The 72,089-nt window shown below is 34.1% G+C and overlaps 5 protein-coding genes and 1 long non-coding RNA gene across 6 annotated transcripts; 2 read left to right on the top strand and 4 right to left on the bottom strand.

The window, feature by feature from the left end:
* Window positions 1-4,186: 4,186 nt before the first annotated feature.
* LOC140750723 (uncharacterized) lies at window positions 4,187-5,286 on the bottom strand. Its single transcript, XR_012103244.1, has 2 exons — window positions 4,893-5,286; window positions 4,187-4,706 (listed from the first exon to the last, which is right to left on the bottom strand). It is a non-coding gene; the product is annotated as an uncharacterized LOC140750723 (long non-coding RNA).
* A 175-nt stretch (window positions 5,287-5,461) lies between these two features.
* Spindly (spindle apparatus coiled-coil protein 1 spindly) lies at window positions 5,462-8,505 on the top strand. Its single transcript, XM_073084422.1, has 5 exons — window positions 5,462-6,300; window positions 6,609-6,700; window positions 7,135-7,249; window positions 7,645-7,777; window positions 8,108-8,505. Exons 1-5 carry the CDS (start codon window positions 5,616-5,618, stop codon window positions 8,340-8,342), a joined length of 1,260 nt encoding a protein of 419 aa, XP_072940523.1. The 5' UTR covers window positions 5,462-5,615; the 3' UTR covers window positions 8,343-8,505.
* Window positions 8,506-8,784: 279 nt separating this feature from the next.
* LOC140750667 (uncharacterized) lies at window positions 8,785-23,624 on the bottom strand. Its single transcript, XM_073084345.1, has 5 exons — window positions 23,469-23,624; window positions 13,154-13,273; window positions 12,300-12,439; window positions 9,618-9,781; window positions 8,785-9,059 (listed from the first exon to the last, which is right to left on the bottom strand). The coding sequence occupies exons 2-5, from the start codon at window positions 13,262-13,264 to the stop codon at window positions 8,896-8,898; spliced, it is 579 nt and encodes a 192-aa protein (XP_072940446.1). The 5' UTR covers window positions 13,265-13,273; window positions 23,469-23,624; the 3' UTR covers window positions 8,785-8,895.
* Window positions 21,380-41,647, top strand: Cpr67B (Cuticular protein 67B). The gene is made up of 7 exons (XM_073084344.1): window positions 21,380-21,535; window positions 35,344-35,484; window positions 36,610-36,717; window positions 38,283-38,441; window positions 38,810-38,973; window positions 39,620-39,809; window positions 40,234-41,647. Exons 1-7 carry the CDS (start codon window positions 21,506-21,508, stop codon window positions 40,360-40,362), a joined length of 921 nt encoding a protein of 306 aa, XP_072940445.1. The 5' UTR covers window positions 21,380-21,505; the 3' UTR covers window positions 40,363-41,647.
* A 6,203-nt stretch (window positions 41,648-47,850) lies between these two features.
* LOC140751010 (uncharacterized) lies at window positions 47,851-48,534 on the bottom strand. Its single transcript, XM_073084805.1, has one exon. The coding sequence runs from the start codon at window positions 48,517-48,519 to the stop codon at window positions 47,998-48,000; it is 522 nt and encodes a 173-aa protein (XP_072940906.1). The 5' UTR covers window positions 48,520-48,534; the 3' UTR covers window positions 47,851-47,997.
* A 3,548-nt stretch (window positions 48,535-52,082) lies between these two features.
* Window positions 52,083-65,721, bottom strand: LOC140750949 (uncharacterized). Its single transcript, XM_073084711.1, has 9 exons — window positions 65,613-65,721; window positions 56,476-56,573; window positions 56,176-56,240; window positions 55,771-55,892; window positions 55,483-55,562; window positions 55,285-55,361; window positions 53,930-54,095; window positions 53,104-53,204; window positions 52,083-52,514 (listed from the first exon to the last, which is right to left on the bottom strand). Exons 1-9 carry the CDS (start codon window positions 65,625-65,627, stop codon window positions 52,393-52,395), a joined length of 846 nt encoding a protein of 281 aa, XP_072940812.1. The 5' UTR covers window positions 65,628-65,721; the 3' UTR covers window positions 52,083-52,392.
* Window positions 65,722-72,089: the final 6,368 nt, after the last annotated feature.

The following is a 72,089-nucleotide window of genomic DNA, read 5'->3' on the forward strand; positions in this document are numbered from 1 at the left end:
CCTATTCTAGTATGCTCTGCTGGCACTTTAGTGTGAGTTCTGGGATTGGTTATATTTTTAAATTGTAGCTATGTTACTAGTCTACATAAAACCGATGAGTTCCCGCCATCTGGTTACGTAGACATGATTGAAAAAAAAAATATTTGTCGAAAATCCATCCGATTTTTGCTATTCTAGTATGCTCTGCTGGCACTTTAGTGTGAGTTCTGGGATCGGTTATATTTTTAAATTGTAGCTATGTTACTAGTCTACATAAAACCGATGAGTTCCCGCCATCTGGTTACGTGGACATGATTGAAAAAAAATATTTGTCAAAAATCCATCCGATTTTTGTTATTCTAGTATGCTCTGCTGGCACTTTAGTGAGAGTTCTGGGATTGTTTATATTTTTAAATTGTAGCTATGTTACTATTCTATATAAAACCGATGAGTTCCCGCTATCTGGTTGTGTGGAAACAATTAAAAAAAAAATATTTGTCGAAACTCCATCCGATTTTTGTTATTCTAGTATGCTCTGCTGGCACTTTAGTGTGAGTTCTGGGATGGGTTATATTTTTAAATTGTAGCTATGTTACTAGTCTATATAAAACCGATGAGTTCCCGCCATCTGGTTACGTGGACATGATTGAAAAAAAAATATTTGTCGAAAATCTATCCGATTTTTGCTATTCTAGTATGCTCTGCTGGCACTTTAGTGAGAGTTCTGGGATTGGTTATATTTTTAAATTGTAGCTATGTTACTAGTCTACATAAAACCGATGAGTTCCCGTCATCTGATTACGTGTAAGTAATTTAAATAAAATATTTGTCGAAAATCCATTCGATTTTTGTTATTCTAGCATGCTCTGCTGGCACTTTAGTGTAAGTTCTGGGATTGGTTATATTTTTAAATTGTAGCCATATTACTAGCCTATGTAAAACCGCTGAGTTCCTTCCCCCTGGGTACGTGAAAATAATATTAAAAAAAGTTTTGTCGAAAATCTTTCCGATTTGTACTATTCTAGTATGCAGTGCTGGCACTTTAGTGTGTGTTCCTGGGTCAGTTATTGTACAAATGTATCATTTTATTACTAGGCTTAGCAAAATCGACGAGTTTCCACTTTTAAATAAGCTTTTTGCAGATTTTTTTTGGTTAAATTTTTGTCAATTTATTTTATCAATAAATTATTTTTTAAGTTTATTTCGCGAGAACTATCACTGAAAACTATTAGGAACTCCAGGTATTAGCTAGTTACACTAATCAATAGCTTTTTTTTCAATTTTGTAGAAAATGCTCTGCTGTGTGAAGTTAGCAGAGCATTATTTCATTCTGCTTTATCTCCGTGAAATCGCCAGAACTATTCCTGAAAACTATCAGGAACTATAGAACTCATGTGCATGCGCATAGAACTCTCATTTTTTAGTGCTCTGCTGGCAAATGCTGTGCTAGTTTCACGGACACCATTTGAACGCCGCCATTTTACGCGCTCTTTGAATGACGTCACGTAGCGTGATTTGTATTAATATTGATGATAACTGTATGCACATAAAGGTATTATTAAACATTTTCAGGTTTCATCGCTATTTACATCATGGGAAAGGCTAAATAACCACTTTATAAATATTTCCTGGACTTATTGTGCAAAACCAGTACTATAAACTATAAATACATTATATAGTGTTTTTTTCTTTTGCAAAAGATGCGAAAATACGAAAAATGTGGTGCAAGATTATAGGAAACAGATATAGCATCTCCAAAATCGCATTAACATTTGTATTTACTGTGACAAACAATAATTTTAGGTAAATGATTTTAAAATATTGCATTGATCATCTACTTCGTTAGGTACTTATCGACTTCTACAACAAATACTATCATTGAAACACACAAAATGCATTATAATCTATTATAACTATGCGACGCATACACTACGTCTGGAAAGAGTACAGAAGCGGTTTATGAGGCATCTGTCATACTTCAGTGGCAAGACGAAGCGTGAATTTTCATATTCCAACATGCTCAATTATTTTAAAATGGAAGATTTAGAAAGTCGAAGAAGAAATGCGGATTTAGTTTTTTTGTTCAAACTTATAAATAACCATTTATATGTTCCTCAACTTCTGCCAAAACTGTTTTTTAGAGTTCCTGTGAGAATGCCTCGTAAACCTCTTCAGCCGTTCGTCATTCCATTTCGAAGAACTGTGCTGGGTTCCAATTCACCTATATGTAGAATGGTCCGTATATACAATGGATGCAGTGGGTCTCCAGATATGGATATTAACCATGTGTCTCTGGATAAATTTAAAAAAATGCTTAAGACTGTAGATTAGTCATTCGTAGATTAAAAATATATATTGGTCAATTCTTAGATTAATTAATGAGTATAAATACAAACTGTACTTTTGTTTATTGTTATAATGACGTCTTTCTTTTTTGTATGCTTACAAGGAGTCTTTGATACTCACCTATAAGTGATTATGCATTTATTGTTAACTGTATTCCTAGTTCTTAAGATATGGTGGCGCAAGCAAATGTAATAATCGTTGGTGATGTTAATAAATAAATAAATAAATAAATAATATTATAAAGATAGATGAAGATAGGTGATTGGTTGAAGGTGGTAGAACCCTTTGTGGTTCGACTCCGGAGGCACTACCGCCACACCTATTTCTTCCTAATAACAGCAGTGTTAGGTGATGCTGTGTTCCGGTTTGAAGGGTGTGGTAGGAGACAGACTTTTCCGAGGCGTTCCAGCTTAGTTCTCAGGGGTAGCGGCGCATCTGTGGCCGACCTTAGGTGGGAATATCTAATCCTATCTGGGGTTGATTACATATGTCCATGGGCGGACTGTATGCTCGTCTGCTACTCCTATATTATAAAAAAAAAGAATATTAACATAATAAGTTATGATCAGTTAAATATTTCCAAATTGACCTATGCATAAAAACCAGTTTATTCATTTTGCTTATTTTAGGTAAATAGTCCGATTGTGCTTTGACAAAACTACTTTCAATCATTGTTCTTGATTATTCCTAATAATACTATGTAGAAAAATCGCACTAGGTAATAAATAAAACTCTAGGAATATATAGACAAAAACAATTTTTCTCTCAAACAGTTTGAATATCGACGCCGATAAACATCGTAACACGCTATGTGACGTCATTTTTCGATTCGACCAATGGGAATGCGTTTTGCAAATTTGAATTTCGCGCGCATAATTTACGATTTTTGATTAAAGTTTTAAACAATTTAACACGAAATAAAGAAAAAATAATGGTTTAGATGTCATTTCAGGACCGTAATGTACCGAGGAAAAAAATAACAAGCAAATCTAAATCACATGCATATTCCCTATTGGCTACTTGACACTTTTTGGGAAAGTGTTTTAATGAATTAGTATACGTATTATATATGCCTTTCATTGATCACTTTTTCGAAAAAAGGGCTATTCATTAATAAAAAACAAACTTTCTTTACGGTGAACGGAACGTCGCGTTAAATCAGGCGGTCAAGTGTCATTTTGTGGCGAAACGTCATTATACTGTAAACAAACAACGCTCGGAAGAAAATAGGGAGTTATTTAGCTTTTATAACTAAAATTGAAATAAATGACAAGTTATAGACGTGTGCAGTGACGATGTGTACAAGTACGATCGCTAAATATCCTAACAAATTTGCTTATACACGTTCCTAAACCGAAATCTCATAAACGTTAAAAGAACTTGCAGACAGAGGATTCAAACATATAATAGAAGTATTAATGAGAAAAAAGAATAAGGAGTGATTCCTCTACTCTAAATCATCAAACCCAGATGTAATCAGAACAAAACAGCAAGTTAAAGTATTCATATATTTCATATATTATAAAGATGTCTACGATAAGAATAGAGTTAGAATAGTATTAGTTAAGAATAGAATAAATGAATTAAAAGACGTCTACTTGAATTCTCTATTTTAAGGCCTCATTCTGTAATTAATAAGAAACAAACTATTTCGATGACTGAGTTATTATTATTGAGCACGGATTAACTTACAGGACTGTATAATTAAAAATACATGATTTGCTAATTTTAATCTTTTATTAACCGACTGCTTTGTTTAGGTTTATATGGGGCTATTATTGAGTACACACCGTAGAACTTTTGTATATATTTATCATTATATGTTACATCTACAATATTTACTACAGATAACCTCAAAGCATTTTGAAGCTGTTATTTTCTTGTATATTGAAGCTCTTGCTAAGCTGAATTTTTGTGCTGCTTGAGTGTGTACTTTCTTCATTTTTTAAATTATTTTCTGCAACAACTAGATAGATAATTTTTATCATTGTCATTTTGAGAAATCTGTAGTGCAATAACAGCAACTGTATGGTCATTTTCCTTCCTTCATCTTGTTGGGTAGGTTACTCAAGTAAAGAACTACTATTTCCCATTTCCTTTACTTTATGTACTTTAGAGTGATGACCACCTTTGAAACTTTTGGTTCCTCATTTTCTATGACTCCACATTAAAAATGCTACTGCATGTTTGCTGCATCCTTGGGAGGCAGGACAGTCATCACATTTAATAATACTTTGTTTTTTATATACAGCCATGGACACTGAGCATGACTTTTGATGTACCTTGTATTCAGGACAACTTTTTTCATGAAACACAAACTTGCCTGCCTCTTAAACTGCACATACCCTATAGCGTGGTCACTATACGACTGTCGCGAAGATCTGAAAATATAACCAATAAATAACCTTAAAGCAGTTCACATAAGAATATAAGTATAGTTTAAAAAGCTTGATAATCACTTAAAGACAACCTTTCTTCTATCGGAAATCGGTTAAGAAATGTTTTAACTGTCCATTTCAGACAGTTCTTAACCGATTAAATGTAAATATAAAGAATATTTTACTTACGTTGTTTATTTGTGATTTCCATAGGTTATTTCACGGAAGTTTTTGTATTCATTTTTATTTATTGCATTGTATATCTTCTTTAAGCAGATTCACGATATCAGCTTTAATATACTGTGGATTCATTTCGGTTTACAACATAAATTCAACCAACTCTAACAGCAAACGATATCATTTTTATTTGTCTTGTTTATTATGCGTGTGGTGACGTCACATGACATTTAAGGCAGCACTGTCGCCGTTTTGGGATTTAAAATCCACAGATAAAAAATCGAAAATTTCTTTTAAAAAATTAAAATACTTAGAACGTATTAAAAATTAAACTAAATACTGCATAATTTATGTTTACTTATAAGCTATCATATTGGATATATTTCATATTTTATTGTTATAACTGTCAAGTAACTTTTAAAATAAATAAGTAACACAAAATTAATGAATTGTACCTAACATACAATTAATTAACAGTTTTAATCAATAATACGATGCCTTTAAAGAAAGGAACAATGTAAAAAAAGAAATGAGCACATCTACTATTTTTAAATATAATGTCATTCTGCCGTCCCTAACAATCTTGACTTGACTTTGACATTTGATTTGAATCGTTTACCGTTTGTCTTTGTTTAAATTTTGAAAAGTATTGTACGAAAACTTTGTAAGCTAATAAAATTACAACTTAAACTTCTTTTGGTATGTGTAAGTTGTATTGAAACTAACGTTCTAAACATGGATTATTCTACGATAAGCAACAAAACAAATTATACGGAAGCGGACGAGTTAACGGGTGATGAGTTGAGCGAACGATATTATTTACTCCGTAAGCAATTTGATGGCTTATTCGAAAGTTATGAAGCCACGAAACAAGAATTACACGATACACGAAGAAGCTATCAAACTGCTCTTGATGTACAGAGCCATTTGACCGTGGAGTTAGAAACTTATCAAGCTGAAGAGCAGAAACGTCGAAGTGAGTTGAATTCTCGCCTAACATTGCTGCAAGAAGAAATATCATGTTTACGGATGGAACGTTCGGAAACCGCTGAACGGCATGCTAATGAAATTAAAAAGTTAGAGACGGAAATTAAAAATTTGAAAGAGGAACGCTCGTTCGTCCCAGTTGCGCCGGAACGGGATAATTCGGAATTGGAAGAAGTTCGGGCGGCGTTAGCCACGGCGACATCTGATGCCATTGAAGTGAAAACAGCGCTAGAGGAAGCGCGGTTGGAGATTGGATCGTGGAGGGTGAAAGTAGAGGAACTTGTAAGTGAGATTGGTGAGATGCGCGAAGCTGCTGAAATCCGCCGGGAAGAGCTGAAAGCGGCTGCGGAGCGCGAGGCCGTAGCGCTGGCGGACTTGACTGAAGCCAGAGCTATGTTGCACCAAGCCGACAACCAGGAATTACAACCACATGGTATGTAGCAAATGTTAATTAATTATTTCCCATTTTAAAACTCCAATGTCCACTGCTGAAATTGAGAGAAGGGGAGTCTTGCCATAGCCACAACACTTGGCTGTTTATGGAGGTGGATGGAATATATAAATAATTCTAAGCTATATTTTCTTTACTGAATTGCTTAGTCAAGTCAGCTCATAAGTCATCCACAGAGAGATAAATCTCAGACCTTAAGGAAGAAGTGGCATTATTTATGACCTCCTTGCAATATATTTGACATGACACAGACACATATATGACCACCGCAAATGTATTAATGTTTTCAGCTGCAAAGGGTAACTCGATATTTGCTGAAGTGGAGGACAAACGTCAAGAAATGGCTAAAAACCTCATACAAATGAAGCAGACTAACTCAAGGGTAAGAATATTAGCATTTCCTAAAAAAAATATATTTGTTTTTGGCTTGTTGTTAAATAAATTTTATTATTTTTTATAATAAACTTGTTTAGTAATCAAGTATTAGGTAGGTAGGTCTTTCATTTGCTTATTTTTAATAAATTGCTATTGCTATTTATTAAGTCCTATTGTTTACATAAGCATAGGGGAGAAGTAAGAATTATCACTGTCAAGGGGGGAATGATTTTTTATGACTATATTTATTTATTGAAACAAGATAACAGCATTGAGAGACAAGATAAAAGCATTAAGCAACCTTAAGAGCATTGCCAGCCAATCATCCCGTGGCTATATAGAACATTGTTTTTTTTCTGCCTCCCTTGCGTGATGCCCTTTCCTCAAGACACTTCCTTCTTCCATAAAATCATCTCATCTCAATTGTCCGTAAAATTTCAGTTAAGGAGAGACCTAGCAAATAAGCAAGCGGAGCTGGAAGCACTTTTGCATGAAAAGCAGACTGTTTGGGAACTTCAAGCCGGCAATGCTGCACACTATGACAGGCAACTCATGGGTATGTTGTTTGCATATTACACTACAACACAGTTTACAAAACTTGTATTGCTAAATTTAATTAAAGGTAAGCATTTAAAGGAAAAAAAGAGAGCCATTTGAAATAGTGCAAAAGCAAATGCTCCTTTTGATTGGTTTGATCTCTGCATCTGATTTCATCATTTTGCAACCACTGCAGGATTATCCTGCACTCTTATAGCCCAACCGACAACTTTATAAAATTTGAGCACCTTATTAATGCAAATAGGTCATAGGTTTCCTCATGTAGATTTCTTCATAATGGTCTCTTTGTAAAAAGTAAGAGAATTACATTGAGCTGAATATTCCAGGCCTACTTCAGTTTTATGTGGTCATATGAAGGTTTCAAACTAAATTTGTATAATTGATTGTTTCCAGATAGTTATGAAGAGCGCATTATCCAATTAGAGGCACTATGCGAGAGGCAGCGACGGGAACTAGCGAGATGGTTTGGCAAACTTTGCGAGCCAACTGCACAAGGCTGGCTACCTGGCGTTTTGGAGCACTTGAAGTAAGTTAGTTAGAAATAATCTAGCCATACCTATAATAGTTTAGTGATTAGCAACCCTGATTCAGGAGGTCTGAGGCTATATGCACACCACCTTTGATTCTTTTGTGAATCAAATTTCTTGAATGATGTGTGTATTTAAATCAGTTATCAATTGCTTAAATGGTGCAGGAAAACTTACACGTTTGAGAGTTTTAAAAATTATTCTCGAGTTATACAAAATTTCATCCCCTATGTAGTTATTGGGATGAATTTTCAACAATCCATTTTGATTTTCGGTTATATTATGTTGTTTCTAGTATGTACGACTATAGTAAATGTTTAAATCCACAGATCGGAATGCGAGCAACTCCGCGCGGAGGTGTTGTCCCGCGGCGCGGCGCAGCTGGCCAGCGCGGCGCAGGTGCGGGAGTTGCGCAGGAAGATCGCGCAACTCACCGCCACCGGCGCCAAGCACTCGCCACAACCACAACCACTGGACAAAGACGATAACGGTGTGCACAAAGTCATCCAGATCAAGAATAGACCTACCCCTGATGATGTGAAGAAGAAAGTTTCGTTTAATTAATGTCGCCACAACCACAACTACTCGATAAAGACGATATTGGTGTGCACAAAGTCAAGATCAAGAATAGACCGACCCCTGATGATGTGAAGAAGAAAGTGTTGTTTATGTTCATGTTTATGTTAGCGTGTAAGTTAAGATATTAAAATTGTATGTATGTAAACAACCTGCGCATTTTTATTTCCAAATTTGGATATAAAAAATCCGTTTTTCTTTAAGGTTTTGTTACTTATCTACGGAAATTAATCAATATTTTGAGGGTAATGTATATTTTGAATGAATAATTTTATTATTTATCGGAATCCTAACATTTATTATACAATTACGCCATCAATACTAACATTGAAATAATCCATAAATGTATTATTATTTTTTTATTGATTTTATTTATTAAAACTAAAACAATACTCTATTACGAACAAATGTCAAAACATTATTATAAGTACCTAAAATGTTAACACACTCCAACAATTACATAGTTAGTATATTTAGCACCATACTCCATATCTCCTTCCTATATATATGTTTTACGAGCAATTAAAATAAGGCTCGTTCCTCACACGGTGGCACTGTCGCCGGCGGCGGGCGTGAGGTCCTTGAGCGCGTGTTCCCGCGCGTGTGCGACGTGCCGCGAGCGCCGCGCCGTCTCGCGCGCCTCGCGCTCGGTGCGCGCGCGCAGCCGCTGCGTGCTCGCGTCTCGCACGCACTGTGTGAATGCGCCTAAGGATTTGTTCTGATGTATATTATATTGTTTTGGATTAAAGCATTTTAGATTCTCAATTTATCCTACAGCTCCACGATAATAATCGATATATGTAATAGAATAAGAATATAAGTTAATTAGACATAATTACCGTCAACTTATATTTTTATAATAGTGTTCCAGAGGCAGATTTTGATCCATATTTAAGAAGATATATCCGGCGATGCATGTATATTTTTGAAGGTGGTAATGCATTTGTGGTTCGACACAGGCGGCACCACCGTACCTATTTTCACCTAATAAGAGCAGTGTTAACCGCTGCTGTGTTCCAGTTTGAATAGTGTGGTAGAAATATAATTTTATCTGGGGTTGATGACTATACTGTATATCCTGCACACGTGTTCGATGCTCATTTAGACAAAATAGTTAATGAATCTAAATTATTACTTGAAGTTGGCCCCGAATATGCGCGTAGGCGCGGTAGCGTCAGTGTATACTAACTCATAACTATAGGTGTAGAATGCTTAAATATTTATTGTTGAAATTATAAAAATACGAGAATAATAGCTACTAACCAATAGTCTCCCAACATTTAACCGTGTCGGCCGGCGTGCCAGTATTATTGTAGCAGTCGATGATGCGCTCCTTGCACTCCGCACACACCGGATCTACGCTGATCATGTTCGCAGTGCGTAGCTCTATGCGCGCTGCTAACGCGTTCAGATCTTCTACTGTTAACCTGGATTTCATTAAACATTTGTTTTAAATACAAGTAGCAGCAGAGCGTGCAGTTCATATACAAGGTAGTGTTCGCCACCCATGGATATTTGTACTCAATCCCAAATACCTTTCGGGATTCGAAATCGAGTCCTACCTGTGGTCGTCTGCAATTGCGTTGGTATCCTGGGGGGCTAAGTACCTGCTTATGCCTCATATTAGTGCCTTTTTGCAGAAGGCTTTGTAGGTACGAAATAGGGAAACTTTATATCTAATTACATTAATACGTACCTATACGATGTCAGTAAAAATACTAGTATTTTATATTTCTGAAGAACATCTGGTATGATCAAGAGTCACTGCTACTTGCCCTCCATAGACATACGATAGTAACCAGTTAGACCAACTATGATATAGATCGGGAGTCCAATGTGAAGTCCCATCTCACGTATGAGGTACCTACTCCTGATAACATATTGAATGTTTTTAAGTAAGTATCATTTTAGGTTCAAAATGCCCAGTTTTATTCCCTATAAAAACAAGAAGATATTCTTATTGTTTTCATCTCTACGAGTATGAATAATAGAATCAAGATAACCTTTACATAGGTTATACCGCAGATAATATCTCGAATTCGTTAGTCATATTTTTATGAATTTCATATTAACTTCACTAGTATTTGCAATAATCCGGGTTCAAAGATGATCAACCGTATTTTGTACGCCATTTGAATGCATTTGTAAGTCTTTAAATTATGTAGATTTTTAATTCAACGGAATGATGACCATTTATCGTCTATGACTCCAAACATTTCCATGAATAAGTAAGTACCTACTATGGCTTTAAATTATTTCAATGAATCCTCTACTCAGGGCCGGATTTAAGGAAGGGCAACCGGGGCGGCAGCCCCGGGGCCTCCACAAAAGAGGGGGCCCCACAATACAGACGTCGGATTTTTTTTTTAATTCCGATTAGTAAACACTATAAAAAATTACAATACTATATTGGTAAAAAAAATATCTTTTCCTTTGATATTTTTTTTCGCTGTTTTACCTTTATCTACAGTACTTTGTACAAACATGATTATGACTATGCATGACTATGAAGCTGTAAGTTCGAGATTTGGATTTATTAACCGATTCAATGCGGTGGCCTTTTGGACAAACTTTAACGCCTGGCGGCGAACAAATATTTCGTGGCACATATTTTTTTTGCTTTTTCCACGTGTTGTAAGTTTAGTAGCCACCCAAAAGCGAAAGTGAATGGTTTAACAGTTCGATTAGTGTTTACAAAACAGACTATCTACGTGTAATAACGGAAATGGAAGGTAAGTGTCTTATTTCTATCAGGTGTTGTAAACATTTTTGTAAGTTTTTGATGAATTGATTGTTTTAGTGTTACTATAGAATTAAACATGAACATTCGAGACGTGGAGAGCGCTATGATAGTTCTTTTCTGGTGTTTCGTTTAGGATAAAAATTCAAATTATTAATGGATAGGTTTGTAATAGAATATCGAAAATTGATTGCGCTATTTATTCAGACAAAGATAAACACCAAAGTACGAATATTTTAATCCAGTTTCTATTGGCTTACTATTAACGAAAAGTAGGTACTATTATAGTAATACAATCACAATAATTTGCAAAATAATATAATATATTTTTTGAAAGGTTTACAATCCCTGAAGTATGTGAAATCACGTGATCTGCTGAAACTGATATTCTAAGAAGGAACTACGTGATAAATAAAGACACTTTTGTTTTCAGAACAACTTTGATAAACGTCAATTTATCCGAGTTTTATGGCTTCAAATTTTGGCACCTCTCGGGTACCACCCGCCATATACAAAAGAAATGGCATGGCACAACTGTTGTGCCATCCGCACGGAATCGGTTAATCATATCGAGAAGATGGATGCTGAAAATTTGCACGCTGCAGCAGAGGTATTGGTGAAAGTTTATGTGGATGATTTAGAACCTAGTCTTGGTAATGAGTTGTTCAATTTGTTTCAGTTCAATTTGCGTCTTTGATCGAGTCATACATACAAAACTATGAGAAAGGCCAATCTCACCCAATCTCACCAAATTGTCGAAGATCAACTTTTACACTCTACATTTACTGATCATGGCGTTAAATATTTAAGGCGTAAATTAGAATATCACTTTCGCCACTTGAGCACGATACCTTATGGATATACATAAAAATGAACACCCAGAACTAAAATACAAATGTATTTAGATATCTGACTTGCCAGTCAATCATGTCAATGTTATATGGCTATGGCCGCCCATGACTTATTTTTTTAGCTATTTCCTTATAAAACAGAAAGAAGCCTAATTAGTTCTACTTGAAGCCGATTGGTTACAGGTGGTTTCCCATTTCTGAGGACTAAGATGGTCGCCAAAGCCACATAAGTAATTCAGTAGGCATTCACACCCTTTCGCCGAAATGCAAGGACTTTATGCCAAGAATCCTACGTAGGTGTCGAACTAAACTGCTTCTATTAATTAACCTCTCGTGTACGCAAAGTGTACTTACCCACTCCTTTCCGAGTGACTGTCATCTAAGCATTTGAGTTTCTCCATGAAAATTTTGTCCTTATAATCTCCTCTAGGGGGCGCGGAATTAGAGGTTGCTGTGGCACTTCCCAGCGTAGCATCCTCTACGAGCCTCTCTACCTAGACGTAACATGAAAATATCATGTTATATGTTTATTAATTTCTCTCTGCTGGGAACTGGGTCTTCCACAGCTGAGAGAAGAACTCCACGAAGGTTTTCCAATACATACGACATGCCTTATGATTTTTTACTGTTTGCATTTAATTATTGTTTATTTTAATGCAAAAAATTACCACAATGTAACACAGTTACATTGTGGTAATTTTCAATTGCTTACTGAAATTATACAGGGCTGTTGGAACCCTTATTGCTTAATGTAATGTAAACCTGAGGATGTAGGTTTGTTCCGCTAGTGTCACTTTAGATATTTTATAATGTAACATTTGATGATAAATCTATAATGTGATTCTAAAAACGTGTAGCAAAATCTCTTATCTCGTAGAGGAAGGTCGTTATGCGATCTACAATCACACTTGGAATGTCGTGTAGACCGTAAGCATAGCTGCATCGAAATATATGTGTTCGTCAACAATACCTATAAACTTATACCAACTATCTATGCATTCTGTTATCTGTTTTGGGTTATATCGGATAAAGATGTTTAATATCAGTTGTCTGCAGGTGCATTTACTACTCCACAGCATATTGTCATTTGGACGTCTATTGTTTTATGACATGCGTAGTTAAACTACGCATGTCATAAAACAATCTGATGTAAAAATCATGCTAAAAGTCAAGTCACAAATGTTAAATGCGAAGTTAAAACCAATAACCATTTTGTTAGAGATGCTGATGTGGTGTTCTTCTGGCTCGTCCTCTGGATCAGCTTCCATAGTGTTCGGATGTTGAAAGTGCGTCGAACGGACTGACTGGCTACTGCCCATTGTGTCAACCTTAAATAAGAAGTTAGGTTTAAATGACTTACAATTTGAATTTGTCTTATAATGAGCTGGTTTTAAAAGTATTAGTGTAAGAACTCATGCGCGGTCACATAAAAGGAATAGCTGTATTGTTTCTGTGTTATGAGTTCTACCTCTTATACTTATTTTTATTTTCTATATACAGAAATAGCAATGCAGTCGACATTTACCTATGATATTTTCATTATTTAACAAGGAGGTTAATTAACTTTCGCACATTAACCTTCGGCCAAACCTTAAGTTATAGGTATCGGGGTACGTTCGATCTTAACCCTCAGGCCTTTTAGGGCTTCCTATTTGAATTCGTCATAATATTAACAACCTATGTTTTATTTATTTATTTTAAGTTGTGTCACGTCAAAGTTATGTCATAATCACCCACTACTATCACGTCACTTAGGTAGGCGCCAGACCTTAGATTACCTGTGTCTCCACAGGTGTTATGTTTGAAAATATTCAAACATCTAGACCCACACGCTTTATGTATGTTGATACAATTAATATTAAGAAATTATTGGTAAGCATCGCCTTGTCGAAACTATTATAGTTAAACAGAAAAAAATCACATTGTCATCGTGAATAAGGATCCACGTTATGCTTGATCGAAGGGTTTAGCTTATAGGTACGGACGAATAGGGTTCGGTCAGAAATTCCAGGCATTTCCTAAATTCCTTTCGTGCTGCACATACGGATGTCCGTTTCAAAACTTGACTTGACGAAAAATCTATAATTGAACAGGTAAATCGTATATAACTTTAAGTCCAAATTTGACAGTTATGTTACAGGATCATAATATCAAAGTTCACGACGGTGAAGTGGCAAACAACTTTCGGTTGAATCCAAAACTTCGCAGACAAATAATAGTGTTGACCTCCTGACACAAACTTGGACTTTTGTAGGTATTTATTCTAAAATAATAAATTTACCTCAAATTATGCAGATTTTGTCAATGTTAAAAAAGAAAGAAACGAATTAATTGGCGTCACGCCGTGTCAAAATAGAATAGTCGATAGGGCGAAAACTCTATTTTATTTTGTTATTTTATTCGAAACTAATCGAATATCGTAAAGATTGTAATCGAAGTGGCTTTGTTTCGGGATGAGTATCAGATGTCCAATTTACAATTTCATGACAAATAGGATTTGTGTCAAATTGGGAAGATTAAATTAATCACGGAAGGTGAATTTTACTCTCGAATATGTGTAGCTATTATGAATATGGGTAGGTGTTAGGAATTGTTTATTATTTATTTTGTGTTAACAAAGGAATTTCAAATAGGCTTGCGCAGCATTATCGAAGTATATCACTAATTAAAGATCGATTTTATTACTATTTTAAAGTTCAACCACATAATAAGGGCCTCAATAAATTAATAATTAAAACACGTAATGTTCATTAAATTTAGTATCATAAGCAAATTATTAGTGAACAAATAAAACAAATCGTGTGTTGATTGCAAAATCGTGCAAAAAACGGACATGTTACGAGAAAAATGGAGGATCCACTTGTACGAGAGACGTTTGATTCGAAAATTCATGCAAATTTTATTCCATGCCTGGGGTTTAGTTATTATTCCGTGGCGATACCTTGATGAGTATTATCGGCTCGCATCACGAAAAGTTCAAGGTTAGACTACGAAAAGATCATGTGGCGTAATAGACTGATGTGTATCCCGGTACCCGATACCTACGTATCAATTTCGAGTTTATTTTCTCAATTTTACCTGCCTTACAAGGCCATGACCGGTCTGAACCGTGGAATATGTAGGTAGTGGTGTGAACTTTAATGGGTTAATTTATAACCTTTCAATATCTAAATTAATTTAATTGAATGGAATAAAATCATTCACTCTTGTTCTGTCAAATCCAGTTTTGCATCTCGGTTCAATTCGTAGGTATGCAGAATTGAGATATATATTTTTTGTCTCGATTATAATTCGAGAGACGTTTGATTCGAAAATTCATGCAAATTTTATTCCATGCCTGGGGTTTAGTTATTATTCCGTGGCGATACCTTGATGAGTATTATCGGCTCGCATCACGAAAAGTTCAAGGTTAGACTACGAAAAGATCATGTGGCGTAATAGACTGATGTGTATCCCGGTACCCGGTACCTACGTATCAATTTCGAGTTTATTTTCTCAATTTTACCTGCCTTACAAGGCCATGACCGGTCTGAACCGTGGAATATGTAGGTAGTGGTGTGAACTTTAATGGGTTAATTTATAACCTTTCAATATCTAAATTAATTTAATTGAATGGAATAAAATCATTCACTCTTGTTCTGTCAAATCCAGTTTTGCATCTCGGTTCAATTCGTAGGTATGCAGAATTGAGATATATATTTTTTGTCTCGATTATAATTATAATATAATACCTATGTTGTTTTGATATACATTGGGTAGCTTAAATATGTATATCTAAGAAACATGAGAAATAAATAAGATATAAAATTGCGAGCAAATAAAAAGTAATTACCTACCTATTTATCTTTCTCCAAAGATATCCTTCTAGTATTTTAAACGTAGAGTCATTTACATTTAGAGTATTTTATTAAATTTAAGATTATTCATAATATACCTATGTTTGTGACAGTCAAATGAATTAAGTTCTTTGACTCATTGCATGTAAATTATAGAGACAATATTGTGTTATCACGATTTTCGTAAAACCTTATATCCGATTATGTGTGATATTTGATTTATAATGAAATAAGATGATATATTTTCGTTATCTGTTAGCGTCGGTAAAGTGAATTCTTGCAAATAATAAATAATAGTTAAAAAAAACTAAAAAATACGCTTTTATAAAAAATTCGACCAAAAAAATGAAAAATAAATAATAGTTTAAAAAAACTAAGAAAATACACTTTTTATAGAAAATCCAACTAAAAAATAGAAAATATTTTTTTTAAATTTGAATTAAGAATAGTGGAAATAAGATAAAAATATTTTTTATTGTAAAAAAAGCGTGGGGTGCATGGTGTCAATAGTTATAAATATTTTATTGATAGATATTGAGTAGAAGGATTATCATTTTGATAATATCTTAAAAAGCACCCCACGCTTTTTTACAATAAAAAGTATTTTTATCTTATTTACACTATTCTTAATTCAAATTAAAAAAAAAATATTTTCTATTTTTTAGTTGGATTTTCTATAAAAAGTGTATTTTTTTAGTTTTTTTAAACTATTATTTATTTTTCATTTTTTTGGTCGAATTTTTTATAAAAGCGTATTTTTTAGTTTTTTTTAACTATTATTTATTTTTCATTTTTTAGTGATTATTTTAACGATTATTACGTAGCGTATTATCAAGTTTATCTTTCGAATCAGCATCAGCACCTTTGCTTAGCAGTGCAAAAATGAATATTGGGTCATTGTTTAACACAGCTGTATGAAGTGGTGTTTTACATTGGTGTTTATTTTTATTGTTAACGTGAAAATCCCAGAGGAGTTGTTGAATGACATCCGAATTGCCAATGCTAACTGCTTTCTTTCATAATTTATACCATATCCTAGGTCCTCTATCTTGGATAAAAGTAATCACGGAAAAAGGATGATAGAGCATCTTTTAAAAACAGGCGTTGATGGCAATACTCAAGAGAAAAACGGTCAACTGCTTTACATCTAGCCATTTCAAAAGGACGTCGTCCAATCATCGATTTAATATTACAGCATGATGATGTTAATATCAAAAATAATTCTAGAATTTCTTCTCTTTGTGTTGCTGCTGCCTGCAGAGATTTTAAAACTGTTAGTAGTTTAATTAATTTTACAGCTCGAGTTAATAATATAAGTTGTGACTATGACGATGAGCTGAAATCATATATGCCTTTACATTTGGCAGCAAGAAATGGGAACAATGAAATAGTGGAAATCTTGTTAAAAGAAGGTGCAGATGTTGAAGTGCTGAATGAATAAGGATGATGAGACACCGCTTCATGATGCTATTAACAACGGACGCGTCGAAGTTGAGGTCAGGTCAGGTCAGGTCAGGTCAGGTCAGGTCAGGTCAGGTCAGGTCAGGTCAGGTCAGGTCAGGTCAGGTCAGGTCAGGTCAGGTCAGGTCAGGTCAGGTCAGGTCAGGTCAGGTCAGGTCAGGTCAGGTCAGGTCAGGTCAGGTCAGGTTAGGTTAGGTGATCGGCGCGCCTGGTAGACTCCTTTATTGGTTTTAACGCAGACCTTCCGGGTCTCAGGAAAACAAAAATGGCTGATCCTGATTATCCTAGTAAGGATAACGGGTCAGAATGTTTAAAATATTGAATTGTCATCGGTCCTTAATAAGTATGCCAAATTTCAAGTTAATCCGACGTTTTGAAGGGGGTTAAAATCATGTTCAAAGATTCCGTTACATACTAACATACTAACATACCAACATACCAACATACATACGTCTGAAGCTAATAAAAGCGTATTAAAAAAATCAGTTTAAAATGACTTCACTTTGATGAGATCGCACTGTTTTGATGTGACTTCATATTATAAAAATGAAGACTTTATAAACGACTCTGGCTAATTTTTACCCTCAAAATAAGTAACTTGTACGTAAAATCTGAAAATTTACACGAGCTTGAACGAATACGGAGGTGAAATCAAGTATATTTTTGTAAAATCTGTCAATTTACTTGGATTTATTAATCAATGAGACAAAGTTTATGAGATGCCAATCTTATGAATGAATGATTGTATGCTCACAACCTGTAGGTAGGTGACTTAAGTAACTCCTATGCTTTTGATAATCTTCACGATTCAGTGTATTAGTCAGGATGACAGTATAATGAAAGCTAAGCCCTGTATAACACATATCGAAGCGAAGGTGATGCGACGCGATTATTTATTAAAATATAATATTTTTTTTAAATGTAAACTTAGATAATTAAACCAATAATGTAAAGGATATTCGTAAGAAGGTGATTGACTAACACACGTGATAAATACAATCTGTTCGTTTCTTGCCTACTTAAGATCGAATTTAGATAAAGCTTAGGAGGCAAAAATTGTTAAATTATTTCTTCAGTCTTTGGGTCAAAATGTTAGATAGATTTATTATGATTCATTATATATTAATTTATTATAAACGGGCGTAAGTCTTGATGGCTACAACGTTGTCGGTCTCTCAGAGGTTTGTTCCTGAATCCTGGCAACTACGGACTCGTCGTCACAATTCTATACCGAAGTCCAATAAAATTCCAAATAAAAAATACCATAAGAATTTCGTTTGTATATAACATGTAACCCTTGTTCTACAAGTGAGGAAGCCTTCCAATAAGGATGTGATTATCTAGTAATGAGTCAGGGAAGGTATTTTATACCATAATAATTGGCTATGAAACGAAAGCTTAAATGAAAAAAGTATTCATTTCATAAATATTTATGAAATAAACGTGTTTTTAACGAGGAGAATGTACAAAAACGATCGGCAAAACACGCACTACGAAATAATTTCATGATAATTACGGTATCAAGTTGTCCCATCTTCCGACATCATGCTTTATTGTTCGAAACCCGTCGTGAAACCACTTTGGTGCCATTGATTTCCGCGTTTTATTTATAGGGTGTGATACTCTTAGTAACCCCTTAATAGTAAACAATACGGATTTGGTATATTTTATTGTTATCGTCTTTAAATCTATTTATAGATTCAACTTGTAAGCTTTGTCTGTTGGTGTATTCGATATTAAAAATGACTGAACGGTTGGAAAGTCCCCGAAAACACATTATTCAATTAATTTATACGTATCTGTCCATACCACATAAGTACTTGCAATCTTATCCTTATTGTTCACTTTAGCATAATTGATTTTTATTTAAGGAAAGATAAAATAAAGTTATTTTTGTCATCGCTTTTTCTTTTAGACGCAGAAAAATATTGTTTTTGCATATTTCTCCAATATTGGAAATAACACTGTATAAACTTGAATAGAAAATGGTTATTTCTCATAAGTACACTTTTTATTTCATGAATAAATATATATAACAAACTATTCTGTCCAAAATATAGTTTTAGTCTTTACTGGGTTTTTTTGTTAAGATGGTCCTTACGTAAGTATGTCATGTCAGAGATACGGTATGTGTAAATAAATCCAATTGTGATTCATAAGATCCGGAGTTAAGCGTGAGTATAAAAATAAAATTATTTGTAAATATCGTCGCACGGCGGTATCCGTAGAGGCAACTGAGAATATTAAAATACGCACAGAAAGTTACTTAGCATTGCTGAAATATTTTTCATGTTCCACTGCACGCTACGAATTGTTTCGATTGGGGGATTTTAGAATTCATCTCCACATGTCATGAAGAAAGATACTGTTAATATTTAATATAATATATATCGTATATATAAAAGTTATATAAATACTAGCTGACCCGGCAAACGTTGTGTTGCCATATAAATAAAAAAATGTTAAGAGTGAACAACCCTTATCACTTAGGGGTATGAAAAATAGATAGTAGCCGATTCTCAGACCTACTGAATATGCATATAAAATTTAGTGAAAATCGGTAAAGCCGTTTCGGAGGAGTACGGTAACTAACATAGTGATACGAGAATTTTATATATAAGATTTATCTAATAAGAGTTATATAAATATTAGACTTGGAACAAAGAAATGATTGGTTAGTTAAAAAAGGGCCCCAAAACAACCATAAACAATTATAAAACATTTTGCGTCTTCTATTTTCTAAGATAGGTATATAGCTAATGCGCAAAATTTACACGCATTCATAGGGTGATCGAGTGAATCATAGTTATACATATAAAATATAATTATATAAATAGACGATATGTGCTTTGAAACTTAAAATAAGTAAGTGGTGCTAAAATACAAATCCTGATAGTAAATAGTCACTGCTATGAATATTTGTAACTAATCCCAGATAGGATTGCGCTCTACCTGAAGTCGGTCACAGATGCGTTGTTGATAAATGAAGACTAACGCCCGTTATTAACAATCAATCTATCCAATCTTATGCGTATCAAAGATCGAAATATTAAATTTCTATTAAACGAATTGTCAACTTTTTATACGCTTACGTAGCAAAGTACGTCAAGTTGACCTTTTGGGTGTATTAAATCCAAAATTACACGGAGTGATAAAAATGGCTAGTTCTAATAATCAAATTAATGTCACTATTGACGCGCGAGAAATTAGCGTATTGCTAAAAAAATTGCTTGTTTTGGTTTCAAAGAAGGACCTTCTTCCGTTTTGCATTCAGGAAGTGGTCCTATTATACGCATGTGTAGATCAAGTGCAATTTGCTAGAGTAACTATTACGCAGAGGCATTATTATAGGTATAGAGATATTAGGCGAAGATCTAGTTTATTACGAACATAATTTAAAAAAATATATAATCAATGTTTTACCTACCAAAAAAAAAAGATATTATACTATTATTTCACACGAGAAAACGTAAAACTTAGATAAATAATGGACATTAATTGACAGTTACGGCGATAGTAAGAACAATTTTAGTGATTTCTGTGAAATCGTTTTTCCTACGATTAGGGCATTTAACAGGTGACTTAAAATTTTTAAATTAGCTTGTTTATAATTAGCTTAATTACGTGCTTACAAAGAGTTTTGCTGGAAAAGATAACGAAAACTATAGAATCCTTAAAATAGACACTAAACAGAAATTTTATAGCTGTGTTTCTATTGAAATGAGTTATTTTATTTTCTCATTTTCCTTAAGTGTCTCTGGCGTGTTTGCTTATGTACAATCGGACTCTTGCTTTTGTAAGCAAATGGATAAGGACGGCAAATAAGCGGTAGACATAACACAACACAATACGATATTACTATTTCTACTATAAGTTACTATTCCCAAAAACATCTTTACTAACAATGTAACAACAATTAAAGCTGGTTTACGTACAACAACAGATTCTACGCAATTAATAAACCTGCTCTATCCATATTTACTCTGTATGTCGCGTGTGACAATAGAAAAAACAAATAAGTCTAAATCGGCGAAATGTGTGCTCCATTGCTGCACGTGTACAGAACGTGGTATAATTTTCTTGTAAACCTGTCATTGTAATCAAAACTAAGGTCAGGTGTCGTGAGGATGAGCCGAAACTGGTTTTGGGCGCGGGTGTTGACGTCATCGGAGGCTGCGACGCTATATAGGAGATGAGCGCGCGCATCACTTGACTGTATTTCGTATTGTGACCAAGTTCAGTGTCTGCAAGTTTTGAGTTACGATGCTCCGTTTGAGTACCTTCTTCGTCGCGGTAAGTGACTTTACGTTAAAATAGTTATTTTTACTGCAACTTCTAATTCAACTCTTTATTATGTCGTTTGTGGTTAAATTAAAATGCAATTGTCAAGGTTTTTATAGATATTGCATAAGATAACAAAAGCTGACAATACTGACATGAAATATAATGTTTATTTCATGGATTTATCATTATTGCAACAGTCAATTAATTGTTACTATAATTGAAGAACATATTATCTAAATTTAACGAGAATTACTGTAATAAGTATTTAACTTTCTGATTATTTGATAATTATAGGCAATAGTGTTTCAGATATCTTAATTTAAAACTAATGTTCCGATATTTTAAACTGGGTAATTTGCCCAATGGGTTTCTATATTTTACGTGAAATAAAATAAAAAATACCTTTTATTTTTATATTTTGCTCACATATCACAAAAAGTATTATCCGGTTCCTAGCAGTTAATTTCTGTAATAAAACATGCAGCGCTGTAACTGCAAATAATACTGGCTCATTAATAAAGCGTATCCAACGGAGCCTTGGGAGGATTGTATGATTATCATACGAGAAGGAAGTATTCTCGTAGTTTGCATAAGCAATGTCACTTCGGAAATATCATCTATAGATAAAAATATATAAATTTGGAGAGTCTGTTTGAATGACAAAATAACAGATTACTAAATGCATATGAGAGTATATTAGGTAGGCAATTTTTGTCCGTCTGTCTGTTTGTTCCGATTTATCTCTAAACTGGTGGACCGATTGTGACAGAACGTTCAACGGAAATTAGTTTAAGTTATAAGAAATAATTCAGGCTATTTTTATTATAGAAAATAAATTAGGGTTACGCCCAAGAAAATACTGTAGTATTTACATTTTTTAATGCATGCCAACCGAGCGGAGTTCGTTTTACGTAAATTCGTGTCATTGATGTTTTTTATTTAAAGTTACGAGAAAATTATTGATATAGAATATATTATTGGCACAATTTATACTATCCTGTATGGCAAACCAGTCATTATATACATCGCATGTCATGTATTGAGTTCCGGATTCGATCCAGGGACAAGCAGACATCGAATTGGTAATTTTTCTGGCTTTAGAAGTTTATTTACTGGATGTAAACTATCCATGACACCAAAAACATAAGGAACCTATTGTGCCTGTAAAAATATGTTGATTAAAAATATTTAATGTATGTCTGTAGTATTGCAGTTGTCAGTGTGTTGTAATAAGAATGACAAACAAGTAATATCTTCGACTTACTACTTCCACACATAAAATGCATGTTCATTGCTTCGACCATGGAGTATCGAGCATTGCCCTTCAAACCACAAAGAATACGGTAGATAGTAACAATAATAGTCTATAATTAGAAGTATCTGGTTATGAAATGGAACAATAGGAGTGCATCTATTACGTAACGTAAGATTGAGTTTTAATTGTATGGTAGGTAGTCATAAAAATATGAATAAGTTATAATTAAAGTTTTCTTTGAAGAATAATGTAGAACATATATTTGAGTAACATAAAGATACCAGTGAATTCTACCTGCATACATATTATTTGTAAAAATGTTTAAAATATGTACATTAATTATAGTTGCAAAAGTAACTTTAAATATGTGCCCATTGGTAACGGTAATCGCAAATTTAATAAACTAGTGGTATGTGTTGACCGCTGTTGGATTTAGTTTAAAGAGTGGTGGACAGATATAGGTACTGCCAGGAGAAGGATCAGGTGGAGCGCCTCGGATATGAATGTCACCCTACCACGTCATCCAAACCGGAACCTAGTTGCACTTAACACTGCTGTTATTAGGCACATAGGTGTGGCGGTGGTGCTCCAGAGTAAAACTACAAACGATATAATAATAATATGTTTCCGATGCCGTCGTCTTTTCCGTACATTAGAATGCAAAATATATTTTTCAAACGAACTTACTCTTTAAATGTTATTTCCTGTATTTCAATTAAACTGATTGTTAATTTGTGATGTCCTTGTAATCGATGTTTACTGAAGATTCACAATAATTTTGAATATTTATGTATTACTTTGTAAAGAAGGTATAATGACAGATATTTGACGCGTATGCACTACAGAGTATCTTTAATGTAGCTGTCGTTTTATATTCTTCCATTTCTAGAAATAAGTATAGATAAGTTCAGAAGTTAGGTAAGAAGTTTCAAAAAGCTGATTAAAGGACCTTATGATTTTTATATAATTTCTATTATTTAATTTGAATTAAGGTCGATTTAAGAATAAAATACAAGAGAATAAGGTCTTCCTTTTAGTTAAGAAAATATTTTTTGTGTATAAAATTAATATGAAATATACAGTAAAGCTTCACGGTCACGTTAATTGAAAATATTATAAGACTTGTGTAAATTTCCTTTATATACATACTTTATTTTGAGAGGAAGCTTTCAATCGTTTATTTGCACTTTAAGAATTTTAATTCAAGCTAACGCATTACACCATATTTAAAAATACAACAGCCCTTCCCATAAAGCGCCATGAGTTATCCTTAAGACCGATTTGCGAAGGGATTTCATTTCAATGAGCTGTTCGACCACATTTCAACACAAAGTGTGTGATCGTTAAGATAACGAGCCGTTTCAGAAAATCCCTTTGAAGGTTTAACTTATTTTTATTTACGGTAGTTGTTTAAAACATACATGTTATTAGTTCCATCGCACTAGCAGTGAAGAGAAACTTGTGGTGTTGTATGTGGATACAATACAAATATTGTATTATTCCTACTTTCCAAAGAAAATATAAAAAAATAGAAAGATCACAAAACCTACATAAACTAGCTTGGCTTAACTTTAGGTATGCCACGTATTTTCTTATTGGACAAAATTTCTAAAATATTTAAGTATTAGTAGATATAAGGAAGAAAAGTTATGCGTGTAGGGTCTTTATTTTTCAAAATATTTTATAGGGTTAGAACATGATTTAGTCATGACATTAAAACTTGAAATATTATTCTGTCTGTCTGTATGTCAATATGATTTAATATGAAAAATATATAACTAATTTAGATAAGAATTTCACACACAAACAAAAATTCAGTTAGGTATATGCTTTTATGTTTTTCGAACTCTGTAGGATTTCCACGTAGCGTTGTAAATACTTATTTATAGACATCATGTCATATTCTGCATGACATATTAATAAGACATGCTTTTAATTAACATGACACCACAAGCTATCATGACAGAATAAGAAGTCGGTTATAAAAACGTAATTTAATATGATAATGTAATTACACATCCATTCAAACATGACCAAAGAAACTGTGCAAATGAGTGGTTCTGTACGTCACATATATTATATGTATATAATAAACAGGGCAGAGTTCAAACAAACAAAAAGTTGTATCGTGATCATCATGTCATGATACAGTAATTGCTTTTTTCTGAATAATCACTACTTATATAGGAACTACGCAGTATATGTTTTACAAAACCCATAGAGAAATACTTATTTATAAACGTAAACCGGATGTAATAAATTTAATTAAATGTGCTATGTATGTACACATGTTCAATTTATAATGTGCATTTGTAATTTACTAATTAAAAATGCATTTACAGTTATAATATCACCATAGTTTAAATTAAACAGTCATATTAATTTATTTCTGTTATTTAATTTTGTTGAAATATCTAGACTATGGTCTTCTTAACGTTGTTGAAATAGTCATTATAAAATACAACTTGCAAAGAATATACTTAAAATATAACCAAAAATGAAATCGTAACTAAGAGTTTTATTTACAACTTTTATAAAAACTTGGTTTGTTGGCATTTAATAAATTGATGAAATAGATTGAATGATTAAAACCTAAAACTCAATAGATTTACAAAATTATGTGAACATTTTATTTTATTCAAACTTTAAGATGTTTATTAAAAACAAGAAATTCCGTTTATTTACAAACTTCAACAACATAGAACTATAATAATACAAAAATAGCATTTTATTTCTAACATTGGATACTTAATACTTATAAACATTGATATACATAACACTCAATTTGAATACAATTTATCAATCTTTAAAATTGTTTAACCAGTTTTACTAATTTATCGAGGCAGCAGTCAATTAATCTTCAGGTGATCTAGATTTATCTATTTCTCAGAACTGGTTAAATAAATTTGGAGCTAGCTAGTTTTGTTATAGAATTTCAATACATTTTCCGGCAACTAATTTAAACATTTAATTTGGTCTACGATACCCAATTTATTAACTTAATGTAATGTGCATAAATTATACTATTAAGTTTATTATGTTACTCTTTCTTTTTAAATGTCTTCCATCGAAATATATTGCTAAAATTATACTATTTTAACAATTAATGTTTGCTACGAAAGGGTCATATTGCTACGGTCACAGACAAGGTTATGAGAATTTAAAAACTTTAACACTATAATCTGTTGCTTATGCTTTTGCTTTCAAGTGACATTTGTTTTTATTTACGGTGTAACGTTGTAATAACTACTCAGTTTCTTAGAACTAATTAGCAAAACTGGACGAAAACCAAGAAAGACGTGTAGCGCAAAAATATTCAAAGCTTCCTAGAGCTTTTAAACGCTAAAGCTAAAGAAATTAGCTACACGAGCATATTAATGTAGAGTTATGGAATTATAACTATTGACTTTTACTTATTGTACAACAAGAATTAGGCAAGGATGCGTTATTATTCATTTTTCTTTATGGAGTTATTATATTAACAATAACATTGATTTAATCGATAGAGAACATAATTAAATCGACTACAAAAAATATATATTTTGCGAAGATGCACATGCAATTTTACTTAATTGTTTTACCATTTTTTGTTACCGAATGGAGTTAAACTCACAACGTGCTTAATATTGTGAGACTTCATTCGTTTTTTACCTAAACACATAATGAATTTTTGTATATATACTTATATTCGTAAAAACCAAGACCTAAGTCGTAGTTCACGAAGTAAACACGATGTTTAAGTCAAATTCAAAATTTAATTGTCCATTTATGCTGTTTTTACAACTAGAATAATAAAAGTTCTACAAACAGCTTTACGTGTCTATATTCTTAAGTTTTACATAACTATTTAATTTTAGGTGTCTATTTTTCTTAAACATGTCTAATAGTTTTGCGGTCACCAACAGTGTAATAGGTGGTCAGAGTCAAGGTCAGTGAGCAGGTATTTGTAAAAGGCGCGGTCAGTAACGGAATACGCACACGGATTAGCAAATAGATGATTAAGGTGGCTACCTAGTGATAGCTAATAATCACTTGTAGCTATTTGTGCAGATTCTCCCTGTAGTCCTGGGACTAGAATAGGGCTACGGTATCCCCTTCCTGTCGTAAGAGGCGACTAAAAGGGGATATAAATAAACTTGGCTGCAAAAATGTATTGATGACCTAGAAATTGGGCCTCTCAAGCGAAGAATCTGAGGTTCGAATCCCATGGACCTCTATTTTTAATTTCTGGAAAATAAAATATATTCTTAAAATAACGTGCGTAGTCGACTAATTCATACTTAGCCAGCACTGAGAACTATAGCTTAAATTCCTCCCACTAAACTGTGAGATTTGGGCCAGCAGTGAGACAGTAATGCTTTGACGACGACGACGTATTTCCCACTTGAGATCACGTTATTTTTCACAACTATGGCGGGTCTGGAGTTTACTCCACCACGCAGTTCCACGGAGATTGGTAGAGGAAAGTTATCTTACATTTAAACTTTACAATCATTGACGGATATAGCGTCTGCTGTCCAAAGATATATCTCCCATGCAATATTGCATTGAAGTGTACACAAATCTTATATTAATCGTAAGCGTTTGTAATTCTGACCGAATAGCCTTTTTGGGTGATCAGTCTGGGTCACTAGCGTGAGAAAATCAAAAGAATTTTTACTAGAACTACTATTAATAATGGGATTATTTTTGAGTGAATCCCTATTAGCTCTACTAGGTTTTCGTAGATGTAGTATGAGACATCTAGAGTACTATACATACCATCTTTTTTAATGACGAACCATATGACCATCATCATACCAGTCCTATACACAGAAGTTTCCGGGTTGGATCCCTAGAATCTTATAGATCTTAATGATGTCATATCTTAACGATGACTTTAGATTCCTGTTCAGGGTGTAGTTATTCATGATTTTGTCGTTGTGTCCATGCTATATTTATGATAGAAAGTGTCTATAGTAAGCCTATATTTAGCAATGGCTCATTAAATAGTTTGGAGCATTAGGCAAATTAATTCAACGAAGATTGTAATTTAAAATGGAGACATTTCTAATTAATGGAAACATATACAAAAGCTAACATTTTCAACTACCATTTTTATTGAATCAAGTTATACATAATTAGGTATGGATAATAATATTTTATTGCCTGTTTCTTTGTCCGTTCTTACGGTGACCTCTGTTTTACGATATGTAGCGACTATTAAAACTACGCTAATTAATTTATACGACTGATATTCGGTTTTATTTTAACAAATAAAACATAATTTATGTTGCAACATTGTTTGTACGCTTCACGTTGTATGAAGTATTTAATGGTTTCAAATATTATAGTTCATAAAGCCTGCGACTCCGTTTGCATTTCTACTTTTGCTAGTATGCACGATAACACTGAGTTTAAATTACAGGAAGATACGTCAATTGTTATATTTTGGATTATTTAAGTATTATGTAGAAGATTATCTTTAACAAAATTGCATCACAATGAGATCAAAATATAGCATCCTAAAAGTAAAAAATAATTTGTTAAAACGAATTTATAAAAAACGATTCATAAGAAAGTGATTTTTACAATGAATCAAATTAAATCATGTAAAGTGTGGGGGTAGCGCCGCTACGAACTACAAAGAGTTCTAACACTACTTTGTATAGAATAACTCTTGTCAAACTGTCCCTCATTTTAAAAATGTTAGCACGCACGTTCTTGCCGCGAACGTGTAAGATGTGGAATGAGTTTCCTCCTGAGGTATTCCCGGAGCGCTATGACTCGGGACCCTTCAAAAAACGTGCAAAAAGAGCTGTCATACAAAGTCAGCGATGCATTGGCGACTCTTTTGGTGTTGGAAATATCCATAGGCGGTGTTGACTACTTTCCATCAGGAAGAACGTCTGCCTAAAAGATAAAATTTTAAATACTTGTAAATCTAAAAATATCTACGGTTTCGACGTAGCGACAATGGACTTTGAAATTATTTTTTGGTAAAATGAATAAGTTTAATGAGTTAGCTTAATGTTTAAATGGCCATTAGCCATCTTTGTAAAAAATGACCATCGTCATCTTATCAGGTCCCGAAAAGATTAGATTCATGTAAGTTACTTTTTACGTGATTTTGGCTACAACAAAAAAGGTCATTAAGCATTCAAATGGACTTAAATCGACTACATTTATTTAAACGACATCATATTAAATTACGTAGTGACTGAGTTGCTTGTTCATAGTAAAGGAGTTAAAATGTATATTAGTTACAATCGCGATTTGTCCCTTGTCTTCCTTGAGATACATCGCGTTTCTCCACGCTTGACTTCCAGACTGCTTATTTCGACACGCAAGACTTTTCTGTGTCGAGTTTGAACAATATCATTCCTCGGTTAATGATAAACATATCACCAGAGGCTGTAGATCCGTTGAAAATTACCTGGTTATTATACCTATATACTTTCCATGATAGGTTTCTGAAAAAAATGGACAAATTCAGTTATTTGAAGCAGTGATAGTAAAACAAGCAAACAGCTTTTCGTTTTAATGTCATTAGTAAGATGTCGGATATTTGCATAATTTCATGAGTATAATCTACGGATGGTCTCTGGATCCCTTCATTACTCATGAGAATCTTCATTACTCATGAGATATCGTTATCTCAAATATAAATAAATAACCCAAAAATGTAAATGGAAATGCGAGCGTGAGAGCCTGCAGAGATATATTTAAAGGTTTGCAAGTTTCCAAGAATAAAACGAATGGATTGATAATCTTGGGAACAGGTAAATTGCTTGTCGGGACTTTTGCGATAATGTCGCTTATTCAATTTGTTTTGAAGAAAGAAAAAGGATTAATTCGTTGAAAACCTTTGATGTCCATTCAACAAATATAAATATAAATAAAATAAAATAGTCGTTGCATTTTTTACTATTATTTAAACAATAAAAATCCAGAAATAAATTAATTCTAATTTGCGGAATAAGATTTTTTAGTATAGATAAATATATTACGAGCAAAGAGATCAGTCTATAAAATTTACAGGCCATAGGCCACCGTGCAAGCCAAGTGCGTATTGGTAGAATTCACATACCTTCAGGTATACAGGTTTCCTCATGATGTTTTCCTTCACCGTTAAGTGATAAATAATTTGTAAACGTTGAAAAATCAGGTGCCTGGAATTCGAACCTCGGTCCCCTCGATTGACAGACCGAATGTGAACCATTAGGCTATCACTGCTTAGTTATAAATAGGTTACAGCTTATTTAGGAGTATTGCTTGGTTATTGTCTAGAAATCGAACAATATTGTTACTCGTAAACGTTTACAAGGACAGACAGTCGTCACAGTCGTCACTCATGTCAACTCTAGAACTTGTATAGGTATAGGTCCAAAACTAGTCGGAGTTTCTTCCAAATACCGCGAAGGCCTACAAAAAATAATAGATAATGATTCATACATTATCGAGACGTATTTTACCATTAAATAAATATTATTGGCTGTATTGACCGTTGGATGATACTTAAATACATCTTATGTAACTTATCTCAATATCTCGTAAAACTTGTGGGGATTTCCAGTTTAGACCGCAAAAAATGGTCAAAGAACTTTTGTATACATAATTATTTAATTATGTGGCTAATAGCATAGGTATAATAGTTAATTTAATTATCGAACTGGCTGTAATTTGTTATGTTGTCCAACAATATCCCGTACTCTATAGTTCTTTCAACAAATAATTTAATAATCAGAATATGTTATATAGAATGCCATATAGCATATTCTGATTATAAAATTATTATATAATAGTAACTCTGGTAACTAACTAATAATAGGAATATAATTATATTCATTGAGAAATACTGAATTGCTCTCAAATACAATGAATTTTCATGTTGTTCGGCATGATAAGCATGCATGTTAATATAAAAACCGTCGTCTCTATATAGGTACATATATTAAAATATTGTGCTATCCTTTTTTATACATGCCTCAAAAATATTTGAATACTTTTTCGAGTACGTTACGAGTTACGTAGTAAGTGTTAATAGTATTTTGTTCATCTTTGTAATATGTGGTTTAGGTAAATGTCTAATAAATAATACTTACGCTACAAGAATCAACTTCAAAATAATTTATCCTTTCTTGAAATGTCTATATCCTGGTTCGTCATTATTCATTATATCTTAAATTGATTATGATTTAATCAACTTAGACTCATTTATTTACGAGGAAAACTAAGGTGTGATAGTTGTTTTTGAAGGAAAATAATGATGTCAAGGAACAAGTATATATTTGCTCAAAATTAATGTATTCTAACGTTTTTTTACGGTTTTCTTTGAAGATTCATTCATTCTGGTAACATTTTTGTAATGGATGCTTTTTTATATTTTCGACGTATTTAAATGTTACTATGTTTGTATGTTCTATATTTTATCATTTTAAAAGTGTATAAATAAAATTATGTTTATTTATAAAACAAATCTTCACCATGGAGCCAAACAAAGCTAAGTAACGGCATAGAATTATTATGTCCTAAGTATTACATGACGTGTTTAGCTTATTTTAGTATTGTATGCTTAAGTAATAACTCCTCGTCCTTGCCGTGTGGTCACCGACGCACTTGTACTAAATACTCCATTTACAGAGTTACTCTTATATCATCTGTCATCAAGGTTAAGGACATATTATGAATAGCTCTGCAGATATCAAATGCTTTTTAACAAACCGATCCTCGGACGAGTAAATATAGTAATGCGATGAATAGATGATCTCTTTCCTTTAGAAAGTCGATTAATTACTCATGTTATGTCTCTACATTTCTATTAAACTTTTTTTAATATTATCTGAAATCTTAAAAAATATAACCCTTTTAAACATAATTGGCCAAGAGCGAGTCGAAACAAGTTCGTTCCACCGCTTCGTTACCACCCAAGTATTTTTTTTTTTTATTTTTATTATTTGTTATCATCAATCTCTCCAGCATTAGAGTATTCTAATGGGCTCATAGATAAATTAATGATCGATCATTCACTCCTTCGCTGGTTTTATCATTAAGTTGGTAGTAATATTTCTTAATTAGATCAAACGGATGTGAAATTTAAGTTTCTATATTAATGAAATAATCTGTCTGATGAATGATGAATTAATGAAATTACCTTCATAATAAAGATGGATGTTGGTATTTAAATCTGTATTATATTACAAACATATATATAGGATCAGCGAAAAAAAAATTAGTCACGATAACCACAATTAGTCATATCAAAGAGTTTTTGTGGGTTTGGTTTTCATATTATCCACTTTGTTGTACCTAGTCACTAGGTGGCACTAAAACACATTAACTTCTATACCTTTTATTCTTGTCAAGAAAAATAAATAATAAGGTATATACAAATTATATTTTCAAACAAAACCTTCTACAGACATTCATTATTTTATTAATTCAAGGATGTTAATATCAAAACCAGTATAACCAACATTAATTCGGTTAAATAATTTATTGTCAGGTAACACGAGAATCCAATTATCCTGGAAACCTGTCGTAAATAATACAATGTTATAAATATTTGCATTTAAATGGGTTCTTTGGAAATCCTTAGAGGGCAATGACATAAGGTTGTAATCTAAATATTTCTCTTAAGGAAATGAAGTGACAATAAAGCATTCAGCTCAGTTAGGGTCCAGGTAAGGTCCGATCAAAAATAAAGCCAAACATACCTAAATAAAAGTTAGATTTTTTTCATTATTCTTTAGTTCATCTATTTTTACTTCTTAATTTTTCTACTCTTTACTTCTAATTGTTCATTACTTCTAATTTCTTATTTTTTACTTCTTAATTTAATTTAATTTTCATTATTACTTAAAGATTGCTGTGTGTTTAACTAATCATACCTGAATACAGGCATTTGTTTGATTGAAATCATTAAATTAAAATCAATCAAACGTCACAGAATACACTTTATTGGCAATCTATCATCATCAATCAATACATGTCAAAATCTCGTGATGCCTAGATCCTCGTATGATGTTATATATCTATTTATAGATTTTAAATTATACGTAAATAATACCAATGCGTAGCAAAGGTTATAATGTTAATATTGTACTTAGAGCTTTGGATCCCTACACTTTATAAAAAATAATAAAGCCTTGAATCCAATCATGTGGTTCAAATTCTAGAGTTTTTTCAACTTTAATAATCTCGTATGTGTGATTAAGTGCCATTGAAATGTAAAAAGAATCAGAAATCAAGACAAAAGTGAAAAAGAAATAGCGCAAAGGCAAAGGGTATATTTTTCAAAGGATAGATTTGCTAGGTCTGGTCATCTTATGTTAAGAAAACTTCGATAGCGAGGTTTAGGATACAAGTAGCGCCATCTATTGGCGAGATGCAGGAGTTTGCCACAGGTGCGCTTCATATCCTCCTTCATCTTAAGCATTGAATATATTATTAACAATGTAAGCAATACGTGTAACATCTTGATAGGTAAATAATACTTAAAACGAATAATCATAATCATACATATCCTTACAGATTATAAAACAAATTTCTATTTGTTTGTCCATTTCTTCGTTTATAACTGAAATACTGATACGATTTTCAGAATATTTTTGTTAATGGAACTACGTAATCTGGCTTAAATCTCCCGTGGGACTAGTAGATTCTACTCGTCCCACCGGAGATTAGTACATTTGTAGTAAAATATATTCCACTTCTCTCAATTATTAGAAGTGACCCGTATTTGGTAGTAGGATATTTTTATATCCCACTGCAAAACTCTTTACTTTCAAACTCTTTTGAGTTCTGGCTACCATGTTGCCGCGGTTGCAGTCACGCGCTTAGATTATACTCAAAGATGGTGTTAAGATAAGCGCAGAGGCAATTAATTTTGTCTCGAGAGATCGTAACTCAATTGATTTATGAGTCACATATGATGGATATGACAGACTGAATGTGATTGGAAATGTGAAGGTACTTCGCAGATTTTATTGAATACGACAATTACCTCTTTATGTGTTGCTACACACGAAATGCCATTTTGGCGAATGCGACTAAATTTTTTTGAATAGTTTTTTGGCGCTTTTTCCAAGTTATGTAGATAGTTCGAAAAGTGGATTTACATCTTACAGCAGAGGCAATTAGTTTTGTCTCGAGAGATCGTAACTCAATTGATTTATGAGTCACATATGATGGATATGACAGACTGAATGTGATTGGAAAAGTGAAGGTACTTCTCAGATTTTATTGAATACGACAATTACCTCTTGCTATACAATGTGTTGCTATACATTTTCACGAAATGCTATTTTGGCGAATGCGACTATATTTTTTTGAATAGTTTTTTTGCGCTTTTTCCAAGTTATGTAGATAGCTCGAAAAGTGGATTTACATCTTACACTAGATAAAGTGTTCTAATGTAGTACTTAAATGTACTTGCTGCATTAAGCCTGTAAGATCTCACCTTGTTCTATGTAGAGGCCGCCGATAGCCACATAACATTAAATGATCTACGCAAACAGGTGATTTCTGGGCATTTTGCTTTAAAAAAATGTATGTGCTATGTTAGAATAGGTCAAAATATTTGGGGGAGAAATAGCTGTCTAAAAGAATAACTTAAAAGAAGTTACATAAGGATACAAAAAATGTCAAACATTTTCATTGCATAATCTGGTAATAGAATTGCATAACACTTTAGTTAGTTAATATTGTATGCACATGAGATTATAAAAAGCGAATGTTTACCATCGTGTGTGTTTGTCTAGCAGAGTAGACCATTACTATGAATACAAACATACGAAGATCAATATTAGGATGACGACATCTCGTGAAATAACTCGGACGTGTCCACCGGGATCCGGTTTATCAATGACTGTCTGATCTTGGCCTCTGATTCAACGGATTTTGGAATACATTGCATATTTTATATTTAAATTTGGACATGTCCTATATGCGTCAGAGAGAAGAGGATACGCAAAGTATCGTTTAATATTTGGATATATGTGTGACAACGCCATCTGTTGTCAAGTAATTGAACTCCTATAATACAATGTAAATATATATATTTTTTTATATAATATAGGAGTAGCAGACGAGCATGCAGTCCACCTGATGGTAAGTGGCTACTGCCGCCCATGGACATCTGCAATCAACCCCAGAAAGGATTAGATATTCAGCGCAGCGCCTAACACTGCTGTTATTAGGTAGAAATAGGTGTGGCGGTGGTGCCGCCGGAGTCGAACCACAAAGGGTTCTACCACCTTCAAAAATTAAAATTAATATTAATTAAAATTATGTGTAGAACTTATGAACTTAGTAATGTGTAAAAATTAAAATTTAATTAAAATTATGTGTAGAACGAGGTAAAACGATAGCAATTACGATATTAAGAGTGCTACTGTTATTAAAATTATTATTTAATGTCATTATTTTATTCCTAAGGCACTCAAAGGTGTAATAATCGCGTGTATATCGATATACACGCGATTACTACTCCTTTACACACATAATATAATCTTTAGGTATTAAAACAGCTCAGTCCATTATTTACATGAATAAATCCTAAGAAATGATTTTTTATTTCCAGGTGGCGCTGTCCACGGCATTGCCGCACCCAGCAATAAATGTCTTTGAGCCCATTCTAACTCCAGAAGAAGCCCAGAAGTACTTGAACAGCCCGCCCTTCACAAACCCTCAGCTGTCTTCACGTACCGCTGTTCTGCCTTTGGTAGGTATTCCAGAATTTTCATACAACAGCTGTTAATGGCCCATTACTAAGCGCAGGTTTGTCCTAAAAAGTGATAGCTAAATTATTGTTTGAAACAGTTCTCGCGTTCCGGTATAAGAGTGAATATCACTGAAAAATAGCTGATTTACAAAGAATTCAAAATAAAATAATAAAAATCATTTTTCAATACCACTTTCTAACACCTACTTTTAAAATATATACAGAAACTAAGCTTATGAATATAAAACAATTATATATTTTCAACACATGTATTCTTATTCGAAAAATATTAAAGGGCATTCTCCACACTAACTTATCATTTACGAAGTTGAAAGAAACGACCAAGCGATCGACGCGTCGAGCGAGTTTTTTAGCAATACCTAAGATTCGAACTAATTATGGAAAAAGAAATATCACCTTTGAAGGAGCACAGTTATACAACAAACTTCCAAAAACTATAAAGAAAACTGACTCATTTAATGCATTCAAAGTTAAACTAAAGGAATATATTACAAATAATTACCTAAGCAAAACAAGTTAGTAATAAAATGCATTAAATGAGGGTAGCAGCGGTCGATTCACTAAACGAACGACTAATATATTTAGCTAATAATTGTTCTCATGTAAGTGACTGTAAGTCTTTATGAGAAATAAATTCTTTAAACCCATATCACATGATATGATGCTCGCATACACATGAGGAGATTATCTTAGTCTTCAAAAGTATCAAAGACATTTCAAAAAGTTTCAAAAGATATTAGGTTTCAACTCTGTAGAATCCCTATCCTTAGCATAGCTTACTTATTTCAAACTAAAAATAATGTATGGTCCGCGTTAAACTGCTAGTTCGCTCTGAAGTTGTTGCGAGTAGGTGTAGTCATACAATTTGCTATGGCGACGCGATTCAGAGCGGAGTAGTTTTACTCGGACTATACCCCTCATGAAATTAACTTTTCAAAGTAGTAATGCAAATGTGACCAACATCAAGTGTGACTCCGAATCTACTTACGGTTGATAACGGATTTAAATATTTAAATGTCCACTTATCGTCATTTATGGTTATAAATGTATAGTATATATGTCTGTTTTTTTCAAAAGTTCGTAATTTGTTGTTTTCGATTGTAGGTCAAATACAACGACCCTAGGTTTCGTTCAGCAGACGCCGGCCCCACCCTCGGCCACTACTGGAAGAACGGACATGAGATTGAAAACACTGATGACTACGTAGAGGAGGTGAGACTCAATTTGTGTTTATATTATTTCCCTTTTTTAACACTTGTATGGTTTATCTTAGAGTCCTCTCATAATGAGTTCAGCGGAGAAATTCATAGTAGTTTAGTAGTGACAGTAGACTAGTGGTCGAAATTCAGCTCAAGTCAAATTCACTTGGAATATTTGTAAGTAGATATTTGTGCATTAAAATTATGGTATCACTTCCTTTGAAGAAGAGAAAACCTACATGAAGAGAAACCACATGAAGAGAAAACCTACAGATATGGCTGATACTTCTTGAAAAAGAGTAGTCACAAGTGTATAAGATTCCCATTCTCACTTGGTCAGTGTAGTAGAATTCTGAGAGAGGGATACTCTGAGAGGAAACTCGTGTCCAGCCGTGGGACAGAATTAAATGGATGAACATGATGACGAAGAGATTCTTTAGTATTCTTAATAGTCGTTACTTAATTTAACTAGAGATATAAAATTAATATTTTATTGGTTTTATCACAGTCGGTGGTTTTTACACATTATAAGACACGTCCATATATGACCTAGTAGCGACCTATTAAAGCTATAAAGAAGAAAAAATAGTTTTACTAATCTATGAAATTTATTAACAAGGAAAATTATAGTTTTATTGCGTGTTATACGAACGGGTGCGCCGTTTATAATATTTTCTTGTTTTGTTAGTATTGTTACAGGTTTTTAATTAAATTAAGATTATTCATCTATACAATTATAATAAGCTTTTACCATCTCGTTTATCAAGATCGCAAAATAAGTGGCATTAATAAAGTTGGTTTTTAGATTTTTTATGTCTAGTATTATAATTGATTTAAGTCTTACTTTTGTTTAAGTTTTACTTTACTTTTGTTAATAACTTCAATTCTCTAACAACTATTATTTTTTGTACGTGATAAAGTATCTGCCTGTTATCGCTATATTATGAAATAGGATGTTTTCTACTTCCTTCGTAGTCTCCTATCGGAGGCTACTGCGACTAACTATTGTAGTCATCTCCATCTATTTCACAATTCTATTTCTCTACGTTGATTTGTGTAAAATAAAAATTTGCAATATTTTGTAGAATGAAAAATCATTTTCTATTAATTTTGTAATGTTAGCTGGCAAATTACTGGATTTTTAAGTGTATATTTTTGGCACATAGTCAATCAATGTTTTTGTTGATCTTGTTGTAATATATCGATAATATTAAATTGTATAATAATTGTATAATATTATATTTTTTTTTTATTTTTAATTTAATTAGTATCATATTTTTATTATTATTAGCGAGGAATAAAATAACAAGAAAATCTATCTATAATGAAATAAAATTAACGGTCTGTCTTTGCTAGTGAAAAGCTAGAAAACGTTAAAATATATTTATACGATTTATCACGAATGCAGATGCAGATATATGCAAATTAATAATAATACAGGTTACGAATTAAATTGTATAATATAACTTATGAAGAAAACTAACTGGTCTTCTACTCTCTAAGAATCCGGACAGTTTTATTTGTACATATCCGAGAAATAAAACTGATCTCTTACAAATGTATTTGCTTTCTTTAAAGGTTTACGACGCATCCCAATACCACGGTCAGGACGGTCTGGGTGCTTATGTGTATGGATACCAGACTCCCGAGTCATCTAAGCAGGAAAACAGGGTGCACTCTGGTGACGTCACCGGCTCCTACATCTTCAAGGCTGGCAGCAACAACGACCTCATCAAGGCAAGTATATCTTGATTACTAAGTCCAGGGTTTGATCTTCGATCAGGCAGACTAAATTATATAACTAGATTTTAGGTTTGGGTGTTTGTGTGTGTAGGGCAGCAACGGTACAGAGATGAGATATCCTTGTGTGACGCTACGAGCGTATAATACTTAAAAAAACAGGAACTTTATTTAAATAAAAGTAATAGAACCCTTCTTGTTTCTATTATGGGGCATCACTTTTAATACATGATTTATAACAATGGCATAAAAGGTTCTGTTACAACATTAAGCCAAAGAGTGCGGCGATTAATATCTTACATTATTCTTCCACATTTACTAGCTTACAACGACACTGTTCATCGAAAACTATTACTCCATTCTAGGTTCGCTACTGGGCCGACAGCCAGGGATTCCACCAGGAGGACAACATCCCCAAGGTGGTGCTGAAGCCGGTGGAAGAAGCTGAAGACGTGCGCCAGGCTCGTCTCGCCCACGAGAAGGCCTGGAAGGAGGCCGCCGCCGCTGCTCTTTTAAACCCTAATGCCCAGTACGTTATCTTCATAGAATAAATATATCATAAAGCGTTCTACACTCATTACCTTAATATTTATGAAGTAAGTGAGTCATAACGCTTTTTACATTCATAGAATTAGCAGCAGCACTATTCCTTTAACATGTGAATGTCGTTAAAGATGTTTAGGCAATTGAATCTGGAAGATCGGCAATGGCATCTCATGAAACTATTAATCAGAATGCTCAGACAATAGGTGTAACGATGACAATTCACCCAGTTTTAGGGCACGTAGTTGATAGGATTGAATTAACTTATGTGTCTAGTGAAGTACTTACATCAAGACCTATTCCAGTTTAAAGGACGTGGTGAGGAATAGGCATATTTTTCCGAAGCTATGTAAGTGAACTTACACCTCAGATTAGCAAAACATATGTGGCCGTCCTCAGGTAGGAATCTAATCTTATCTGATGTTGATTATAGATGTCCATTTACGGCAGTAGCTACTTACTACTGGACTGCATGCTCGTTTGCTACTTCTATATTATAATAGAGTTTCTTTCGCCGCTTCTTCTCCATACTGAAACACCTTCCGAAGCGGTGGTAGTTTGTTGTCTTTCAAAAAGTGTTCTATATGAATCAATTTTGAGTAAATGAGATTTAAATTTGAATATATTTCCAGGGGACTATACAACGCCCAGTACGACTACCAGCCAGCCGCTTCCGCTCAGCAAAGCGTAGTGGTCGCTCCTCCGGAACCAGCGCGTGAGGCCAAGGCCTACCCTGTCGCGCAGGCGCAGGCCTCCTACCAACCTGGACCGGGTTATGCTAAGCCTGGCGCTCCTGAGAAGTACGAAGAGCCTGAACCCACTGTAAGTGTCATTTTTAATAACTTTTAATAAAGGGTTGGGGCTGATGTTATTTTACCACCAAAAGTCCATCCAAAATACAAACCAAAAATTTATTTCAAATCGATCCCAAAATTATACCAAAAGCTTTTTGTAGTTGGTATAAAATGTTGTACTGTAAGTGGAGATTGCCGTCTATGCACATCTGTAACCAAACACCATATAAGTAGATCAAGGGATCTACCCGAAGCCGATGTCAGATATGTTTCCATCCTGAGAACTAAGATGGAGGCCTCATATGTAAGTTAGCCGACAGATTTATGGCTTCTGATGAACGACTGAGATGCATTCATCAATGTGAACTACAACTTACTCCTCGCGGATAGCTACGCATCCCTGGGTGTAAAACGGCGTGGATGTAAAAGTAACATGTTTTCTTTCCCACCAGGGTCCACCTCACGGTTTCTTCTACAGCTTCAACTACCCTGTCTCCATCATATCGCCCAAGGACAACCTCCAGGGAGACGCCCCATCTCACCAAGATTTCGAAGCCACCTACGCTAAATCTAACGCATAAACAATCAATATTCAAAAATCTTAGTTCCGCCAACAATGCAAATTATATAAGCATGTAAATACATATCTTCGGCTTTAAAATCAGCAGTCTATCAATCAGCTTTAATACATTCAAATAACACTTTCGTTTTTTATAACCGAAGAGTGAAAGTATAACGGCTATATTGCTAAAAATAGCAGTCCACAAATATAGCAACTTAAACAAAAGGGAATGCTTACTTGGGTATGTGATATCTTTAAATATTAGATTAACTATGATACAGGATGTACAGTTATGGAAACTTCATTGAAGTCGTATTTAGATTCGTAAATCGATTTCTAATCGTAATGTAAACGAAGCTAGGATAATCACCGTTGCCATTTTAGTGATGTAGGTTAAATAAGCTATTATATATTCCTTAAGGCTCGTCTGTGACCAATTTTAATGCGATTTAACAGGAATCAAAATGTACAGGTTGTCATAAATCAGATATTATTGAACATTTTATTTGATATTATAATATAGTTACTGAATAACGTTGTTTCAATTCGTCGTTGAATTTTACTGCGCCACAGTTTTTTTTATTTATAGTAAAAATATTGTTAATTAAAAATTCCCCTGAATTTGAAAATATACTTCTTTCGTGTTATAATTGTAGTTATGTTTTTCTTATTGTAAGATAATTCATTTATAATATTCATTAAACTACCAGCAAATCGTTGCAAAAGAAAATCGCAGAAATATAAATAAAATTGGTTTGGTTAATAAGATCAGTGTTTGAAAGTATAACAGTAAATTTACTCATACCTTTTGATCTGAACAGAAAAAAATTAAAATTTATTAAAGTAGATATACATAAACCATTGTAGATTATAGAAAAGTAAACGCATAGAGCTCTCGAAATCCCAGATTAAAATTAAAAATAGAGATAATACGAATATTCTTACATATATCGATATGTGTATCATACACAACTATAGAGAAAAAACATATTATGTATAATTACAAAGATAGAAGCAAATAAACAGGAACGTTGTGAGCTCTATCTGTATTTTTCTATGATCTGTGTAATGCTGTTAGACTTTTTACTTTAAATTCAAATATAGTAAGCCTGTACATTGTAGTTAAAAATACGTACAGATTTCATAATTATCAATGTTATTATTTCGTGGTTAATTATAAGTTAAACTCTTGAACCTGCTCTTATTTTTATATTATTCTTCGTTACCACGTCTATAATTCTAGGTGCATCTGGTATACAATAATTTGTATGTGTATTATTTTTAATAAAGATATTTGCAATTGATGTTGTGTTTAACTATATTTTTTTACTTAAAATATAATTATAAGATAATTTGTTTAATACTTCAAAAGTTATAATTGTTTTTACGTCATTATATACTTATTTTATTGCACTTTTAGTAAATACGACACATCAACCATACTATGTCCATTTAGATCATAATATAGTAGATAGTAACGAAGATTTAAACTCTAGTAGTAGTATTATAGTTGAAATACTTGGATGGTAACAACAAAGTTTCATCACAATCGCATAAGTGGTTTAGACGCCCGTACAGGACAAAGAAATATTATAACATTTTAAAACAACTTATATGATCTACACATCTATGATCTACACTCATATGTAAAATTAAAAACGTTTATGTTAAACGCAGTGCATCCCATACACATACACTACTATCCTAACTGTACTCACCTAAAAAAACAGATTGCGTGCATTAGAATTCGTGTTTCGTTTTGGAATTTGATCTAGTAACCAGACGTCGACTGAATTTAGTGTTGAAATTAACTTTTAAACCAGTACTCATACCGTTAACGGGCCTGCTTTATGCACTAAGGTTCGGTCGGTAATCGTAGTTAGTATAAGTTGATAAATATGTATATTTATTTATTTTATTGGTCTAATTAGAACGGCCGCCACTTACTCTAACTAGACAGATCTAACATTGAGACATAAATATTAATATAAATTACATCTATTAATATAAATTATGAAAGGCAATTAATACTATAATTGATAAGTTCTATATATTACAGCGAGGAAATTTTTCATATTGAATTAACCTGCGAATATTCAATTATATAAAATTGTACCACGCTGTGTAAAGGTTTCTACAATACTCAAATACAATACACGCTTGTAAGCTGAATATATCAGATCTTAACATTGCTATTATAAGATAGAATTAGGCATAGCAGTGGTACCTCCGCAGTGCGGCTATAAAATGAAGATATAATTATAGGAAGCTGAAAATAGATCTCAGTAGAGTCGTAGATTTATTGATATAAAATGAATGATTTGAACATTTTGACAAATATTAAAAATGTACCCCAAATCAATATACTCAAATTATTTATTTCAAAACTCACACTTGAATAGGCAAAACGGGTCCATCGATCGGCATCATTATAATCGGCCTCATTACATTTTGTTTCCTCTGTATTTGGTTCAATATTGACTTCAAACCTGCTTCTGGTACCGCTTCCTGGCTACCTTGGAATGGTCTTCCAATGATAGATATGATGCTGCCAATCCCACTCGCAATCCCGTTATACGCCCAGGATATCGTGTCTGGCACGTTGATCTCGATCGGTAGAAATGGTATCGCAGAAATGATTTCTCCTATAGACAGCCTTCCATTCGGTACTAAGAGGATTGTTCTTTGTGGCTGAGGAAGCATAGTTTGAAACTCATTCTTATTTTGAGAAGCTACTGCTTCTGCTTCTTCTGATGCAGCGTCTATTACGATAGAATTCAAATCATCTTCGTTTTCGAGGTTCGTGTTTATATTTTTGTGGACGTTTTCGTTATGTTTTATTCGTTGGTTAATGTTTGTATTCGGGTTGAGTTGTTGGTTCGAAAGTAGAACCATAAGTGGCTGAGGTTGGTTGTTCCTGAAAATTTATTAAATGTTGTTATTTTGGATAATCAGATTATGATACCGTACAGGCTTCGTGGGATTATGATTTTCAGTTTAGGGTGGAAATTGTTATAACTATCCACAAACAGAAAAGGAATTATACTTTGTTCCGTCCTTTCTCTACTGTCCTTTTCTTGTGAATTCAGTTACCTACTGAGTACGATTGAGTATGGAATATGAAATATCGTTAGGAATATTAACTCATTCATAGATGTTTAAAACTAATGAGGATTTATTTTGCGGAATTTAATGATATGAAATTAGGAAGAATTCCCATTTGGTACGCCACATGTGGAAGGAAATCTGATGTTTTCTAAAAAAATATTCGTGATAAATTATGACATACCTTACTGATTACATACGTTTACATATTGTTCCTCCTAAGATTTTATTTCGGTTACAAAATAATAATTTTGTTCAAAGTGCATTTACGCCATTACAATTTACAAAAGAACGATCTTACATTTGAAAATTTTGAAACGAATTAATTAATGCATTTTAGATGAATTACTTACATTTGAAAAGGTGGCTGTGCACTTAGCTGCTGCAAAGCTTGCAACTCCATCAGTTGTTTCTGCAGCACAACTTGTGGTGACGACTGTGCCGCCCATGGAATCGGAAGCAAAAGCAACGGAGCGGCATTCATTGTTGTTAATTGTAAACACAACACTAACAATAATTGGCAACTCATCTTGGGTAATTCATGTATTAACATTGGTAACCAGATGTTGGTAATCTATGAATTTTTTATTTTTTTGATCCTTTGAATATTATTTTGATTTTCCTCTCCTTTTGATTTGTTACTGCATTTTCGTATTGCTCTTTTATTTTTCGTTAACTTTGTTAAATAGGTTTATTTCAATAATAGTATGTCAAATGAATTTACACTGCCTCAATTTTATTTCTAACACAACTCATAGGACAATCTTCTTTTATAGTTTTTTTTTGTCTTGGTAAAAAATTCTAAAACTTTTTGTAAGCAATTCGTGTGAACGTTTGTCAAAGTTTCCGATACAATTGTAACTGGTGGGCAGGAAGCGTATGCGCAGGCGCAGCCTTTATTATTATGCACGGGCTGATGTCAGCATGTCCTAGTGACAGTGCGACCTTGTCCTCTGCTTTCTTTTCGGGGTTCACTGGTACACTTTAGTTATTTTATATCCTGATATCCTTAAAACGCAGTATTATTTTTATAAAGAACTAGAAAGGTCTAATTATAAGGAGATTAATTTCTAGGTAAGCCAACCTCGGAATCTCTCTTAGGAGAAGTCCCTAATTAGTAACAATATAATAGCAGTATTATAAATAGCAAATAAGAACATTTAGTAAATGTAAATACCCATACAATTCACGGTGACCCACCACTCAGTAAACGTGTACTGTGAGAAAAAAAATATACTTAGGTAAGTAGATTATTTAAAATATTTACAAAATGGTACTAATAATAGAATATTTGTCTTCGCCGTTAAATAATTTGTAAGTAAGCTTAGTAAATCGAACGGTATTTATGTGGGTGTTGGTAATGCGTAAACACATTTTGCTTATTATCTACAAGAGGAAATATTTGTAAATGACGGCCGCAGATTTAAACCGTGTTAACGATTTTATCCTGTTATCCTGGTTTATTTATTAGTAGGCTTAACTTTATCTTATACTTAAACAGCAAAATTTTGAGTTATCAGTTTGGTAAAAAACATTGCCAAAATACAAAATTGTATCGACAAATCCAAAACAATATATTTTTTACATTAATGAGTATTTTTAAAAATGCATTGGTCAAATTTAAGTAAGCACTAGGAATTATAAAAAAATGTGGCCAAAACTTTCTTAGATAATAGTTATAATGTCAGACAATTAATTCTGTTGAAGAAAATATTTGTTGTTGTTTTAAAATATTTTATACTACAGCCATATAATTTTGCTATCGAGTTATATATCTTTTCGTAACAATACAACTCGGGGAAAATCCCATACGAGGCTTTTATCTACAGGAAGAAGAAAAAGCCCCTATAAAGGAGTTACCTGGAAAGAGCGAATGTATTAAAACCGCTTCATAACCAGTTATGCAGTTCTGAGATTAGCTTATGGCTTGCATGTCAAATGAATGCCGAAGAGTACTTAGAGTATAGACTCTAGGCATAATGGAATTTAAAGTACACAAAAATATCTTGAGAAAAGTTACTCGTAGAAAGCGCGAAACGTAAAAATAATTGGAAAGTCATAGGAGATAAGAAATTCAAGATTGAAAGTTCCATATTGGGATTTCTTGTGTAGTGGGTTCAAAATAACTACATAAACATCAAAAATTGAATTCTTCATTCACATGTCTGTTTCGTCGCGAATTGAACCCAGAACCTACCGCGTGTAAGACTGGTATGGTCACCACTTAGCACAGGAGTCAGGATTGTTGTTGTTTGTTGTTGATTGTTGTTAATATTTTATCTACTAAAATATACAATCAAACTAGAAATAGTCAAATTACGATCTTTGATAGGCAAAGGTTCGACAGATTGATTTTTAATAACTGGCGTTAGAGAGCACGAGCGACAGTTTATGTCGATGAACGTCGCCAATGTCACCACCTATCGTTAGCGACCGCGCTGATTGTCGTTGATTGTCGTCGCCTGTCGTCAACGAACGCGTCGACTGTCGCGAACGTCGTCAGCGAACGTTCAAGTTGTCGTCGATATTAAAAGACGCTAGTATAATGTATATTAGTTATTAACTCACTGTTCCTTAAGTGTTGCCTCTCTTAAAAGCTTGTATGTTTTTTGTAACTATAGTAATTCGCGAAAATAAATAGTAGTATGTACTTATTACTCTGTGGCTGATGGGTAATATCAAACAATCTACCTACATATTACTGATCGTGGAAATTTACTATTACTATAAAGTAGTGGCATGATGGAACAAAAATGTTGATTCTAACTACAAGAACAAGTCCTGCGTCAGCGTGCCAACATCATACAACCTTTATGATCGCGCTTGGCTAATGGAATATGATAAGTTTACATGGTTAGCTTATTAACATTATCTTCAGTAGACCTCCACTTAAATTTAATTTATAGACATAAAGATGCACTTATAAATTAGATTAGATATACATTAGATTTGTTTAGATCGAATGTGCAAATAAAAAAATATCCAAGAAATTCATTTTTCATGAGAAGTAAAAAAAGATAAAGCAGAACCGATATAAACATACACGACCTGTGTGGCGGATCGGTTACTATATGGGTTTGAAAGACTCCAGGTTCGGTCCTCGGCCATGAAAACATTAGAATGTTAAATGATAATTGCAGGTGGTAGAACCCTCTGTTCGGTTCGACGTGGGGCAGCACCACCAGACCTTTTTTTTTTTGTTTATAAGGTGGAAACCTATTCCACCACCAGACCTATTTCTGCCTAATAACAGCACTGTAAAACGCTGCAGTGTGTTCTAGTTTGAAGGGTGTTGTAAGAGAGACATAATTTTTCGAGGCATTTCTACCTAGCCGTCGGATAGGAAACTAATCTTATCTGGGGTTGATTACAAATGTCAATGGGGGGCAGTCACTTACCATAAGATGGATGCACATTCGTCTGCTACTCTTTTAGTATAAAAAACTGGGCTTGCTGTTAGTTTTTTTTGCTACAGGATACTTGCAACAATGTGTAGAAAGGATTTATTTGATTAATCAAAACATACAAACTAGTATCTAAGCCAGAGATGCAGTCTATCTGATGAAGTTGCTGCAGTTCGTTGACTTTTATTGCCCTCATTTGTTAAGATCGTATCTTTATTACACGAGATCAGATACATAAGATCGATAACAGATGCGCTTTTATCTCGAAGCATTAAATCAGGCTCAGCTGAGGTCGTGCTTGAACCGGCATTAAATTAACATAAGTAGGATGAATATATTGTAACTGGGAAATTGTTAGGGCTTTTGTATGCCTATAAAATAACTACGTATATTAATAATATTTTATATCTTTCGTGAGGCCCAACATCTGAAATGTATTTTAATAATTTCTCATATCTCAATTAGAAATTAATAATAAAATATTTACTTTAATGTTTGTGTACACTTAGATACCTTTTAAGGTATAATGAGATTGACAAGTGCCTTTACTAAATGTATTCGTTGAGTACTCGAAAACCCCGAATCGAACCCCGAACCATAAATCGAAAGTAGATATCTAATATTATGTTTAGGTCGTGTTTACTGTGTAGTATGCAGTTATGTACTCGTATGTTTATTAATAGTATATGATGTTGACCCTTAACATACTATTAATACGTGAAGATATGTATATCATTTTAGGAAAACAAAATCATTTGGTTTTCTGAAAGTGGTGGTCATTCTTCAGAAAGTTACATTATTATATATTTTTCAATGAAATACATATTTTACAAATTACATAGAGAATTTTAAAATTTATTAATGTTGCTTTAAATAGCTAGTTTAACAAGTAAAATTTTGGTCAACTGAATAATTTACTATATTATTTTGGTAAAAAATATATTAAAACAATGAAAAATAAATAACATAGCTGGATTTATCCAATGGAAACACGCACGGAAAAAAATAATACACAACAAAATAATTTATTTACTTAACATTATGGCAAGAATAAATAAGTCGTTGAGTTAATTGCGCCTCAGGTTACACTAATTAAATGCAAAGCTACGTTATCACGACAGTCTATCTGTTCAACTTTTATTATATCACGGCTTCTTCTCGTCTGGTTGTCCGTCGTCGACCACAACGTCGATTTCCACTTCGTACGTACCGGGTTTAGTTTGCGACGGCCTCACAACAACCCCGGGCATCTTCGATTCGGATACGTCGATCTCGTTTTCGGACGCATCAGCCATTGGCACCGATACGTCTGAGGGGAAGCTTCCCTTCGGCGGCAAGCGCACCGACATCATGCCCTGAACCCGTTGCACTAAGTACTCCATCAGCGGCCCGAACCGCGAGATGCCGTCCGTCGCGAGGATGGTCCGGTCCGGTGTCCCCTGGTGCGGCTTCAGGACGAACATGTTGAAGTTGAGCGTACGCCGCACCGGCCTGGCCACGGCCTGGCACACGCAGGCTATAGCGACCAGGGCGAACAATGTGCGAGGAGACATTTTCGATATTCCACTGCAGCGTCCACCCGGCACGGCTTCAGCCTCCACACTGGGCCCGCTGCGTTTTTGCCCCGCATCTAACCTAAGATAACGGGTCTTCGGCAAAAAGATCATAATTGCCCCGTCGTGTTACAGCGGACGTCGGATAATTGCAGCGATCTCTCGACACCTTTCGCTTGGAAAGCGCTCCCATCTTAATTCGAGTGAGTCATCATTATCGATGGCCAGTTTGCGGAGGTACCTTGCAACGAGCTTTTTGGGGTTCGAAGTTTACTATAACGGAGAATCATCTGGTCTTTGATATGCTATTAGTGTAATAAACGATGTCTGCGTTCAATGTCTGCTGATCTAGCGATTGACGTTCTAATCTATTTCTTGGGCGCAGAGTTGCTTTTTCTTCAAAGGTGTCGTCGAAGTTTACCGTCTCAATACTGATTTACAGCTATCGATCAAAACAGGTAATGGCATAACACTGCAGTAACAAAGAAGGTCACGTGATGCAGGTTAGTAACATAATAACCAAGAATGAAATGCGGTCACTGGTATACGGCGCCTTGTGATGTTTATGTTTTTATTGTCGTCACAATTTAGAACGTCCAAGACGCATCAGCCGTGCAAATTACAGGAACGAATCGCAAATTGCGAAAGTACTATCAATTGCATAGCACCTTCACTGCAATTATGTATCTACATACAATACAAGAGGCCGTGACTTTGTGTTTATTAGTGTTTTATTTCCGTTGGATGTGGTTTTTGGTACTATGCAATATTAAATTTGAAGATGGATTCTGCATACGTGTGGATTTAGTGAAAATATAATTGTTTATAATAGTGTCTAGTTTTGAGGAAGTTACTCTCGCATATTATGTATGTTTATGTGTTTCAAATAACGATTCGAAAAAATTGCGGAAGTTTCTCTTTTACGACCACATAAAAGTGAAATTTGTTTGTTTGTATTCTCTGACAGCCCACGATTTTCTAAAACACTAAGCTTCAATATGGCTTTCTACACTTATAGCTCCACATAAGGATTTTTTCTTTGTCATGGGTGCCGTGTACGTACACACAGATGTCTGGCCGGGGATTGAACCCGAAAACCACTGCGTGTCAAATCGGTATGGCGACGCGGCCGACAATTTAATTTAAGATCTCAATCATAGACATTGGCGTGATCAAAAGCTCATCAACCATATGTGCAGCGTTTCTTGAGTTCGATTCTCGGCGAGACGTAAACGTAAATATTTTGAATTTAGAATCATAACCTTTCGATTCTTTGGGTATGCTTTAAAAGTATAACACAAGTTATCTGGTCCGCATTCCAAAAGTATTTATCTACGACTACCTAGCTATCTTAACGTAGAGTTGAATCTAAGCATATGTATGTGTGCATGTTTAATCATCAACTCATTACTGTGTCACTGCTGGGCACGGGTCTCCTCTAAGAGTGAGAAAGATTAGGCCATAGTCCACCGCGCTGGCAGAGTTCAAAATGGCATACTTCACATATCTTTGATATTTTTTAAAGATTTTTAAGGTATGCAGGTTTCAGGATGTTTTTCCTCACCATTGAAGCAAGTGATTATTAATTTGTAATACGCAGATAAATTGAAAAATGTGAACCTCAGACCCCTCAATCGAGAAACCGTGTTTCAACCACTAGGCTAGCACTATATTTATGTGCGAACATTTGTTGCGACAATACATCAGCAATAAATATCACACTTATTTATCAAACAACATAATTAATCGGCCAACGTTTTAATTCATCGCCGATTAATATTATTTATTAGATCGTGATTCGCAGTCAGACATAATTTTGTATCCAATTTGTTTGCTGATCATAAACTAGAATTTCTTAGTATCAACCAACTCGGTAACAGTTACCAAAGTCTCGATATACCGTGTTACCGTTGTGGTAAGGGCAATGTTTGCTTGTGAGGCGGTAAGTATAAAGTTGTGAGTATACACAGTTTATGGTGTACGATTGCAGGAAGCCACTCCGTTACATCCCGTTTAAGGTTAAGCGCTCGCTTAGTTAACGGTAATGATTTTATATGCCATCGGGATCATTTCTAATTCTAATACTAAGTGTATTTGCGCTTTCCGCTTTGTATTTACGATGCTATTATTTTTGTTCGTAAATTCTTTGCAATATTTGTTTTTTTTGATAATTGAAGTGGCAATTAGCAGAGTCTGATGCAAGGCTGTCCAGTGTCCATATCATTGGTTTTATAAAATGGTGCGCAATTCCGAGTCAATGAAAATTCATTCATTAATTGAACTGAACAACTTGATTTTTTACGCAGGAACCCTAATTATTTTCAAAACAAAATGTAAATAATTATCGTCCATTCTTTACATTACACATTCTTATTTTGAATTTCCTAAAATTCATATTTATAATCTAAAACGTATTGGCCAGATAGAGTTTGACTTGAATCAGATATACTGACTGATAGAGCAAGAAGTCCTTTTGTGTATTAAAACATTTTTAAGTAACGTGGCACTTCAGTTTTATTTACTTGTAAATTGGATGTCTATTTAGTTAGTACATCTATGTCGTTACTATCTCTAGTGAGTTAGTAACGAAATGCCATTACCACATAATAGTACTTTTTGCACCCTATCTCTACTGGGCGCTGGTAATCGGTTTTTTGCGTAGGGAGAATGTTACTCGAGAGGCTCGGGAAGTGGATAGGCCGGTCCAGCTCTCAATGGTAGGGCCCTTTATTAGTGTAGGGCCCATTAGTGAGATACTTGGTTCGCCAGATTTCTTTAAAGATGAGCTATGTAAACTCGCGGTTTCAATCGGGTTTAATGTGTAAACACATCTGAGATTTCGAGGGCTTTTATTTTTTTGCGCAGAAGCCTAATTATTTTTCCAAAATAACCGTAGCCTATCTTATGCATACACTCGCTATAACACTATCTAACTGTGAAATTAATTATAACTAATTAAGTTAAAGAAAAAGTCAATACTTTGCTATCCCAGAGATTCAAACCCCAGACTTCTACGACGATTGAAAGGTTGAAATTCAACCATTACTCTATCATTACTTTATTCATCCCATATCGTGGTACAAAATAGCCTGAGATCATACTTTGACTACCCTCAAAAATACCTTTGTTTCACCCGTTTTACGTCTTTGTTCTGGCAGAAACGGGCAGTACCACAGTCAACTTTTCCTTTGTTGAAAACTGGATTGAACTAAACTGGATTCATCCTATATTATTGTTGGTGTGTGCAACCCACAAAGGTAGAAAGCTGCCTGCGCTATCTCTCTATATCAAGAATCATGTAACGTAGGGCTTGAATCTGCTCTATATATGTCAAAGATAAATAATTTGTCGAGAGATAGCCGAGCCCAGTAACACTGTAATATTAACAGGGGTTTAACGATGACTTCAAACAGTCTTAAATGAAGACTGATATTATAAATAGTAAATTATTTGTTGATGGTATTCGAAGATATAATTTATTAAAACTATGAGAATAAACTTAACCGATCAGGGTTATCCACTCAAAACAATAATTGATAAACATTTTCATTTTTACGAGTATGAACTTCTATAGCAGTTTTAAAAACCATTATTTTATCTTTTATATTTATAATATAGCGTTATTTATTCAATATAAAATGTACCTACTACTAAATTAACACGAACGAAAACATTAATTTTACTTATTATTTTTATTTATTTAATACAATTAAATTATTATCAGGTACAAAAATAATTTCACAATAATTACGTAAAATAACATTAACAATTACTTTAATTAATTGTACCTACACCATTCTATTTTTTGGTATACAGAAATTTATACTTTGAAAACCCACTTTAAAAATGACATTATTCCGATGAAATTTGCAAAGGTACAATTGATAATTAAAAAATATTTTTTGTAGGTTTTTCTATTCCATGGTATGGAAATAATAATTTACGGATTTCGACAAGTCGGAATTTAAGAAATGATTTAACCGTTAGTTAAACGTTGCTTCGGTTAGCGTGTGGTGGCGCTGGTCTCGCGTTGCGGCGCGGCTCCTCAGCCTCTTTAGTTGCGCTGGATTCCAGGTTCGCTTTCTTCAGTTCAGGATTGGCTGGGGCGTCTGGAGGTGTAATGGTAAGTTAGATACCGTTAGTACATTAATATTTCATTACAGACTTAAGTTTTTGCGATTTTTCAATGTAAACTTTTAAAGAGGAGGTTTTTCATTCGACTTACTTATAAATCAATAATTGACATGAACAAACTTCCCGCCGTAATTTAGCTTTAAAAATTTATAAAAAGAGAGATAGTGAATTCACAGAACTTAATTCGGCGAAATTATACTCGTATAAAAAAATATTTTTAAAAGTGTTCTCATTTTTTAAATTATGAATGGTTTATGCATTTCACAAAAATAATGGCGAAGGAATGCCTTAAAGATTTTGAGATCAATGGCCCTTGGGAACTATTGTCCTCCTCCTCGCGGCGTATTCCTAATAACCGAGGGGAGGTCCTCTTGAGATGGAGTCATTTTCCTTTGGACAATGTCGCGCCATCTACATCTATCCTATGCTACGTGGAAAGCGTCGTACAGGTTCGTGTCGAGTCTAACGAGAACGTCGGGAACTATTTTAAAAAGCCTCTTATTCCGCGAGGAGACGCCCTAGTAGTGGGACAGTATAGAGTTAAAGCTGGTCATGATGACTTACCACTTTCAGGCCTAGCCCCATGTCCAGCTTGCTGTTGCAGCGTCACTAGCTGCGACAGACGGACGGAATTCTCATGTGCTCCTTGCCCGGGGGCTACAGGTCTACACAGAAATAATATAAAGTTTGAGTAGGTTACAACATAAGTGCAACAATTTGTGACGGTGGTAGAATTAGTACGGATGCAACATCTTTGTCTTCCTAATAACAATATTGTTGGCACCACCGCCACAGATATTCTTGCCTGATAACAGCAGTGTTAAGCGCTGCTGTGTTCTGGTTTGAAGGGTGTTGTAAGGGAGAAATACTTTTCCGAGGCGTTCCGGCTTAGTCCTCAGGGTTAGCGGTGCATCTGTGGTCGACCTCAACTAGGAATATCTAATCCTATCTGGGGTTGATAACAGATGTACATGGACGGCAGTAGTCACTTACCATCAGGTGAACTGCATGCTCGTCTGCTACTCCTACATTACATATAAAAAAAATGTTAGGCGCTGCTGATCTGGTTGATTGAGTGTAAGTCAGAGACATATAAAATATCTCAACAGTCTGCACGGGCGGCAAAATAGTTGTAATCGATCTCAAGTAGGACCTCATTTTTATCAGGAAGGTTGTAAAACTTTCCATCAAGTACATTTTATGCTCCTTTGCAACTCAAATTTCATAATAAAATACTATAATATATAATATAATATAATATAATAAAATACACTTCAAAGTATAAATAAAATCACTTTGAGTTTTAATATTTTTGTGTGCGCATAAATTTATTAATGCATAGGAAAGTGTGAAAATCTACAAAATAAGTAAAAAAATAAAAATTACTCACTGATAAGCAACTACTGGTTCCTGATAAACGAGGTTGTAGGGTCTGTTCAAGGTGAGTGGGGCACCACCGATGACGAAGTTAGGGTTGCCCTGGACTCCTTGGAGGCCGAGACCTGGCCGGGGGTATCCCAGGTATTGGGGGTAGGCGCCTGACGGTACTTCGAAACCTGGACGAAACAGTTTGTTTCAACTTTTATTTAGGTTATGTGAGGTTACATTGTTAAATTAAGACGGATTTTTAGGTGTATATTTATTGTTTAACAAGATAAAAAACTTTGTACTGAATGATGGCGACGTAATGTAAGTTTTGAAGGTGGTAGAACTCTTTGTGGTTCGACTCCGGTGGCACCACCACCACACCTATTTCTACCTAATAACAGCAGTGCTAGGCGTTGCTGTGTTCCGGGTTGAAGGGTGTGGTAAGGGAAACAGACTTTTCCGAGGCGTTCCAGCTTAGTCCTCAGGGGTAGCAGCGCATCTGTGGCCGACCTCAGATAGGAATATCTAATCCTATCTGGAGTTGATTACAAATGTCCATGGGCGGCAGTAGCCACATACCATCAGGTGGACTGCATGCTCGTCTGCTACCCTTAAATTATAAAAAAAAAATCACAAATGTGAGAATTGCTTTACACTTTTAAAGGTGGTAGAACCCTTTGTGGTTCGACTCCGGTCGCACCACTGCCACACCTATTTCTGTCTCATAGCAGCAGCGTTATGCATTGCTCTTATGAGACAGAAGGGTGTAGTAAGGGAGACATACTTTTCAGAGACGTTCCAGCTTAGTCTTCAGGAGTAGCAAAGCATCTGTGGCCGACCTTAGGTAGGAATATTTAATCCTATCTGGGATTGATTACAGATGTCCATGATCAGCAGTACCACTGCCACTCACCTCTATTCTCTCTACCCCCTCTTCCATAGCTGCTGTATCACAGATATAAATGTGGTGGCAATGGTACAAACTAGGTCCTACGACCTTAAAGTATATATCTAGACAACAGTAAATATTAAGTTAACGGCACAATTTTGCCACGATATTATTATATTGTGGTAACGGTAAGCAATATTACCGCTTACACTGTAATCGCCGGGAGATTGTCTCGCAATCATTTAGCTCTTAAAGTGCTGTTAATCATAGACATAATCATGATAATAATTGAGTTGTGATCTTGTCTTTTATTCCAGTCTTAGATCGAAAAAAGTTCAGCCTTTGAAACAAGACATTTACGCCGATATGCGTAGTGGATATACTGGAATATTGTTTTCATTCCTTGTCAAAATAAAGTGCAGTTAATTGAGATATAATATTTAAGGTTAATTAAATCGTGTATTAGAGATTAAAACATGGAATTGTACCGTTAGGCGTGTAAAATTTTTGTTCTGGCGCTGCCGCTACTACGTACAAGGGCTGGTAGCCACCAATGGTACCTGGCCTAGAATAGAAACAGAAATAGTATTACAACATATTATAAAGCGGTCACTCTTTTTTCTATCTCAATCAAGAACAATAAGATAAAAGCAGAATTTGAATCCGACGACAAAAGTGCTAAATACCTGTATCCGGGGACTGGCATGTGGATTACAAATACCCTTCGGCCTGGCAGTAACCCTGGTATATTAGGCGCTACGGGAGTCTGTAAAGTTTTACAATTAATATTCAGTAACAATTATAAAATATTAAATATTTAAAACAACGCCTTAAAATATGTCATTCGTAGTTGAACATCAGTTTTCTATCATGCGTTATTGCTGATATATTATAGCGGGCGTTAATAGAAACCCTTAAGTATTTTTGGTAGGTTTAGTGCTTGCGTAACTCGTTTATGTGTTACTATATCGTACCTGTTGTGGGGGTTGTGCGGGTTGGAAGCCAGGAATCGTCTCCACTTCGCTTTGTGGGTCCACTTCTGTGTCGAGGGTCTCCAGCCGCGATGGCGCACCTTCGGATTCGGTATTCGCGTTTACTAAACATAAATGATAGGCGTTTCTAAAATTGCGAAATATTTTGTATCTTTTAAATGCTTTATTGCTGTTTTACTTTGAAAGGCGTTCAAATAGTCATGGGTGGCATTGAGGTTTTTTGTTGCTTTTATTAAAATAATAAAATTAGAAGCCACGTCTAATTTAGTATTTAACTAGATAAAGAAACATCTTTACAAGTAAAAAAGCTCATACATTTTAAAATTGTCCTGCTACATTTGCAAGCAATCGTTTTAAAAACATAATAAATCAATACATTGACTTTACCTTGTTTTTGTTGGGCTTCATTATAATAACTGTCCACTTCTTGATTATCCAAATAAAAGTCCAACCTGAAAATATAGTTATAGCTTATGTACATAGTGATCAAATTGTATAATTATAATGATGTTATCGTACAGAATTTCTAGAAACTTGATATTTACAAGTCCCTTAATTTTTAATTATATTTCTCCTGTAAAACAAACTGACTTGTTGGAGATTTTAAATTAGAATTGTTAAAATATCAGTATTCTGTTATTATTTTTATTACTAATCAGAATTTATGTTTAGCGTCTGGGTACTTACGGATGAATCTGCTGAGCTTGGGCGGAATTGTGGGCGTAGTGACGCGGCTGGGCGGGCGGCGCGGCGCTCACAGCTACGCACAGGGCGGCAATTACAACCTGCAACAAATTCCATAATTCTTTAGCTTGCTAACGAAATTTCAAAGGTGGTAAAACCCTTTGTGGTTCGACGCCGGAGCAATAGGTTTCTACCTCATAACAGCCGTGTTATCGCTGCTGTGTTATGGTTTAAAGGGTGTCTGTGGCTGACCTCAGGTAGGAATAACTAAACCTGTCTGGGGGGTCCATGGGCGGCAGTAGCCACTTAACGTGAGGTGGACTGCATGCTCGTGTGCATAAAAAATTTTATTTCGTAAGGTTTGATTTCGGATGCACTACCATTTTATATATTTGAGCCTAATAACAGCAGTGTTAAGCGATCCTGAGTGCTGACTTAAAGAGTGAGGTAAGGAAGACGATGCGTTCCAAATTAGTCCTCATTGATAGCAAAGCATCTATGGCCGACCTCAGGTATGACTTCAATCTTATTTAAGGTTGATTTCAGATATACATGGACGGCAGGTGCCAATTACCTTTTTTATAATATAGAAGTTGCAAACCAGCATGCACTCCACCGGATGATAAGTGGCTACTATTTCATCATCAATTCACATCATCAACCCATTACTGTCCCGCTGCTGGGCACGGGGCTCCTCTCATAATAAGTCCACCGTGCTGGCCAAGTGCGTATTGGTACTTTACATACTTTACATACCTTTGAGAATTTTTTTATAAATATCTCAAGTATGCAGGTTTCCTCACGATGTTTTCCTTCACCGCTTAGCAAGTGATAATTAATTTCTAATACGCACAAAACTTAGAAAATCAGAGGTGCGTGCCTGGTATTTGAACTTCGGACCCCTCGATCAAGATGCCGAGTTCCTTCACCACTAGGCTACACTGCTATTTACTTACTTCTTACTCCTATTTATTTTAAAAAATATGATGGATATGCTCCAATTATATAGTTTGTTGTAAACATAACACAATGTCATTGACCCGCTTATGTAATTGACATAACCAATAACTTATCTCATCAGTACCAATAATTCTGACCTACGCAATCCCAAACTCATTACGATTCACGATGCGTGCCCTGACTAACACTATCCTTCGCTGAGGTCCCCCTGAGGTCGGCTGACCGGAAAATTGTGTAACTTGTAACATGAGCTATGCAATCTGTATTTCGACTCTATGATAAGATTATGACAGATTGTAAAGATACTGTAATATACTTAGTAAGTATGTAGTTGGTAGTCACATCAGTGGATTAGTACAGAACTCTTTGGTATGCGTGATAGTCGGGTCAGCGTGTCCTAAACCTTTCTGATTCCGAGAGGATACGCGAGCCCGGCAGTGAAATAAAATAAGCAAACATCACAACAGTAAACAATATAGTAGAAAATTGAATGGTGGATATTGTGTGAAAAATGGTTACAGGTTCTCATTTTTTAAGGCTTTCATGACAGATTTCAATTTGTATGATAGGTACTAATGAGTTGATAATAATCATCAGCTCAGTAAAAATATAGTGGCAAATTAAATGGGGGATATTGCATGAAAAAAATATTCTTTATATTATCACAGACTTCAATTTTTATTCATATTATTGAAGTAGCAAACGCGCTTGTCAGCCACCTAATGGTAAGTGGCCACCACCTCCCATGGACATTTATATTCAACCCTGGTTAGGCCTAGAGTACTTGAGGACGGCCACAGAAGTGTTACTACCCCTAAAGGAATAGTAGGAACCTCGGATGAGTACGTCTTCTTTACTACATCCTTTCGTTACAGAAAGGGGTGACGGTGGTGCTCCTGGACTCAAATCATAAAGGCTTCCATCTTTACAAACAGGATTCTTGTACCATTTGGGCATCACGTAACAACAGGTGCACTATGTCCGTTTACGTAAAATAATGAATGAAACATCAACCGCACGACCTATTACATATTTACTACATGACTACAATTGATACAATCATAGCACTAATAAAGAAACTTACGAAATAGCTGCTTAGTATGTATATCAACAGCCAATGAACTAGTTTACATTGTAACTTTGTTTGTTTGTCTGTTGCATAATTATTTTGAAGGGGAAACGTGTGTCACTTTATTATTATCAACTTCTGGAATTATGGATTTGATGTTTGCTGCGTTTCTTTTTTATTGTCATAAATATTTTATTGTCACACATCTGGGTATGGTCTTCTTCTTCATCTTTTAGTATGAAAAGGGTTTATGCCACAATCCATCACGAAGGCTAGGTTAGGTTAGATTATTCAAAGGAAACTATTTAAGGAACAAGCACGCATGTCGATATCTTAATTCGCAAATCAGCCAACTACACTATTTGTCAAAATGTTTTTTATTTATATTCATAATAATGGCGTTGAATGAAATCAAAAAATAAAAAAAAAAACATTTTGAAAACAAGTGGAGTTGGCTTATTTGCGAATTAAGTATGTATGTTTCATCGCGAGGTTTTGCTGCACCACCAAAGTTTGGGATGAATTACTAATATGTTATGTATAATTGTACATACTTCGAAAGTCAGAGGTAATCTATGTCTGACACTTGAACGGCCAATTTTTAACGTACAAGTCCAAAATTTATACGACTAGGGTGTCATTCAACATATAGGCTACATACTTGCCTCGAATGTGTATTAATAAAATCAAAAATCTACAACCATCACAGACATTTTACTTCAACCACGTAAAGGTCACACACAATTTTATTATTATCAAAGGGAAAAAACAATGAAATCCGCCTGCAAAACTAGTTAATAACTGAACTAATTACCATAGGTATTCACTCACCCATCGTCTGTTACCCAGACGAATAAATTAACATTATTAACATAAACAATTAATGGTAATTCTGTTTGTTTGTCGCTACCGCCGATCATTCTTCGGATGATTGAGATCGTTATCTAATTGAAATAACTCAAGAGACGCCGCGTGTAAATAATTGCTAGTAATATAACGCGGATGCGCTCGTAAATTTAAAACTCAGTGTAATAATTAATGGGTGTACAGATGTAATATACGTTTATATTGACATAATACAGAGTGCTGCTTTTTCTTTTTTTTTAAACACGATTGTCTTATTATATACAACAAGTTATCAACTTATTTACAAAATTTACATATATACAAAAATTAAAAACAAAAATATAAAAACAAAAACACTACCACAAAAAATGTACACCATCACTGTCTTCGGGCAAGGTTCCCAAGACGCTGGCAGCATTTAATGGGTTAAGTTATATGTAGTACGAGCTACGCCACGCGGTTTCACTCGCGTTGTATAGTGTAAATACTGTAAAGATTTCGTGGGTTTTAAGTATTATGTGGGATGCATAAAGTAAACCTAAGTTACTTCATATAACATCAGCTAAATGCCAGTGAAAATCCCGTCAAAATGGATACAGCCGTATCGAAAGAAGCAGACAGACTGACAAAAATTAATAACTGTTTTTGTTGTTATACGTATTTTGTATAGTTTCATATGCAATTATTCTTACGTTACACACAGGCTTTTCAGTTTCATTTATATATATATATATATATATATATATATATATATATATATATATATATATATATATATATATAGGTTATAGTTATGTATGATTTGTTGTGTAAAGTTGTTTTATTTATTACAGACAAATTATTTTAAATTGTTCGGTTGTTTATGCTTCGGAGGGTACGTTAAACGTCCGGTTGTTATGATTGGATAACAATTAGGAGGATGGATCGACGAATCAAATCAGTATCAAACTGCAAACACTTATTTGCAACTAACTTGAACCTTCCTAGCAAATCACATTGTGGTTGTCTTGTGATATGTATCAGGCCTCCAGTGGTGGGAAGAGACGTGAGCCCAGTTTTACCCTAAAAGTAGTTAATATTGCAGACAATATTGGTTTGTACGCTCATAACCCCACACTAGGATTTTTCTTTTGGGGGCTATAAATGTAGTGAGGGTCGCCTATGTTTATGGAGAAATCTAAGGCCGGAATCATGGTGTAAGAACGGAAATCATAATGTTGGCGTTACAATAGTTGGAAGTCCCATAATGACTGTTGCGTATGATGTCTTGCGAAACGTATCTATAATTTGTTTATTCCTTGTCCGCCGTATAAATAGTTTGTCGGAACTATATTATCTTTTGCATAATTTCTTTTGTACTACTGGATTACCACTGGTCTAATGTAGAGGTAGTTCAAAACATAGTTCAATTAATATTTATGAAAACAACGAAAAACTCTCAATATAAGTGTAAGATTTTAAACATTTTTTCTTCCATAAACCGTGTCTCTAGTACAAAAACTACCTGAATTATACCCCTGAATCTCTGTCCCCCCCGGTCACTTAACCATCTCCGACCCCCAGATAAACTGACGTAAGCCATCAATTAACCTCCGAGCATCACTGCTCAAATCAGTTTATTACGTCTTCCACGGTTTCGTATGCGCGTTACGGAAGGATTAGCACATGCTAATCCTAATTACACACGTCTAGGGGACCTTCACCCAGTTGGGGGGTCGACTTATTCACAAGCTGGGTACTGATGTGATATGACGTAATCTCGAACCGAATTGTAAAAGGTCAAAATGGTATCCTTTGTGTCGATTCTTCTCCATAAATGAGATCTCTTTAGAATGTATCTAGTAGTAGTACTCTTTTGTCTTTTGAAGTGATTTAGGAATAGTCCGCGTAAAACTGCTAGTCCGCTCTGAATATAGAAATGAATCGCGTCGCCATAGCAAATTGTATGACTATATCTGCTCGCTATACTTCAGAGCGGACTAGCGGTTTGGCGTGGACTATACCTTCGTCTGATTTTATAACATTCTTACCATTACGTCTTATATTAATATAATAAATGGGAAGTCACTAAAAGTCATTGTATACGAAATGTGTTTTCACTACTTGGTAGTAACTATATATGTGAAATAATGAAAATAATAATAGTTCCCTCCTCTATCATGTCATTTTGATAAAATATGAAACGAGAATAACAATATTACACATAAATGTATCTATAAAAATTATAATATAAAAGTATTTTATAATTATCATAACAACGAATTATTAGATTCCTTAAGGATTCCTTCCGTTATATGGATACGGATAACACTTAGTTGTAATTGGTAACAGCTTTTTATCTCCAAGAATGTAATATGTATAATTAAATAATGTTTATTTTTTATTTAGATAGCGAATTATTTATTTATTAATGGACGTTGTGTATATATATTATAATAACGATCAGGTAGCATTTTATAACATGGGAATAACAGACGGGTATGGTCATGGTGTTTAGTGGCTACTATGGAAATCAGCCATTAACGGCAAATAGTATTAAATTCCAGCCTGAGGTCGGTCACAGATGCGCCGTTACCCCTAAGGATTAACTTGGAAAGCCTACGAAAATGATGTCTACCTTACTACACCCTCCAAACCAGAACATTTTTAGGCTGAAATGGGTATAGCTGTGGTGCCGCCGGAGTCGAACCACAGAGACTTCTACCACCTTCAACTATCAATTTAAAATTGAGTCTTTACGTAAGTCAGTACCCATCATAAACAAACAGCAGCAGGTGTGTCTTCATGGATTAGCCACGGGTGCGAGATGCAAATCTGTCGCGTATTGTATGGATATTAGATGAGATACTAGAGATAACTGATTATAGATATAAGAGATACGCGGACGTTTAACATAATATTACATAACGACCTTTATTAAGTAAGTATTTTGAGTATTTTATTTCTTTTCCAAAACTAATATGGTACTATTCGACTGTGACATATACAAAGTAAATAAATAGATGCCTAATACAAGATACACTTTTTGTTAAACACATCAGTCCAATAGATCTTATTTACAAGCTTTTATTTTAATTCCTTATTTATGATATGGGTGATAATGAACGAGTTTTCTGATAAGAAAACGAAAAACAAAATGACGAATAAAATTATAAATAAGTTAATAAAAAGCTACTTTAAATATACAAGTAAATTTTATTTACTTATGTTTTGTCTGGAAATTATAATAACATATGACATCAATATGGTAACCATTGCGATGTGCGTAAACATATCTTGAAATTACTCAGAATCCGGAAGACTTATACTAAATCTTAGAGTTCATTGATCTCCTATTTTATATTCTAGACTAGTTAAAGGACTTTAAAACTACAGTTAACGATGTCTAAGAATACTTTTGCAGTTTGTTGGACAAATTCTATATTATCATGAGGTCATTCACGTCTTGTTAAGTGTGAATAATTTTATGTAAAGTTCTCTAGAAATAGAGCACGTTGTTATGAGAATTGTTATTACAGTTTTAAGGATATTTTATGTTATTAATGTAGTGAAAAGTAATAAGGCATTTATTTTTTACCTTTAAAGTACAAGAAATAACTAAAACTGTGCTTGTAAAATATAGGTAAAGAATTATATAATACTAGAGCCAAAATGACGAAAAAAAAAATAAAGAATATAAATTTTAAAATGGAAATAAAGTAGTAACACAGAGAAGAGAGTGTTAAATCAAATAATCGTCATCAACCCATTATCGTCCCACTGCTGGGCACGGGTCTCCTCTCATAATGAGAAGGGTTAGGCCATGGTCCACCACGCCGGCCAAGTGCGAATTGGTACACAATAACCTAGTGCAAAAGCTGATAATTTTATTTTTAAAATTTATCTCTGTAGTTCTGTTTCAATTTGAGAGACGTGATAATTCAGAGACATTTATATGAGGTAATTTTCGTTAAGTTCACAAGGGTAGAAAGACATGCTCACAATCCTGTCTGAATATCATTACGGATATCCAAAGGCAATTTCTCAATTACCATCAGGGACTACATAATCGTTTATAACAACTATATTATATAAAAAGTAAACAATAGCTTCAAGTGTTATATACTGTTTTGATAGTACGTAATTTTGTCTTAATAATTTATATGTTAGTTCCGAGTCAAATTCATTCAAGTGGTCTTAAGATCGCGTGTGCACGCTAGATATCAATCAAGTTAATGCAGTAAGTAGCCAGTAAACAATAGCGGTTCACGCATATTTAACTCCTCACTGTATGGAGTTCCTGCATTACGCCATAGTGACAGAGTAATGTATTCGTGTGTTTTTTTATGAACTTTATGTAAAATTGTAAACGAGCATGCAGATTACATGATTGTAGGGATATGCTATATTTGTATTTGAACCGATTCCTTGGAGTGAGATGTCGCGATCGGATCTACAGATCAATTCAAACGGTATTAACATTTATTCAAAAGATAGAATAAAAAAGATTAATACAAAATTTCATTACATTTATTTCATTTATAACGTGTAAATAAATTTACGTGAATAAAGTACTTAAGAATGAAATAATATTACATTATCATTTTTAATAAATATACTTGAAAAAAAATGTTGATTCCAGACTTTTTTGACTTTGATACGTATGTATAGTCAAATTAGGGATATAAATAAGACTTTCAAAAATCACCTTTTCCGGCTAATTGTAAATTGATATTTCATATTTGCTGTCGACAAGAATTTCATTGATTGTTACAAGATTTTTTCTGTAAAAACTGAACTCTTAAAGTTTCTTCATTCATTCCGTGTAAGTACATGTAGATAAGTGAAAGACACTTTTCTTTGTTACACATTAGATGCTTATCAAGCTCTAGATAGCCGTTTAAGTGCATAAAACAATGTGTCACATTTCCTATTACACCATGCTCTGCAACAGTTAATAGGTGTCTGATGGGGACGCGCACCGCTGCTTCGGCGTTGCAGTATTTCTAGGGTTCCGTATTCGAAGAGTAAAAACGGAACCCTATTACTAAGCTTCCGCTGTCTATCCATCGGTAAGTCTGTTATGGGGCTCTATTAACTGAACCGTAATAGTTAGACACTTAAAAAAATTACAGACTAACACCAAATAATAAAATTAATAATAGCTTGAAAATACATGTGGATGGCCATACAAGGAACCGCTATTTTTCCGCGTTTTTCGAATTATATTGAAGCGTAATTACCTATTAAAATTTTCACAATACATTTTCTTATATGACAGCCATAATAACAAATACTAATAATAAATAAATACTGTAATTTTTGGTGGCACGGAACCCTCCGCGTGCGAGTGCATTTGTCATATTATTTATGAAATACACTTGGCAACTGGACATGCACTTCATTTGTTTATTTGATCTACATAGAAAATATATTTAACTGAAAGTTGTATGTCAAAATTTTGGTGTCGTAAATAGTAGCACATTTAAGTAGCTAAGAGCATGCGACCTATGATAATATAAATGAAGTATGGCCAATCATAGTCACCGTCGTTCACCCGTTACTGTCCCACTGCTGAGCAATCTCAGAATGAGAAGTATAAGTAAGTCCATTACGCTGACCAAGTACCAAGTGGTAGATTTCACATACCTTTTTTAATCTTTTAGGTATGCAGGTATCCTCGCAATGTTTTCGTTCAACGTTAAAGATGGTAAAAAATGATTTGTAATACGCACATATTTTCTGGGAATCAGAGGTGCTTGCTTTGGCTTCGAAGTTAGGAACCATCGATCGAGAGGCCGCGATTCAACCACTAAGCTATCACTACTAATTTAACTTGTAATGTAATATATACAGCATGGCACATTTCTTCTAATATTTATTATTTATGGAACACTAATGACTGTTTCAAATTATTTGAACCAAAATGCAATCCGTTAACTTAATTATAGGTATTTGTTGTAACTGTTAACTTAAATATATTTGTTACACATTAAATACAAAATAAAATAATCATCGTCGGATTAATATTAAAAAAATACTTATTATTTTTTTTTTTAAAATACCTGTTTAAAAATACATTTGATAAGCTCAATATTGAAAATAAATAAAATTAAAAAAGTTTCAACACTAACGTATTTTAATTTACTTGTTTATTTCTACTCATTTACATATTTCTCATATGAATAAATCTTGAATTTATTGCAAATTAAATTTCCAAAAATGTAAATATAGTTTGTTAGACCACTTTGCAAAATTGGACATTAAATAAAAAAAATCAACTCACAATAAACACAGCCATGTCAGTCCTCACACGGAAAACGCGCGCACAACGGATCGTTAGGGAAATGCGCGTGCGCAGCCTCGCGCGCCTTTATATTGTGCTCACATGGTACTTACACCTCAATAAATGACAACCATGGTTTTGCCTTCTTGTGAAACGAAAACCAATTCTATGTATTTCTATTATCAATCTTTATTGGAATAGCTTGGTGGAGTATACTCCAATCCTCCAAAACGTGGAGATAGCATCGTGCGCAGAAGTTAGACATAAAAAGAGTTTCTACCATATTTAGATTTTTTTATTGAAGGAGCAAATGAGTAAGCAGTCCGTCGAATGATACGCATTCACTAGGATCCATGGACATTTGACATTTGTATAGTCCATATAGAACAAGGGTAGTTAGGAACACACTTATCCGAGGCGTTCCAACTCAGTCCTCAGGAGTAGAAACTCATCTGTGGCAGACTTTAAGCAGGAATCTTTTATGTGCTATATTATGTCAATGGCCGTAGCCACTTATCGTCAGATGGACGGCATGTTCGTTTGCGACTTCAATATTATAATCTTTACTAATATTATAAAGAGTAAAAATTTGTTTGTTTGTTTGATTGTAATGAAATGCTCAAAAACTACTGGACCGATTTTAAAAATTCTTTCACCATTCGAAAGCTACATTATCCACGAGTAAAATAGGCTATATTTTATATTAAATATATTGGATAAATAGATTTTGAGGCGGTATAAAGTTTGCCGGGTCAGCTAGTTGGTATATAAAAATGCACTTAGAACAAATTCTGTGTTACGGAAGAAAATACACAGGAAGTTATTAAATAATGCAGTATCAAAATTCTGCATTAAAATTCTCGATTTAATAGCTTCGTGGTGAGATTAGACTCTATCGCAAAAAAAGATTACTAGCATGCATTTATAATTACAGGCATTACAACTTGTAAAAGCGTTAAATGAAATTATTATTATGATGAAAATAAATATAATGAATATTGATGAAATATAGTGTGATGTATTCAGTGAAATAATTAAAATAATTAGCTACTAAAGGCAAATTTTAAGAGGGAAACATAAACAATGTTTTAGAACGCATAGTGCCACACTATTATATTTTTATCTATTTGAATCTCCTTGACTTAGAATAAACAATTATTTTTCAAAATTAACTTTAAAGTTAATTATTGTAAGGAAATCGGCATAACTGAGAAATCTATAAAAAAAGTTCTCAAAAGTATGTCCAGTCTGCCAATTCGCACTTGGCCAGCGTGATGGACTATGGCCTAATCATTTTCATTCTGAGAGGAGACCGGTGCCTGGCAGTGGGACGGTTGATGACGTAACTTTAAACATGGATATGTTGATAATCCTGAAGGCTAAATGAAAAAGCTACAACATATTGCTTAATACCGCTATTAATAAAATTAGTCCCTCGATGGTACAATTAGGCTAGGCACAAGCCGGCGAAGGTATAATTAGTACCACCGTTGTCAAACCAAAGATTTCACCTTTGAATACTGTATAAGTATGGTCTGTGATACAGTAAGAAACAGGATTTCCCGGTGACCATATGTTCCAAAGAATTATCATCGGAAGAAAGGCCTTACAATATTTGGCGTAATGCCAGAGTGATTAATTACTTGTAACAAAAGGATGGCCGTTGATTCCAATTGACACAAGAATTTATTGCATTGTTTGTACTAGTAGTAGAAGTATTATATTTTTATAATGACCTTGCCAGGTACCAGATGCCGGAGTAGATTTATTATCGTCGTATACATATTCTGAAGCGCTTAAGCATCCTCTTATTGCGTTTTTTTTCTAAGTAGATAATAAATGTAATAAATAAATATAATGTTGATGTAAAGTTATTCTTGAATAGGTATTTGCAAAGAAATGCAAATTTAATAGCCAGATTAACTAAAGAGCATGAGCATGGTCAATGGTAACAAAAATTGAAATATTTTAAGTATTAAGTACTTAGTCTTACTTCCAAACACAGCATAGTAAACAATATTGACAATTTTGCAGAGTAAAGTTAGTGCGGTAAGAATCCCACATAACCCTGTGTCATTCCCTAAGCACTGGGTACCTTTGAAGGTTTCTCTCGTCAACGAAAAGGTGTGTACAAAGTAAAAAGTACTTCAAACTGCCATTCGTGAAGTGAAGTTAAGTTTCCTTATGTTTTCTTACTTCGAAGAGTCTGTTAAGCAAACGTCAGTTATTATAGTTGTTAATTCTTGTCGAAATGCTTCGGGTGATTTAAAAACGTTTGACCCAGTTAACTAGTAATCCGTATCTTCAATCCGCAAAGAAACGATGTACTGCAATATGCCCTTTACCTTTACTTAACAAAATTACTTTAACTTAAGAGGTGGTAGAACTCTTTGTGGTTAAACTTCGGCGGCACCACCGCCACATCTAGTTCTGTCTAGTAACAGCAGTGTTAGCGCTGTTGTGTTTTGTTTGAAGGATGTGGTAAGGGAGACATACCTTTCCGAGGCATTCCAACTTAGACTTGAGGGCTAGCGGCGTATCTGTGGTCGTCCTCAGGTGGGAATCTGGTCTTAACATCAGGTGATCTGCATGCTCATCTGCTACTTCTTTTATATAAAAAATAGGATTGAAGTAGTTACTAAAAATCGGCAAAGTAATTCTTTAGACTTTTTGTATACATTCCATTTCTTAAGTTGTAAATGTAATAATGTTTATTTATATTTTATTTGACTTTTCTTTCTCTGTAAATCAAGGGCAGCAGTAATTATTTAATCAATACTCATGTAATTAATAAAATGTTCTTAAGTAACATAAGGTATAGTAGAGTCGTACTTGATTGATTTATTAATTTGTAATTACATGCCCGATATGAAGTGAAGTTTACTAATTAATAAGTTGATATAAAAGAATGTAAAGCATCTGTATGTTGTCTGTCCTGTATTTGGACATTTGTACCGGACAGCTTTTTCTGTTGTGCGGTCGCGTTCAAACTTCATTATTCACGATATCGATCTTGTTAGTATTTACATAATGTAATTTATATTAAAACGATTGGAATCAGTTAAAAAACTACCCACCTTTAACATAATATACCATCTTAGAGGGAACATATTTTTTGCTGTTGACCGTAAAATATTTTGCAATACATCGTCCCTATAGCTCATTCTTAAAGCAAGATTGAGGCATTTTAGTTTAGTTCTACTGAATTTAAGTAGGGCTGTATAGTTTTCCAATTAATTGGATTACACACAAATTACTTCACTACTTCAATCATATAAATAAAACTGAGTTCAAGTCTTAGGAACAACAGGGGGCGCTCTTCTCATAACAGATGGGATGAGTCAATAAATATGTAAGAAACGGATATGTAAGTGACCATTGCGTTTATAGAAATCTTTTTTTTTAATTTGACCCCAATAACAAACCCCAGATAAGATTAAAGTCATACACCTGAGGTAGGACAGAAGTGTTGACATGTCTTTTGGGACGTTTATATCCAGGAATGAAAAAACTGAATAGAAAATTCGATAAGAAACATCACATTACTTAAACGAAAGTTTCATCTTTGTTGCGTTTAATGAAGTATAAGTTAATTCGCAAAACGTTTACAACAAAGAAGCGCCTGTTCATTCGCAGACATGTGAAATTTTCCCGGAAAGCGTAGTCGACGTTGTTTGATGATCCTTTCCTTGAACTTGTGTACAATGTTCGGTTGTATAAACGGGCGTTGTTTAATCCGACTTTTTTCGTATAATATAGGAGAAGCAAACGAGCATGCAGTCCATCTGATGGTAAGTAGCTACTGTCGCCCATGTACATCTGTACTCAACCACAGATAATATTAGATTTCTACATGAGGTCGGCCAAAGATGCGCCGCTACCCCTGATGACTAAGCTGGAACGCCTCAGAAAAGTATGTCTCCCTTATCACCTTTCAGACTAGAACACAACAGTGTTGTGTAGTGAATTAAAATAGGTGTGGCGGTGATGCCACCGGAGTCGAACCACAAAGAGTTCTACCACCTTCAAGCGACTATGGAGAGTAATGTTTTTCGAGCGTATGTATGTTAGTCTTTGGCACCCCTTGCAGTATAAATGGATTGACTGATTTTAAAATATCAGGTGTCGTTGTCGAGTTGTCGTCTTAATTGTGGCAGTAATAAATACTACACTTTAAGCCGTCGGGTTTTTTCTTTTTAAAATATGTCTGTAACCTTCCAACTATAATAAGTGGTTTAAGATTTATTTTATCTCAATAGTAACGTAATAGGATAAAGAAATCTTTAACTGAGGAAGTAATACTACTTATTTATGTAATAGTAGTTCAGCATGGTAATCACATATCAACTTTATGTAATTTTAAATTACGTGCTGCTCTATAAAGATATAATACGCCTATTTTCCTGTCAAATTTAAAAAAAATGCTTGACAGGAGATCACCGGCCAGCGATTGGAGTTAAAGCTAACGATGTAACTTCTAATTTTGACCTTGAAAATACTTTGTCGTGATCTTTCAGCGGTTCACATGCAGCGTTTTAGTTGCTAGTCTATATCGCCCAGTGTCGGGGACATCACTTCGCAAACTACACTGAGTCATGTCCGTTAAAACTAATTCACTGTCTGTGTTATGGTAGCTGCAAAACAACTTAAGTATTTATATTTTGAAGTTGACCTTCGTACATACATACATATACATTAATGGCCATGGACAATTACGGCCGAAAACTTTTCAATCTGAAACATGCATGTTATTTACATAAGATTGCTGGGCATAGCATTCGCTGTAATGCAAGTATTATTAAATAATAATCATCGGATCATCATCATGAATCAATCATCAATAATCGGAACACAATGGGTAAAATCCTTTGTGGTTCGACTCCGGAGACATCGTCACATATTTTTCTACGTAATAACACAAGTGTTTCGTTCTACCGTGTTTCAGTTAGAAGGGTGTGAGTCTTCAAGGTTAATAAGGTATATATGGGCGGCGGACTCTCATCTTATCGGGGGTTTACAACAAATATTCATGGGCGGCAGCACTAACCAACAGTACCCTTACCAGGAGTTTTTTCGTTTCGACAAATATTACTGTTTTGGTATTTGTTTACGTATTTGCCCATACAAATTCCAATCAGCGCCCCTAGCGGATTGTGTCAGAACTAGGAAATTGTATGGGCCAATACGTAAACAAATACCAAAACAGTCATATTTGTCGAAACGTAAAAACTCCTGGTAAGGGTACAGGTAGACAGCATACTTGTTTTTTTATATGATATAAAAAGGTCCGGTGTATGCACCACACTGCTCCATTTGGCGGAGGATTATACTTTTGAGGCGCATATTCCACTTAAAGTGACGCAGTAGCGATACAAAACAAAAGGGCCATTTACATCTACAAAGTAAACACGTGGTATAATAATCAAGAATTATTATTATTGTAGAGCATGTGTAGAGTAAGTATATGATTAGTACTAGTATTACGTATGGTGTTATTATTTCTTATTTAGTAGTAGCGAACGATCATGTGGTCCATCTGTTCGTAAGCAAGAAAGAAGAAAGAAAGAAATAATAAAGAATAACTTTATTATGTAATGCATGCGTACACACACACAAGTGGCCACTACCACCTATGGACATCTATAATCAGCCCCAGATAAGTTTACCTTAAGTTGGCCACAGATACGTCGCTACCCCTGAAGACTAAGTTGCATCGCCTTGGATATCTAATATGTTTCTCTTACTACTCGCTCTGAACCGGAAACCAGAAGAGTTTAACAATGGTGTTATTTGGCAGGAATAGGTGTGGCGGCGATATCTCAGATCAGCCTCAAATGATCTCGTGATCAAATAGGGAGCTCGTAATTTTTATCATTATTTTTTCTTTCAGTTTTAATTTCGGATTATTTCATTTTGGGGTTACATCATCATGTTGCAGTTGAATCACAAAGAGTTCTACCACAAATAATTATATGTTTTCATTAGTGAGTATTAAGATAACTAAGATTAATTTACAAATTGTTGTTTACAGGTGTATTTACCTTATGCGGGAGCTTTATGCATAATGTTTCGCTCGTGGATTTAATTTCGTTTTTAATAATATGTAACAAAGTTGTTTTAGGTGTCTCGATAAAGGAGCTTGTAGATAGTCCGAGCCATGTATAATATTTTGTTTATAAATTGTTTACATGTGACTTTTAATTTTATAAATAATTAGGAATTGTATAGTTATATTGATATGATTGTTGCTTTTCTGACATCATATTAAATATTCGACTAATTTTAAGGAAAGGTATTTGAATCAAAATTTTAAATGCAATGACGTGTTAGTAAAAAAACCTAAACAACATATTCCAAGAGGTCTTGCAAATACTTCCTCAACTCTACATTTACATGGTATTTTACTAAAACAGGAAAATTTGTACATAAGATTGATATATAAACTGTAAGGGGTAAATAATTTGTAGAAATAATGAC

Source organism: Epargyreus clarus, unplaced genomic scaffold (genome assembly GCF_041222505.1).
Source record: "Epargyreus clarus isolate Ecla_fem2 unplaced genomic scaffold, WU_Ecla_fem_2.2 ptg000021l, whole genome shotgun sequence".
Classification (NCBI taxonomy): domain Eukaryota; kingdom Metazoa; phylum Arthropoda; class Insecta; order Lepidoptera; family Hesperiidae; genus Epargyreus; species Epargyreus clarus.

Excerpts from the sequence above, each read along its gene's own strand:
- LOC140751010 (XM_073084805.1), bottom strand. The coding sequence starts at position 48,519 with ATGATCTTTTTGCCGAAGACCCGTTATCTTAGGTTAGATGCGGGGCAA.
- Spindly (XM_073084422.1), top strand. The coding sequence starts at position 5,616 with ATGGATTATTCTACGATAAGCAACAAAACAAATTATACGGAAGCGGAC. Across the intron at positions 7,250-7,644 it reads CTATGACAGGCAACTCATGG|ATAGTTATGAAGAGCGCATT; the intron begins GTATGTTGTTTG and ends GATTGTTTCCAG. Across the intron at positions 7,778-8,107 it reads GGCGTTTTGGAGCACTTGAA|ATCGGAATGCGAGCAACTCC; the intron begins GTAAGTTAGTTA and ends TTAAATCCACAG.
- LOC140750667 (XM_073084345.1), bottom strand. The coding sequence starts at position 13,264 with ATGGGCAGTAGCCAGTCAGTCCGTTCGACGCACTTTCAACATCCGAAC. Across the intron at positions 9,782-12,299 it reads AGTCACTCGGAAAGGAGTGG|GTTAACAGTAGAAGATCTGA; the intron begins GTAAGTACACTT and ends AATGAAATCCAG. Across the intron at positions 9,060-9,617 it reads TAAATGTTGGGAGACTATTG|GCGCATTCACACAGTGCGTG; the intron begins GTTAGTAGCTAT and ends ACAAATCCTTAG.
- LOC140750949 (XM_073084711.1), bottom strand. Across the intron at positions 55,893-56,175 it reads TGAAGCCCAACAAAAACAAG|TAAACGCGAATACCGAATCC; the intron begins GTAAAGTCAATG and ends ATTTATGTTTAG. Across the intron at positions 52,515-53,103 it reads TGGGGCTAGGCCTGAAAGTG|ACGCCCCAGCCAATCCTGAA; the intron begins GTAAGTCATCAT and ends TTACACCTCCAG.
- Cpr67B (XM_073084344.1), top strand. The coding sequence starts at position 21,506 with ATGCTCCGTTTGAGTACCTTCTTCGTCGCG. Across the intron at positions 35,485-36,609 it reads GTACCGCTGTTCTGCCTTTG|GTCAAATACAACGACCCTAG; the intron begins GTAGGTATTCCA and ends TTTCGATTGTAG. Across the intron at positions 39,810-40,233 it reads ACGAAGAGCCTGAACCCACT|GGTCCACCTCACGGTTTCTT; the intron begins GTAAGTGTCATT and ends CTTTCCCACCAG.